The sequence below is a fragment of the Podarcis melisellensis genome, assembly GCF_964234715.1.
Source record: "Podarcis melisellensis genome assembly, chromosome: 4".
Classification (NCBI taxonomy): Eukaryota; Metazoa; Chordata; class Lepidosauria; order Squamata; family Lacertidae; genus Podarcis; species Podarcis melisellensis.
In genome coordinates this window covers 91451479-91508753 of record NC_138531.1, presented here as the reverse complement: position 1 = coordinate 91508753, position 57275 = coordinate 91451479, and the positions used below count along the sequence as shown (strand labels likewise).

The 57275-nt window shown below is 43.8% G+C and overlaps 3 protein-coding genes and 1 long non-coding RNA gene across 4 annotated transcripts; 3 read left to right on the top strand and 1 right to left on the bottom strand.

Annotated features, from left to right (window-relative positions):
* Window positions 1-1080: 1080 nt before the first annotated feature.
* On the top strand, window positions 1081-15564 carry EED (embryonic ectoderm development). The gene is made up of 12 exons (XM_081909968.1): window positions 1081-1263; window positions 3370-3522; window positions 6057-6149; window positions 7373-7438; window positions 8960-9085; window positions 9197-9278; window positions 10158-10249; window positions 10493-10626; window positions 11854-11959; window positions 12577-12735; window positions 14491-14564; window positions 15242-15564. Exons 1-12 carry the CDS (start codon window positions 1096-1098, stop codon window positions 15366-15368), a joined length of 1380 nt encoding a protein of 459 aa, XP_081766094.1. The 5' UTR covers window positions 1081-1095; the 3' UTR covers window positions 15369-15564.
* A 2694-nt stretch (window positions 15565-18258) lies between these two features.
* HIKESHI (heat shock protein nuclear import factor hikeshi) lies at window positions 18259-26376 on the top strand. Its single transcript, XM_081910164.1, has 5 exons — window positions 18259-18414; window positions 21749-21986; window positions 22985-23136; window positions 25552-25670; window positions 26142-26376. Exons 1-5 carry the CDS (start codon window positions 18280-18282, stop codon window positions 26194-26196), a joined length of 699 nt encoding a protein of 232 aa, XP_081766290.1. The 5' UTR covers window positions 18259-18279; the 3' UTR covers window positions 26197-26376.
* Window positions 26095-29534, bottom strand: LOC309369447. The gene is made up of 2 exons (XR_014168141.1): window positions 29480-29534; window positions 26095-27145 (listed from the first exon to the last, which is right to left on the bottom strand). It is a non-coding gene; the product is annotated as an uncharacterized lncRNA (long non-coding RNA).
* An 85-nt stretch (window positions 29535-29619) lies between these two features.
* Window positions 29620-56255, top strand: CCDC81 (coiled-coil domain containing 81). Its single transcript, XM_081909819.1, has 15 exons — window positions 29620-30029; window positions 33002-33063; window positions 34189-34345; window positions 35382-35638; window positions 36883-36968; window positions 38090-38181; window positions 39211-39328; window positions 43053-43179; window positions 45258-45404; window positions 46626-46733; window positions 48136-48305; window positions 50294-50372; window positions 51328-51554; window positions 53727-53852; window positions 55873-56255. Exons 1-15 carry the CDS (start codon window positions 29951-29953, stop codon window positions 56012-56014), a joined length of 1977 nt encoding a protein of 658 aa, XP_081765945.1. The 5' UTR covers window positions 29620-29950; the 3' UTR covers window positions 56015-56255.
* The last annotated feature ends 1020 nt before the right edge of the window (window positions 56256-57275 follow it).

The window sequence follows — 57275 nt, the reverse complement described above, 5'->3', positions numbered from 1 at the left end:
AGACGCACCAGATCACAAGACGCACCTAGTTTTTGGAGGAGGAAAACAAGAAAAAAATATTCTGAATCTCAGAAGCCAGAACAGCAAGAGGGATCGCTGCGCAGTGAAAGCAGCAATCCCTCTTGCTGTTCTGGCTTCTGGGACAGCTGCGCAGCCTGCATTCGCTCCATAAGATGCACACACATTTCCCCTTACTTTTTTGGAGGGAAAAAGTGAGTCTTATAGAGCAAAAAATACGGTACATATAAGCTAAACAAGCTATAGCTTAGGGCCCCACTCTCTTGCCCGCCCGCCCCATTACGAGTCTTTGCAAATTGTGTTTCTAAAGGAACTTTTGTTATTGCCAAATGCCAATGTGTTTGCATTATTAAGTTTGTTATGAATAAAAAAAAATCACTTTAAGTTACAGCTTAATAATTATTTCACTATTAATACACTTAATTGCATTTCGCTATTAGCATACTACTTCTTAATTGTATTTCAGTCCAACAATTACTTTGATAAAATACATATTTTGTTATGTGCAAATGGCTTTAGATACCTATTAGGTCCACAAATTACCATATAGCATATACTGTAGTCAGCACAAATCACAGCAACAATTTTTTGTTGACAAAGCACAGCTGGACATATAAAGGGCCCCCATTACCTTCAGTAGCTTAGGGCCTCATCAAACCTAAATTCGGCCCTGGGTGTAAGGCCGCTTTAAAAGAACGTCGTGCGGACGTGACCCGCAAAAAAATAAAATACTGTAAATCAAAATCACACCCAGTTCCCAGAAGCGCGCGCGCCCTCTAACGGCCAACGGCCAGCCTCGCCTCTCCCTCCCCTACGTCACTGCACAGCCTCCGTTTTCTGCCGCGCGCATCGCTCTCTCAAACTTTTTGCGACGCCAAGGGGCGGGTGGAAAGCCGGTCGCGCTTTGCGGCGGAGCGGCTAAGCTCCAATAAACGCTCTCTCGCGCCTCCCTCGCCCCGCCCCCTTCCCCGCGTGCGCCTCCCGTCTCCTCTCTCCTCCCTCACGCTTTCGGAACCTGGCCGTTCGCGACACCGCCTCCGCCGCGCTTTACGGCCGCGGGGATGAGGGGCGGGGAAAATGTCTGAGCGGCGGAGAGGAGGCGGAGGCAGAGGAGAGGCGGTTTCGGAGGAGGCAGCAGCGTCGTCCGCGGGGGTGGCGTCGGCGGGAGCGGAGATGCCGGCGAAGAAGCAGAAGCTGAGCAGCGACGAGAACAGCAACCCGGGGGACCTGTCCGGCGACGAGAACGTGAGCGGGGGGCCCTGAGATAGGAAGACACCCCTCTCTCAGGCTTGGGGCCTAGCGCGTCGCTTAGCAACGCGGGGGGGGGCTGGTGGTCTTCTTCCCTCCCCCCTCCTGAGAGGGGGAGCCTGAGGTCATGGGTGTCCTGTTTATAATTTCCATTATTAATATACTTATTTATATGCCGCCTTTATCTTCCAAGGAGTTCGGGCTGGTGCACATGGTTCCCCACCTCCCCATTTTTTCTTCACTAGGTAGGTTAGGCTAAGAGTGGGTGACTGGCTCCAGGGTCACCCAGCGAGCTTCGTGGATGAGTAGGGATTTGAACCCAGGTCCTAGCCAGGCACTCTTCACCACACTGAGGCTCCCTTAGGGCAAGTGTGGGGGAGCCTCCAGGTATTGCTGAACTGCAGCTCCCATCATTGAGTTGTAGACATAGCTGTTTCCCTTTTTTAAAGGGAAATTCCCTTATTCTGAATAAGATTCCTCGCAAGAAAAAGGAAAAGTTGCAGCATAAGGGGTCTCTATAGTATAGTGTATTTTAAAATGGGATTTCAGAGTTTTTAGGGGGTTTTGAATGTTTTATGTAGTTTTTCAATTGCATTGTTCTGCATTGGACAATGACAATAAAGATATTGTATATGGTTGTAGAGGTGGAAGGGACCCCCGAGGGTCATCTAGTTAACCCCCGGCAATGCAGAAATCATCAACTTAAAGCATCCACGATAGATGGCCACTTAGCCTCTGCTTACCTTCAAGGAAGGAGAGTCCACAATCTCCCGAGGGGGTTTCTGGGGCTGTTGGGAGTTGTGGTTCAAGGGCTGGAGGGTCCCATTCCCCCCACTGCAAGGCAGCCTCCCTGCTCCAACCTGCTGCCCCGAAGGTGGGTTTGCAACCTCTTCCTAGACCTCAATCCTCTTTGGGGTGCCTCATGGGAAGCAATTCATAAATGAAATTGATGATCTCCCGCTGGCCCTGGGACCAGTGATAAGGAAGGATGGGAGCGGTAGCCCACCAGCTTCTGGAGCCAGGTGGGAGAAAGCAGGCTTAAAGGTCAAAGGTGAAAGGTCTATGCAGCTGCAGTCATCCCTGACCGCTAGCCCATGCTGGCTGGGGCTGATTGGGGCTTTGGGAGGCCACAGCACCTAGTGGGTGTTCTCTTGATTATACAGTACATTGCTGCTGTTTGGAACCAATATTGTTCATATGCAGGTGTTTAGCCTGTGTGTGGGATGCTATTTCTCTAGGCTTTCAGGCTGCAGGTGATGGAGTTCTTGTTCATGAGAAGAAATCAAAGGAGAACCCCTTTGCATCTAGATAGCTAGGGTGCCAAGAAGAATTCTAATGTAGAACAGTTTCCTCCTGGAACCTGGGCTTCTATATTTGCCATCTTGCTACACTTGCTTTTATAAACAGAACATTAGAATGAGTTAGGGAGAGAGTTGGGCTAAAATACTTTCCCCTGATTATATTTAGGCTTCTGTCTTAGCCATCTTCTCTGTATCCACTCCAGTTATCTTCACATAGAAAGCTAGCATGTCAGGGATGAAGTTAGTCTGTAACTCTTCTCACTGACTTGGTAGCTTTCTCTGTTGAAGGAAATTTGTTTCTGAATGGAAGAGACGGGTAGGCAAAATAATTTTCAATGGCATCCTAAGTTTCTACCTATGTTAAAAAGAAAGAAAGTAAAGCTGATGATTCTCTGCTTTTAGGAAACCAGCAAATTGGCAAGAACTCAGGTTAGATACCCCTTATTTGACAAAAAACTATTTCTGCTTACTGCAAGCTTTTTTTTATTTCAGTGGAATAATTTAGGAGCAGTTGGGGGAAATAATTGTTGCTGCTATCGTTTAAAACAGCTGGGAATCAGAAATCCTTGGCAATCTGTGGCAAATGACAAATAGATCTGCCCTCTCATTCTCTAAACGTGTGAATCATCTTGCCTATTGTCGTTGAATACTTTTAGTTGCTCAGTATCCTCTATTTCTGAATAAGGTTGCCTCATTGTTCTGAAGTAGCTGGAGGATCTTCCTTCACTTAGTAAGTTAGTTTTTTTTGCTGTGAATGTGGGTCTTGATCTGTTTTGAAAACCAACCTTCTTTATGCTTTCAGGATGATGCTGTTAGCATAGAGAGTGGTACTAACACTGAACGCCCTGATACCCCTACAAACACCCCCAATGCTCCAGGAAGAAAAAGCTGGGGGAAAGGAAAATGGAAGTCAAAGAAATGCAAATACTCCTTCAAATGTGTAAACAGCCTCAAGGTATTTTGTCAGCAGACATCTCATTAGAATGAAAATTACTTGCTGCCTTTATACAGTGGTACCTTGGGTTACAGACGCTTCAGGTTACAGACTCCGCAAACCCAGAAATAGTACCTTTCTCATTCTTTGCTTCAGGATGAGAACAGAAATCATGTGGCAGTGGTGTGGAAGCAGCAGGAGGCCCCATTAGCTAAAGTGGTACCTCAGGTTAAGAACGGACCTCTAGAACGAATTAAGTTCTTAACCCGAGGTACCACTGCAACAGTGTTTTGTACTTCAGTGATTCAAATAACTTATTTACTGGATCAGAAATATTTGAACTGGTATTCTTTTTCAAACAGCAGTCGGGTGGTGGTTCTGGGCAGTCCACAAGGAAGATCTTGTGTTCAGGAGAATGCTGCCTCAGAACAGGCTTCTTGTACTTCACATGGCAAATAGCTGTGGATAGATACATTCTCCATGTAAGCTAGTGGCCCTGCCACCTAAGCACACTTAACCAGGTAGCAGGTCCTGCTCATATGAAGGGAAAATCAGAAGCAGCTTTAGAGAAATTTTAAGTATGGTTACTCGCAACACACACACACTTAACTTGCGTGCATTCAGCTTTACACACTTGGCAAAAAAACTATAAAAATTAAAAAGTGGGTGGGCATCCAGAGGAAAAGACTTTGGCAATCCTACTCACCATTGAACCCAATGTGTTTTGACTATATGTGATTTTGGCTTTATGCAATATGTCTGGAACTTAACCCCCACCTAAGTTGAAAGTTGCCTATATATTATTTGTAATATAATAATTTCTCTTTCTGTGGCAGCAGGTAAGTTAGCTCATGGACACATTCTTCAGATAGTAATCACTATCACGTTGATGCTGTTTTTCAGCTTTGAAGTCCTTTAAAGCTTAAAGCAGTGTTTTCTCTCAGATCAGTCCAAAACCCCTATTCTAAATGTTCTTTGCATGCTTTTGTACATGTTTCATGTTGTTGCCTTTAGTTGAAGTTTGTACCACAGGAAAGCAAGATATGTTTTAACAAATAACAGGAAACTGAAGGGTGTAGTCTCTCTTTTCGGGTGGCTAAGATCAGCCACTGAAGGTGAAGGCCGACTTTTTTTGAAATAGAAGTATAGGCCTGGATACCTTTGAAAATATAATAACAAAACAGTTACAGCACATGTCTGTCTTGGGGAGAAGGCATTTAGCAGGAAAAAAATTAGCAAAAGTTTTATTTTCAAAAGGTTATCGAAAGTCTGTGGTGTTGTTTGTAGATTGCTATATTTGTTATAGCATATCCTACTACGTGCTCTGATCCTTTTAATTGGTGGTGTGGGAATTTATGCTTGAGCCCTTTACACATGTAAAATGTGTTCTTCCATCAGGGCAGCCTTTCCCAACCTGGTTCCCCCCAGATGTTTTTGACTCCCAACTCCCATCTGTGCCAATCAGCATGGCCAGTGATCAGGGATGATGGGAGCTGTAGTCCAAATATTTGGAGTGGGCCAGGTTGCGGAAGGTTGCACTAAGCTGTTCCCTACAACTCCCCGTAAAACATTGTGAGAAGGGTAACATACTTGTTTTGACTAAGGCTGGATAATTTGTATGTTGTGTATGTTGCTGAGTTATTTAAAATCTGACATGATATTTGGAATCCTTGAAATGTCAGTATAATATAGTTTTATTCTTTAATACTGTACTCCCAGTTCCTAGTGTTCTGAATCATAAATTGGAATAAGACTTCTAGTGAGATTGGAAAGGCAATGCTCTTGTTTAGTTTCTTTTCCTACCAGTTGTTGAGCCCTCTTTTTCCATTTCAATCCTAGTCCATGCTCATAACTTCAGTTGGAAAACTCAAAACTTGGAAGGAAAATTGTGCCATTTATTTATGATGACATTTATTATATACCTTTCACCAGCAAGTCCTACAGTGGGTTAATTAGCATGTATACCTAGGTTTCTTGGAGTAGGCTGGACACAATTCGATTCTGGCAGGCATTGCTTTCATGAATGGCTTACTAATAGTAGAGTTGTCCCATGGGCAACACTCCTTCCTCTCAATCTCTAAGGTTTGTTCAAAAAAATTCTGCTAATGCAGACAAGTCGCCTTAGCCTAGTAGTGTTGGTGACATAGTGTTGCCACCAAAAATAGCTTCCTTGTCTCACTTGGAAATACTTCCCTATGATGTCGTGCAGTATGTTTCCGCTCCCTCATTCTACATCAGGGTTGGGGACCCTGTGACCATGTAGGACCATGTAGATGTGTTTAGACTACATCTCCCATGATCCCTGATTATTGGCCATCCTGGCTGGGGCTGATGGGAGTGATAACATTGCAACCTGGGTAAGTGTTCCAAAATGGTACTGATGACAGGGAGAGACGTCATCATTGGAATGCTGTTTTTTTCAGCAGCATCCCCATAGTCCACATAATGTGTACTTCTGCCCTGAAAAGAAATGTCCTAAATATATTAAATGCATTTGTCTTCTCTCACAACTTTTGTTTTGACGCAAATTCTTCTTATACCTTTTTCATTTTCAGGAAGACCATAGTCTGCCATTGTTTGGGGTACAGTTTAACTGGCACAGCAAGGAAGGCGATCCCTTGGTGTTTGCTACTGTTGGCAGTAACAGAGTGAGTGACAAGTTGAAACTTATTTTACATTTCACTTATTTACTGCTTTCCCAGATCTTGCTTCCTTTTCATAACGTTGAAATATATCTTGCAGGTTTTTCCCAAACTCTAGGCATTATTTCTGATCCCAAGAGCCAAATTAAACAGTTTTGTGATGTGGTACAATAGTATAGTGCAAAGGTAGTTGCAGATGGCCACAGTTCTAGATAAACATATACATGGGTTTGCTAGGAACACTTCCAGTTGAAGGTGTGTTGAGAATGCTCATACTCAGTTGAGTATAAAAGTTGGGTTTGAAAGGAAAAATCACTTGTCTGTCCATTGGGTGTGCAGCTGAAGTAAAATCTCAAAATCTCTGCTATTAAAAATGTCCCCCCCCCCGCTTGCCTGGCAGCATATTTAAACACCTCAGAAGAGACATTTGCAGTCTGCTCAAGTAGTGCGATGTCAATAAACAGTAGGTGAAAAAAACTACATAAGCCTTGAAACAGTTAGCTTCCTGCAGCTGCTGCTATAATCAAGCACTCCTCTCAAAGGCAGTTGTTTTCACGATTGTTAATAACTGCTCATTTTAGCTAAATAAATCCCAGCAAAGATTTTTTTAAAAAATTCTGTAACTAGACTTCATATATCAGAGGTAGCATAGGAACCTGAGGACCATTCACTGTGGACATAAGAGAAGGTCTTGTGGTTTGAACAGTCCTGAGGACAACTTAAGGAAATTGCTGACCTGGTGATATATTAGGAATGCACACAGATGAAGTCTTTATGTCCCCCTCAATCAGTGGTAGTGCCCTTTGGCACTGGTAGAGTGGAAGGTAGGGAAGCCCAACAGTAGGTAGAACCCAAGTCAGTGACAGGTGCAGCCAATGCGAAGCCAAGCCAACTAATTCTACTTTTGTCCCCATCTGCCTCTTCTGCAATACAGCTGAGTTCTGCAAGGGCAATACTGAAACTGAGGAGGGGGAAGCTCACAAGTAACACCACCCCTTTGACAGGCTGCAAGTAGGGAGGAAAGGCAGGCAGGTGAGGGCTGGCTGCAGGCAGAATGAGGTTGGTGGAGCAGCAGTTCTCCATTTGACCTAATGGACCAGCTTCCATCGCTCTCAGTAGAAGTGGATGGAAACTTGAATATTATATGACTTAATTCTATACACTGTGTAGAGTTGTTCAGTTGTCAGAATCGGGAACTCTCTAATTTCTTGTGCTTTATCCACCTCCAGGTTACTTTATATGAATGCCATTCGCAAGGAGAAATACGGTTGCTACAGTCTTATGTTGATGCCGATGTATCCTTTACTACGTCTTTGTTTCTTTTTAAAAAAATATTTTTTATTAACCGACAAATCAAATCACATCACATAAATTCCAAATTACAAAGCCGAATTTTAAATTTTTGTTGGGGTGACCTATATTTCAAGTTCCGAAGAGGGATTCCGATCATCTTCTTGCTGCTGTGTTAATATCCACAAATCTGTCCAAATAATGTTCATAATTCTATCCAGTCTTATCTTGCTGTTTCCACATCTCATCTTGTTCGTATATTTTCCTTTTTTTCTTTATGATCTCTTCTGATAATCTCCTTAAGCAGGTAAACACCAATTATAATCCTGTGTGAATTTTTCCGTTCATCCAATCATATCAAGATGGTTTCCATATATCATCACTTTCATAAATAACAGCACTCTTTCCATCGTTAATCTCGCAAATCTGTCGCTCTTTAGTCCTTCTGAGGAGGCTCACCCACAATATGAAAACAGATCTGTTCCTCCTCCCAGACATAAGTCTTTCGACAGAACTTGCCAAAATGGCGACAATTTTTTTTGCTGCGTCATTCCAAAGCTCTTATGCTTTCCACGATCTTCTTGAAACATGCTTTGGTTAGAAAATTATCTCCACACAGTCTTAAATCCACAGCTTAAGTCATTTAAACGGCATTTCTAACTTGTGACTTGTGGGGGGGGGGGGGATTCTTGGTTAATCACAGAGAGAAAAGAAAGGAAAGGTTTTTCCCCTCCCCCATCCAGTCCCGTTGCCGAACATACCGAGCCTTGGTGTGTCTTCTCATGCTTTATTCTTGTTCCTCCGACCTGTCTTGTTTATCAGAGATCTCTTCAGTTAGCAGTCTTTACTGCCCCTTCCTTGAAATATGTGCATTAGCTTCCTCCTAATTGTTTCTTTTGAAGTTGCTGCAGCTAGAAGCGCAAATCAGAGACAGCGTCCAGGAGCGCCGAGACCCGCACAAGGGCTTTCTGCCTAGTGCCCCCACCCCCACAAATTCGGGGGTGGTATAGGGCACAGCAGGCAAGGGCAGTCCTTCCCACACGCTTGGGGGGGCCGGGAGGCTGTTTACTCCCATCACAGCCTCTTAATTACCTCGTGTGGGTCGGAGAGATGTTATTGTCAGCCATCTTCCGATGTGCCCCTAGTGGCCCCCCACTACGTCTTTGTTTCTAGGGCTGGTTTGAGAATAGTTTCATAGCTTTCCCTGCTTAACGAGAACGCAGTTAAAGAAACACTTTGCAAGACTAACTTCAGTTAATATGGTGAAAGTAAATGATATCCTTCCATGTCAAATTTTGGAGTTCATTGCAGAATGGTCCCTTCCAGGCCAGTGGTTTCTCAGTTTTCCCACTGACGGGTTGCTTCAAACCATTCTCTGCGCTTTCACATAAGCCCAGTAGGCACTTGACTTTCTGCTTTGTGAACTGTAGATTGCTTTGTTTATGTTTAAATATTTTTGGTTAAATATCTGGTGGGCAGTGGGACGTTCCACAGGTGCATGTCTAGCCCTTAACTGCACACTTCAGGCAGATGAAAACTTTTATACTTGTGCATGGACCTATGATAGCAATACAAGCCACCCCCTTCTGGCTGTGGCTGGATCAAGGGGCATTATTAGGATAATTAATCCCATTACAATGCAGTGCATAAAGGTGAGTTGGTCCAAGATGTAAATATTAATGCTCAAAATCGATTCTAACATTTTGATGCAAAAAAATACAGAGATGTGGAGGGAATAACCTGACCTCTAAATTCTGTTGTAGCACTATGTGGGCCATGGCAACGCAATCAACGAATTGAAATTTCATCCCAGGGATCCAAATCTTCTCCTGTCTGTGAGCAAAGGTATGGAAGTAGGTTCCTTTTGAATGTTTAGGAACGATCTGGTAGTGGGTTAGTTCTGTAAGAGCTAAAAGGGGGAAAGGGCGACACCAAAAATGCACACAACATCCCAAATAGGAACCTCAAATTGGTGTGGGAAGGAGAATGCATTTTGAAATGTAAACTACCCAACACATTTTCACAAATTAGCTTTCAGTACATATAACAGCATCTTCATATCCCCCCCAATTTAGATTACATATCCATTATATCCAAGGGTGGTTTAGAACAGTTTAAAAATACAATATCAAAATCAGTTAAAAGAGTCTAGAGCATAAGGGTGTATCTTTAAAAAAAAATGTATCACAGGTGTAAAAGGTAAAGAGGTGTGTCTTCAGCTAAATACATCTTTGTGTGGAGGGAATTGCACAATGGCTGTTACTCCCTTCCTAAGTTTCCACTATTTGGACATGGCACTAAACTATGGCTCAGTTACATTATGGGAACAAGCCTTGAGAGGAGGTTGCCGCCGACTTGCTCCTCCCTGGTTGTTTTGCTGTGTACTGCACTGAGCCATGGTTTGGCTTTGCATGTTGTCCGAATATGAGCTCATGGTTTAGCTCTCCATACCATAGTTAATGGTTTGTCTGAAGAAAACAGCGAGTCCAGGTTCAGACGGCATTAAGCCAAACCATGGCTGACTCAGCACAGCAGCGAAATGATGGGGGGGGGGAGAGGCCATGACCCCCAACCATGGTTTGTCTTAGTAATACCTGTGAACCAAGTCAATAAGTTTTGTATGCAGTTTTGGGGTTGAACCACTTAGTTGATCAGAATATACTATTGTGTTTATTGTGAGATGATGGAATCTAACCTTTCTGTTTCCCCTCCCCTTTTTACTAGATCATGCATTGAGACTGTGGAACATTCAAACAGACACTTTGGTTGCAATATTTGGAGGAGTAGAAGGGCATAGGGATGAAGTTTTAAGTGCAGTAAGTGAAAAACTGTTGAGCAGCTTGAAATTTATCAGTGCTGCCCTACCCCCGCTCCAAAGTTTTCCCCCCTACTTTGCTAAACAAATTTTAAATTGTGGTTTGCATTTTAATTATAGGTCAGAAAATGGAAATTTGCTTAATAGGATAGCTAATAACCTGATTTGTATAATCTGGGGGCTTCACTGTTGATTTTATTTTAATCTTGTATGCAAAATTGAAGTTGCTACATTCTGTGTATAGGATTATGACCTCCTTGGTGAAAAAATTATGTCTTGTGGCATGGATCACTCCCTGAAACTCTGGCGAATCAATTCAAAGAGAATGATCAATGCAATCAAAGAGTCCTATGAATACAATCCCAATAAAACCAACAGGTAAGGGCAATCCTAGTGTGATGTTTTCCTCACCCCAGTATATTCTTCAGCTCATCATTGAAATCCTATATCAACACCTTTTGAAACTTGCTAGTGGTTAGATCTTGAAATGAGGCTGTAAATTGCTTGAAGTTTTTCCCCTCCCATGACAGGTATGATCCAGCTGTCATGTCAGTGGTAAATCAAAGGTAATGGTTTACCGTGAACATGCCAGTTTTATTTATTACTTATTTCATAGTTTTGCCCTACCAGTATGCAAGCCATGACCTCTGACGTAGCATTTTGTCTGAAGTAGGAGTTAGTTTGTTTCTCTCCAAACAAACGGTGATCAGTAAGCCAAGGACAAACCTTAGCTACAGAATGTGGTTTGGTTGGACTGAAATATTGATCCCTGATTTGGACATGGCAATAAGACCCAGCTGTTGTGGCTTTAAAAATAGGTGACATTGATGTGTTCAAGGTAATGAACTGTGATATGCGAATTAGGCCAAACCTATACAGTGGTACCTTGCTTGCCGAATGGCTTAGTTGTTGAACAAATCGGCTTTGTGAATGTTTTTCAGAAGCCGAACGTCTGATACGGCTTCCACTTGAGTGCAGGAAGGTCCTGCAGCCAATCGGAAGCAGCACCTTGGTTTTTGAACGGTTTTGGGAGTCAAACAGACTCCCGGAATGGATTAAATTCGAGAACCAAGGTACCACTGTATGTGACTATCCAGAATCAAGTCCCATAGTGTTCCATGGAACTTTACTTCCAGTTAAGTGGATATAGGATTGCAGCTTAAATGTCAGTTTTCCACTTTCCCCTTTTTTGCAGGACAAGCTCTGCAGTGTTTAAAATAATGTATTTTATTGTTTGTTAAGATTCATTGTAAGTTTGAAGGCTTTACTAAGCTATATTAGCATAAATATCCTTGAAAGATTTGGTGGAAACCCTTAAACCATAGTTTTTCACTTCTGATAGCATGGGAAATGGTGATTTTAAAAATGAAAACAGGCTTTGCTGAAGTTGAGTGGGGGGGGGGGTTAAGTGAGAGTTGAAGAGAGGACATGTAAGAACATGGCTTCTTACATTTGAATTCAGCCAGTGACCCATATTTTTTTATTTTGGCGGGACGGGAATATAAATTATTCCACCTCTATTGTCATTGTATCCCAAGCTCCTGCAGTTGTGTCTTTCCTCTGCCCAACTGCACTGATCAGATGCATCAACTCTCTCCTTTGCAGGCCGTTTGTTTCTCAAAAAATTCACTTTCCTGACTTCTCCACCAGAGATATACATAGAAATTATGTAGATTGTGTGCGATGGCTAGGAGATCTGATACTTTCCAAGGTAGGATGGCTTCAGTTTCAATAATGTCACATTTATGTTTTGATCTCTGAAGATTTAAAAGTGATTAATAATAATAATAATAATAATAATTTATTATTTATACCCTGCCCATCTGGCTGAGTGTCCCAAGCCATTCCGGGTGGCTTCCAATCAAGTGTTAAAAACAATACAGCATCAAGTATTAAAAACCTCCCTAAAGAGGGCTGCCTTCAGATGTCTTTTAAAGAGAAGATAGCTGCTTATTTCCTTCATATCTGAAGGGCAGGCGCCACTACCAAGAAGGCCCTCTGTCTAGTTCCCTGTAACCTCACTTCTCGCAATGAGGGAACCGCCAGAAGGCCCTCAGCGCTGGATCTCAGTTGAACGATGGTGGAGACGCTCCTTCAGGTATACAGGACCGAGGCCGCTTAATTTAATTGATGAGAATAGGAAAATTTACTGAAATGGTATCTTCCTACTATTTTAAAAAAATCCCAGTAGCGTGCCTCCTCTTCCCACAATAAAAATACTGTTGATGGCCTAAAGCAGTCTATCTCCTCCACATTTTTGTATGCAGGATCTGAGTGTGGAAATGTTTTGTGGGTTATATTGAAGCCTTCTTTTCCCTCTGTCCACAGTCGTGTGAAAATGCCATTGTGTGCTGGAAACCAGGCAAAATGGAAGATGACATCGATAAAATAAAGGCCAGCGAGTCTAATGTGACCATTTTAGGAAGATTTGATTACAGTCAGTGCGATATATGGTATATGAGGTTTTCAATGGATTTCTGGCAAAAGGTAAGGGCCAAGGCAGAGATTAAGCAAGGATATTTAAGATTAGTCCAGTGCACAGGTGAAGTTCAGCTGGCATTGTTGCTTCTCATGCGTGCTTGAGGCTCCCATATTTTGTAATATATGTAGGCGGATATGCCATATATCATAAAATATGGCTGTTGTGCGTAAACCATAATGGGTAGTATACTCTTCTATGGGGCCGGTCCATCCGTGAGGCACACTGAGAGAGTCGCCTCAGGCAGTGGAAACCCGGAGGCACTTCCTGGGTTCCGGCGAGATCTCACGAGAGCTCTTGCAATAACCTGGAAGCCACAGCTGTGTGACCCTGGAAAGCGAGGCTTCAGCAGGTCAGCAAGTGTGGGTGGCAAAATGGGATGGGCTACCCTTGCTCTTCTTTATGCATGGCCCATGTTGCACATGCACAGTGTGGATATTAAGGGATGCAAAAGGAGAAAAAATTATGCCATATTGCTAAAAATAATTAAAAATAACAGGAGATTATCTTACAACTAGGTTTGTTGGACAATAAGGGTGTTAAAGGTGTCCCGGAGGAGGATATTATATTCATTCAGATATTTTTAGGGCAAAGCCCTCACAAGGTGACTTGCATAATATAGAAATACAGCAGAGGTGAGGGGAACGGTCAGATCAAGGAAAAGTTACCTCTTGGCAGCCATCCTAGGGGAGCAGAGAGCTCATGAGCATGAGACTTGCTTATGCAACTCTAAACCAGCCTTCCCCTACAGTAGCCCTCCAGATATCTTCGGACTACAGTGGTACCTCGGGTTACATACACTTCAGGTTACAGACTCCGCTAACCCAGAAATATTGCCTCAGGTTAAGAACTTTGCTTCAGGATGAGAACAGAAATCGGGCTCCGGCGGCAGCGGGAGGCCCCATTAGCTAAAGTGGTGCTTCAGGTTAAGAACAGTTTCAGGTTAAGAACGGACCTCTGGAACGAATTAAGTACTTAACCCGAGGTACCACTTGCTAATCTCCAAACAACATAGATGATTATTGGGGATGATGCTGTCTGACAACATCTGAGGATGCAAGGCTGGGGAAAACTGCACTAAACCATAGTCTATCATTCTTTCGGAACAAAGCCTATTGCCTCCAGAAGTGTAGTAAGGAAGGATACCCTATTTTGATTTTGGCTTCTCTAATTGTCAAAATGTGATGTAGTATCAATTAATTAGTTGCTGAGGGCACCCTTAGTCAATCCACTGCCCACCATATGTTTTGGACAACAGCTTCCAACTGTCTTGGAAGAGAGAGCCAGTGTGGTGTAGTGGTTAAGAGCGGTAGTCTCGTAATCTGGGGAACCGGGTTCGCATCTCCGCTCCTCCACATGCAGCTGCTGGGTGACCTTGGGCCAGTCACACTTCTCTGAAGTCTCTCAGCCCCACTCACCTCACAGAGTGTTTGTTGTGGGGGAGGAAGGGAAAGGAGAATGTTAGCCGCTTTGAGACTCCTGAAGGGGATTGAAAGGCGGGATATCAAATCCAAACTCCTCCTCCTCTTCTTCTTCTTCTTCTTCTTCTTCTTGACTAGCACAGCTGGAGTGCACCAAGTGGGCAAAGGATTAGAAATTCCCAAGGTACTGATGGTGCATTATCCTTGAGTTGTCTAGGGAAACATTTATTCTTGAACCTGTTGAGAAAACGAAAGAAAATTATGTTCGCATGTAGAGTGCAATATTGAAACAGTCATTGTCACCACAGCATTTGGCTATATAAATCTTCTGTTCTTTTTTAGATGTTGGCATTGGGCAATCAAGTTGGCAAGCTCTATGTCTGGGACTTAGAAATAGAAGATCCTCATAAGGCCAAGTGAGTGTTTCTGAATCCCCAGCTTTGCACCAGAATTCTGGCTTATCAACACTGAAACAGACAAGTCAACCCCTTTACCATAACTTAGGAAGTTGTAATAAAGAAGTACAGGCCATAAGCATGTTTGTCTTCTCAAAGTTTGGATTACAGCTTGCTGCCTTTGTTCTGGGAAGGTAACAGTGTAAGAGACCTGGGCAGGGTGGGGAATCCGGAACAACTTTGTGTATGAACATGCACTAATTTCTGACAGACCGGGGGGAGGAGATGGTAACTTCCCCTGCCATAGATCTGTGATTAAGCTTTTTCAGTGTTTGAGTTATTTATAGTTAGGATAGGTGTCCAGGAGAGAAAATCCTGTTTCAGGGTCATACCACTTAATAGGGCACGTGAGGCATCACAAGATGAGATGTGCCTTCATTAAAAACACCCCCTGAATGTGAAAACAAGAATATTGAGAAGCTTCACATGCTTCTTGTCTATGGATTAGTTTAAAGTGATACAGCCCAGAAAGCTTCCATAAATTAACATATTTTGGGGTGGGAGAAACGGGATAATGTGATCAGGATGTCGTTTAAAGGGAGGAGGGATGAAGTTAAGAACTGTGCCTGTTGTCTTATATCCTTTCGTTCACATGGTGTTGAATGAAGAGAAATATAACGCTTTATCTCTTTTGATAGGTGTACAACTCTTACTCACCCAAAGTGTGCTGCTGCCATTCGACAAACCAGCTTTAGCAGAGACAGTAGTATCCTTATAGCTGTATGTGATGATGCCAGTATCTGGCGCTGGGACAGGCTCCGATAAGTTACTTACAACTTGAGAATTACAAAATTATGTACTGCTTTTTGTGTCAAGGATAATTAGCTGATTTGGTAGTACTGTAACTGCTTTCAGAGTAGCCCCCCCCCCCAATCAGTTGAACTTAGCAATGTTTACATTTGGTTTTTGATAACATTGCCTTGTTCAGAAGCTGCTGCTTTTTAATAAAAATATTTTTGTACGTTTGGTTTATTGTCCCATTTCAATTCAGTGTTTGTAGTATGTAAAGTTTCTTTGTACTGTATATATACTTGCTGCTTGTATTCAGCCATATGTTAAATAAGCTTGTATGAGTATGGGTGTGCCCTACAATTCTGCAGGATGCAAGAAGCACATTGAGTGCAGAATTCTTCCTGAGAAAGTTGTCCTTGATTTTGAAAATGTCTAGCCCTTACGACCGTGAAAACATGAAAGTTGTGCAGCATTGCCCACTTGGAACTCTCAGAAGCCAAGAAGGGTGACCGATACAATTTCTCAATGGCTGGGACAGATACATTTATCCATATGGCTCTCAGCCCTTCTCCTTCATGAACAAAAGCAAGTAAATTATGCAAACAAAATTAAATGTGCATAATTAAACATGTTGGGGGATTTAGCTTTCTTGCTCAGAATTTGAATATCCTGGGTATGGACTTTAAAACAACAACAACAACAATAATTAAAAAAAAAAAACACACACACCCTTAATGTTTTGGTCCAGCAAAAGTTTTACTCCCATAATTCCCAGACTATACTACTTTACATTAATTCTTTGTCTCATACCCATCTGATTACAGTAAGCCTGCAATTTGCAAACATTTAATTTGTGCATATTCAGCTTCAAACGCTTGGGAAAAATAAAAAGGGATGGGCACCCAGGGGAAAATACAAATTCCACCTGTCATTGCATTCAGTGTGTTTTGTCTATATGTGATTTTGGCTTTAGGTGCAATGCCTATGGTGCAAATGCTTTTCTTCGGGGTGGGGGGGGGAACGACACACACTCCTAAACATTTTGTGAATCTAAGTTTGGCCTCATTGAGGGGCAGTATTTCAATATGAGTAGGAAAATGAGAGTACAGAAATAAAGCACTGGATATGGGCATACTGTACTTAGAATGAGAATTGCAGAGTAAGTGAAATGAGAGAACGTAGTTAATTAACTTGTTGGTAAAAGGAGCCACTGTCTTGGTGTAGAATACCCTGGTACTTATTTAGGATATTTCCATTGCTTCTAAACCCACTTGGCTACACATCGTGGCTTTACAAAAATGTTTTTAATACTTAGAATTGTTAACTAAAGCAACACAAGGCACAGGCAGGCAGACAAACTAAAAACGAAGTTCAGTAGATCCCAAACACCTGCCAAAAAATAAAATGCTTCATTTAGTGCTTGAAAACTCGTGATGAAGAGGCAAGATAAGCCTCCACGACTCTGGTGCTACCACTAAAAAGGCCTTTATTCTCCAGCTGCTTCATCTTTGACAGAAGGGGAGCAAATGAATTTCAGAGACTTTAAAAGTGTGTTTAACCTTATAAAAACAAAATGTGAATAAAGTGTGTGTGAAATATGTGTAATATATGGAAGCTGTTGGGACAAGATGTAAAAGTATTAAATTTGGTAAAATGAAATAAAAACAAAATTAAATATGTGTTAACTTACTCTCTCCACCCCCCAATCTTCAGATCACTTGCTCACAACAAAAAAATAAGCAGTCACAGAATGGTATACCGAGAACTTCTTCCAAAACATACATTTGTATTTTTCCAAAGGTCTGTTTCTTACTTGAGGAGGTATTCTTGCCTGTACTCTTACTTTTTCTCAGGTGCAGGTCAGGATCTGCATGTTCTGTGTGAAGAAGCATTGACTCACTTCTTCCAGTAGAACCTTTCCTCCTTGCCATCTAGTTTTCTATCTGCAGGGATATTTGTGCGTGTGTAAAAATACTCGTCACTTGAGCCCTCCCTCTTCCCCTGCCCAAATTTTGTAGTGATACAGCCTACAGCGGTTTTTAAAAATGTATTTGTTACATTTATATTCCACCAAGAAGCTCAATGTCTGTGTGCATGGCAGGGCTCACACCAACTCTGTGAGCTGCTTCAGTAACATTCAAGTCTGAGTATCTGAAGTGTGCATGCACATGAAAGCTCATACCAATCACTAACTTAGTTGGTCTCTAAGGTGCTACTGGAAGGAATTATTTTATTTTATTTTATTTTGATTAAAGGTCGAAGACATTGACATTCTGTTCCTAGCCCCGCAGCAGTATTGAATGCCAAAGAAGCGTGGGAAAGTGCTGTATAGTTTTAGGGATTAATTTTGTACAGTATTCCGGTTTTCGTCCAAACAGCTGCAGTTGGTACTTTGTGCTTTGCTTGGAAAATTATTCTGCTGAACCTTAAAACCTGCATGCATACAGCAGCAGAAATTGGCTGCGGAGCTGTTCCATTAGGCATGGGGAAAAACTAGCCAGTGGTACCTCTGTCCTGAAAAGGCCCTATGTTAATAATAGTAATAATAGTAGTAGTAATAATAATAATAGTAGTAGTAGTAGCAAAAAGTTATTTATACCCCCCCTCCCCATGTGGCTGGGTTTCCCCAGCCACTCTGGGCGGCTTCCAACCAAAGATTAAAAATACATTAAAAGTTTTGGCACCGGAACTTAGAGCGGGAAGATAATTCGATTTTAAGCCGGAAGTTCCCGTTAAGAACCGAAGCCCATCCTTTCCCTGAGCTGCCTCATTCCTTGCAAGACTACATTTCCCAGCGTCCTCCGCTTCGCCGAACGTACGCGGCGTCGCGCGCGGCGCGCTGGGACACGTAGTCCTCCGCCGGGGTGCCTGAAATCCCACAGACACACACACGCAAGAATGCCCGCCTATCCCTATGCGAATCATTTCCTTCCGTTTGCCCCGGATGAGCTTCGGCGGGCGGGGTGGCACGGAGGGGCCACCGGGGTGGTCGCCTGGGCCGGTCGAGGCTTTCGAGGAAGCGGCCTTGCCGAGCGGAGCCGCCTCCGCCATGTTTGGCTGCTTGGTCGCGGGGAGGCTGGTGAGTGGCGCCCGCGGCCGGCAGCGCAGGCCGGAGTGGGCGGGGCCCCTTGCTGCCGGGTCTCTATGGAAACGAGGGGGGAAAGGGGGTTGCTATGGGAACGGGAGGGCACTTGGGGTTTCTATGGTGAAGGATGCGGGCGGCTGGTTCCCTTGGTAACTCGTAAGGCCCAGGGGGGATGCGCCAGGCGTTTCTCATGGAAGTGGCTGACGAAATATCTAGGTGATATATGTATTTCTATGTACTGCTTTAAGGTTTCTTTTCCATACATGCTATGATATATGAGGAGAAGGAAGTCCCAGCGAAGGAAGAATGGATACAAAAGCTCACGGAATACGCAGAAATGGGAAAAATTACTGGAAGAATAAGAAATTAAGACCGCAAACTTTTTATAAAAGAATGGAAATGGATTATTGAATATTTACAGATAAATTGTAAACAGATAAAAACATTGGCAGGATTATCGTAAAAACCTGCAGTTTTATAAGAGTATATATTTAAAGGAGATGAATAAATGAGAAAATTAAGCTAATTTGGAATATGCAGAAGAAATTAAAAATAAATTTAAGGAACCGCAGAAAGAGGGGGAGGGAAGTCAATTTTTGAAATGTCAAAATGATTGTAAAATCAGTGAAATGTATAATCTTGAAAAGTGTGTGTATATATATATATATATGCTTTCGTAGATTTTCACGGGTACAGGAATGCAGGTTTTGGTGTCCTCGGGTGTCTTCCCGTGTAAAAGTTGGGGTGTCTAGGCGACGTTTCGACGAGGTCTCACTCGTCATCTTCAGGCTGGTGCTTTCGGCTTCTTGTTACTGGAACAGAGCAGGATCTCAGTGTTTGAGTTCCTATAAATACTGTTGAGGGGGTGTGGTGTATAGCCTCCAATGTTCTGGGCAGAGAGGAAGTTCCCAGGCTAGTGTGCTTTTCTTCTTTTGTTCCTTAATTACTTGAGGGATATCTTGAGTGATTTCTTGAGTGATATCCTGAGTACCACTTAGGTGGGTCATTAGGTGTGGATTAGTTGCTAAAGTCTTTGTGTCTTGACCCCTTGAACTTTGTGAAGAGTTTTTCTGAGAAGATGGCTGTACTGCACTTAGTTGTGCTCTGGCTTGGCTTCGTGTATAGGGGCGAGCTGTGGTTTTGTGGCCTGTGTCAGCCAGATCTGTGTAGGGATTGCAGGGGGGTGCAGCATCCGGAGGTGCCACCATGGTTTGGCTACTGGATGGTGTCTGTAATTTATCTGTGGAGAGGGTCTGGGTTTGGGTCTGGTGTGGTTGATTGGTGATAGCGTTCTGTGTGCCTCTGGATCTGGTGTCAGTTTTTGTGGGGAGGGCTAATTTCCAGATGTCTGGCAAGCGGGATGTGTCGTCACGCTTGTTCATGTTGTGAGGGTGTTTCTCTATCTCGATGGCTTCCATGATTATTCTCTTGTGGTGATGTTCCATGTTAAAGAGCAATTTGGAATCTGCAAAATTAATTTCGTGTCCTGTTTCTTTCCAAATTGCTCTTTAACATGGAACATCACCACAAGAGAATAATCATGGAAGCCATCGAGATAGAGAAACACCCTCACAACATGAACAAGCGTGACGACACATCCCGCTTGCCAGACATCTGGAAATTAGCCCTCCCCACAAAAACTGACACCAGATCCAGAGGCACACAGAACGCTATCACCAATCAACCACACCAGACCCAAACCCAGACCCTCTCCACAGATAAATTACAGACACCATCCAGTAGCCAAACCATGGTGGCACCTCCGGATGCTGCACCCCCCTGCAATCCCTACACAGATCTGGCTGACACAGGCCACAAAACCACAGCTCGCCCCTATACACGAAGCCAAGCCAGAGCACAACTAAGTGCAGTACAGCCATCTTCTCAGAAAAACTCTTCACAAAGTTCAAGAGGTCAAGACACAAAGACTTTAGCAACTAATCCACACCTAATGACCCACCTAAGTGGTACTCAGGATATCACTCAAGAAATCACTCAAGATATCCCTCAAGTAATTAAGGAACAAAAGAAGAAAAGGCACACTAGCCTGGGAACTTCCTCTCTGCCCAGAACATTGGAGGCTATACACCACACCCCCTCAACAGTATTTATAGGAACTCAAACACTGAGATCCTGCTCTGTTCCAGTAACAAGAAGCCGAAAGCACCAGCCTGAAGATGACGAGTGAGACCTCGTCGAAACGTCGCCTAGACACCCCAACTTTTACACGGGAAGACACCCGAGGACACCAAAACCTGCATATATATATATATATATATATGTGTTGTGAGATATGTAAATACAATCAAGCAGTAAATTATTATTACTATTATTAGTATTACAATCAAGCAGTGCATTACTTTTTAAATTAAATTTGTATACCGCCCTTCATCCGCAGATCTCAGGGCGGTTCACAAAAAACACACACAAACAAAACAAAACAATATAAAAGCCACAAATTGCATAGTAAAAGTAAGAACAACAGCAAAGCAATAATCCCCTTTCCCACAACACATGTAAATTTTATGGAATATTGGTGTGTTTGTATACCTCTTGAGTTTCCCCCCCTCTAAATTCAAACAGTATATATAGTGGTATAAACTATATAGCTCTTGATCATAGGGGGAAAACCTCAACAGTAGTCAACAAATGGAACAAAACAATGAAATCACTTTTTTTAAAAAAGAAAAAAAGTAAAACCGTGATTTAAAATATGCAAGTTAAAACTGCAATGGACTAAAACAGATTAAAACTACTTGTACAAAACTAGGCCTGCCGTGTTTAATGGATTGCATTAACTGAGTAAAAATATTTTGGTCAATGAAAAATGTGCTTCCAATTAACCGGGCAGCATATTTTCCCCCATTTAAAATTGTATTTTTAATAAATAAATAAAAAGCAATGGCAACTCTAAATGGAACCTAGGCAGCATAAATACAAGCAATAAAACAACGGAAACAATTCCAGTACAGATGGAGGTTGGAAAAGATCTGTGCTTTAAAAGCTTGCTGAATAAGAAAGCTCTTCAGTAGGTGACAAAACAGCCAACAGGGACAGTGCCTTGCCTAATGTTTAACAGGGAATTCCAAAGGGTAGGTGGCATAACCAGAAAGGTGAAATTCCTAACTTGTGCATAATGGACCACCTGCTATGATGGTATGTGCAGGAGGTCCTAACCTGCAAAAACAGATAGGAGAAGGGTTGTTTGGCATACTGCTTCGTTTTTTTCCGCATAGTCTCCATTTCACTGCATTCTTTTTTCCTGGAGGGAGTTTGAATTCCGCTACAGGCTCAAATCCCTACTTCATTCCCTGCTCTTCTTTTGTAGGTGCAAACAGTTGCACAGCAGGTGGCAGAAGACAAGTTTGTGTTTGACTTGCCCGACTATGACAGCATCAACCACGTGGTGGTCTTCATGCTGGGGACCGTTCCCTTCCCAGAGGGAATGGGTGGATCTGTCTACTTCTGCTACCCCGACGAAAATGGGATAGCAGTGTGGCAGCTCCTGGGCTTTGTCACAAATGAAAAACCAAGTGCCATCTTCAAAATTTCCAGTCTGAAATCTGGTAAGAACATTGAACGTAACCGTTAAAGCCTGGGAAGGGGTTTGCTGTAGAGATAGGTGACTGGTAGCCAGAAGCAACAATTCAACCTTCACTTTCCCTTGTCGTCCACAGCATAGCTGTTAGTCCCACCTCTTTTCTCTGAGGCACAGGCAAAGGGCTTTTGAACCCCCTTCTTCTCTTTCCAGCTGTTGTGATTAGCAAAATGGACTAAGTTCCTTGTTTGTGCCTTGGCTCATACATGGGAGCCATTGGCTGAGGCCCTCAAGGGGAGAACTGACAGGAGGGGAAGAGAGAGAGAGATAAAAATCCCTTTGTTTGTATCTCACATTCTGTGGAAGTGAGTAGAGGCAGTATTGTTGACCTTTCAGCCTTTGCTCATGACTGCTTTTTATTTCTAGGTAAGCATTTGCCTGTAGGGGGTGGGGAGTTCCTTAGCCCAAGCTGCCTCACCCTACTCAAAAGTTGTTCTGTGTGACTGCCAGAGCTGGCGCTAAAATCATGTATTTTGGGTCTGAAAGATGCAGGAAGAGAGAACCCAGAATCACTCACTGTGCTTCAAGCTGTCCTCCTAGTTGTCTTCTTTGGGGTAACTGGTGTGTGTCCTCTGTTCCCAGAGAGGGGTCCTTTCTTGAAGCAATCTTTTTATGCAGCTAAGATACTCAAAAGTAGAACTAGAGTGTTGACATCAGTGGCTAACTTAATTCATTTCACTTCTTATACTCTGAGCATGTCTTAGCTGGATACAGCATACTTCGAGGAGACCAACTGAAATGAATTGACTTAAGTTAGCCGTTGATGTCAGTACCGTAGAGACTATGATTTTGAAGCATTAAAACGCCACTGCTTTTCTGTTGTCGGGCTGTGTTCTCTGTTTCTTGTTGACGGAGGTAGATGCTTCGTTTAAGAAGTCTTATGTAAATCTGGGCTGTTTTCAGAACTGTGCTTCTACTGAGGTCAGGACAGATGCATTACACCACTTGTGATGTTGTCTCTTTTAGGGAAAGGTAGCCATCATCCGTTTGGAGCTATGAATATCCCCCAAACGCCATCTGTAGCCCAGATTGGGATTTCTGTGGAGCTGCTGGAACTCTTGGCTCAGCAAACTCCTGTAGCAAGTGCCGCTGTGTCATCAGTCAATTCATTCACAGAGGTAATGAATAGCAAGCGATTTTGATTTCAGCAGTTACTGCCGGAATAGCCTCTTCATTAATGGGTCTTAGAGCATGGGACTTAATGCCATGAAGACAAGTGAGGCATTAACAAAAATTGCCTTACTCGTCAGAGCAGCAGCTTTCAAACTGTTTTCTGAGTTCCTCAGTGAAAAGAGCAATAATGTTCCCTGAAAGACAGCTTGATCCTCAGTACCGATCTTTGCTTGCAGATGTGTAGCTTTAACAGAATGTTGGAGCAGAGCCTCCATTTTCACAATAATAGTGAATCATAGATAGAGTTGGAAGGGATCTAAGGGTCATCTGGTCCAACCCCCTGCAGTGCAAGGAATCTCAGCTAAAGCATCCATGGCAGATGGCCATCCAGCCTCTGCTTAAATACCTCCAAGGAAGGAGGGTCCACCGCCTCTCATGGGAGTCTGTTCCACTGCTGAACAGCTCTTCCCTGCCAGAAAGGTTCTCCTGATGTTTAGTCGGAATCTCCCTTCTTGTAACTTGGAAGACACTGGTTTGAGTCCTAGCCTCCACAGCAGGAGTAAACAAGCATGTTGGCTCTTCTATGTGATCCCAACATTAACTGACTCTACACCTATAAAATTTCCCATAACACTCTGTGGTATGCCGGAGTTTCTTTGGCAGTCGACTCCGTGTGAAAAAGGCTCTCTAAAAGAATTTAGAAGCACATTTTTTAGAAGGCCATCTGTCTAATTCTTCTGCGGTTATTGGCCTGGATCCTATAATAAGGGAAGGGGAGTCCTTAAAAGGGAGGTTTCCTTTACCTTGCAGCTGTCCCTGAAAACCCTTTTGGGAATGTCAGAAGGTACCTCTCCTGAGACGTGGGGCATGAAGAGCTACTGCAAGGAATTGCTTAAAACTGGGATCCTGCCCCCAAAACAGCTTTCCATCTAAGATAATTTTCTAGGTCATCAATATATTATTATATAAAAAAAGATTTGGGATTAAGCCCATTAAACACAGTGAAATTTACTTCTGAGTAAAGGATTATAAAGTAAATAGCTTTTTAAAGGCATGTTAATAATTCAGCAGAGTTTTATATTAAGTGGGGCATGAGCCTGCGATGTGTAATCAGAGTAATTTTAGGAGAAGATACCAAGTAGAGTAGAAACATTTCTGGCTTAGCTTGTCCCTTTCAATAAAAACCCTTAGATTAGGCCATCCTTAAAGGTAAAGGGACCCCTGACCGTTAGGTTCAGTCACGGATGACTCTGGGGTTGCGGTGCTCATCTCGCATTACTGGCCGAGGGAGCCGGTGTACAGCTTCTGGGTCATGTAGCCAGCATGACTAAGCCGCTTCTGGCGAACCAGAGCAGCACACGGAAATGGTGTTTACCTCCCCGCCGGAGTGGTACCTATTTATCTACTTGCACTTTGACATGCCTTCGAACTGCTATGTTGGCAGGAGCAGGGACTGAGCAACGGGAGCTCATTCCGTCGCGGGGATTCGAACCGCCGACCTTCTGATCGGCAAGCCCTAGGCTCTGTGGTTTAGACCACAGCGCCACCTGCGTCCCTAGGCCATCCTTAGATGGGCTAATTAGACCATATAGAGATCCCCACCCCTGAAGAAAATCTATAATTTCTAATGATGATTAAAACGAACACATAAACTTACCCTTTCTCTTACCACTTTGTGAACTGGTGGCAGTTTGCAAAAACATTATAGTACTGTGGTTGGCAACTCTGTGTACCGACAGACAACTCCCTAGAAACACTTGGAACAGAGAGTTACCTATTCATCTGTTATCTGTCTTCCCAGCTAATACTCCTCTTTCAATTTCTTTATTTATACAAGCGTTAATAAACTGCCAACTCATGAAAAATATTGTGACTGTGTATACAATTAAATGAACATAATAAAACACAGAAGCAATGGCCAACACTCAATCAAATTAATTCCATTATAATGCTTGGCGAAACAAACGCTTCCAACAGGTGACAAAATATTAAATATTGTAGGAAACATCCCAACTTGCAGTGTTTCTCAAAGTGGCTTGCAAACCTAAAAACAACTTGCAGTGATAAAATATTCCATAAAACCTCTCTTAGGGAGGAACAAGTTATTAACACAAAGCGCTCTCTCCCCTCACTGGGTTTTGCAACTGGTTGCGTTTGTTTTTCTGCTGACATGTCCAGAAGCAAGTCTCCTATTGTCCTGAAGCCTTTGCTGAGGCAGCACGAGTCAAATGAGCAGATCACTCTGGTACAGTAACGAGATGCACTCCTCATAATATAGTAGTACGTTTTCATTTGGATCGTATCAGTAAACAATTGTTTAAATGCCAAAATAGAGCACCTAGCTAGGATTGACTGAAATGATTATGTACATCTTTTCTTTTCTTTTTTTTTAAATGTGCTTTTGTTGTTGTGTATTTCAGTTCACTCAAAAGATGCTAGACAATTTTTATAACTTCGCTTCGTCCTTCGCTGTCACCCAGGCCCAAATGACACCCAACCCATCGGAAGCTTTTATTCCTGCAAATGTAGTTTTGAAATGGTAAGGAGATTGCCGGGGGAGGACTGTGCCTTCACCAACACAAGGTCTTGGTAGGACTGAATTAATGGTGCGGTAGTAACATTATCCCTAACTGTAAGTGTTACCTTTTTAGTATAGCAGTAGTTGAATTTATACTGTGTATAACTATTTCATGTGTTTAGATCAGGCTTGTGAATAGCCCTTCAGCCTGGTTACCTGCAGCAAGTCTGATATGCTTCCAGACAATCAAGACCAGGAAAAGCAGACACAATGTTTTAAAAATTATTTTTGATAAATACAAATTAGGATTCCTGAAGGAATTGCATTGTACCCAGCATAACTGTTCAAGAGCCAGTCGTGTTGGAGTGAAAATCCTGGTGATCTTCCCTTTACAGTACATGCAAAGGAGAAGGATTGCATAAAGCTCAGCAAAGTAGCTAGGAGATGGCTTTTATGTGACTTTATTTGTGCTTATCTTTTTTCTTCTTGTAGGTACGAGAATTTCCAAAGAAGATTAACTCAGAATCCTTTGTTTTGGAAAACATAATCTGGAGCCAAGTTCTCGCTAATGCGCGCTATAGCAACTGGTCACAACTTAAAAGATGCAAAAGATGGAGCCTACGAAATAAATCTGGATTGGTCGATTAAAAGTCTGAGCAGAATTGGGGGAGGGCAGCTTTTGTAATATTTATGGGGCATTTGTTACAAATTAAAGCTCTAAAAAACAGTCGTTGCCGTTTATCTTTTTTTAGAGTTAAAAATGTGGAACCACAACAGGAGCTCCTCATTATGAATTGTACGGAAAACTCTTTCCACCGTATTAACAAGCAGATAGGTCCTTGTTTGGTGGTTCTTTAACGCTTTAGGTTCCGGCACTGTTGTGCGCATCAAATTGCAAATAAAACTTGGTCTGAAGCCTGTGCCTCTTTGAAAATACGCTGTTAATGGTTTCCAGTGTAATTCTGTCTTAGTACAGATAGAACAGTTCACAAATTCATATAAGCATAGGGTTGGAAGGATCCCTGAGGATAATCTAATCCAACCCAAATCTACAGCGTTTGACTAAGGGGATCGAATCTGCAACCTTGGCATTGTTATCAGCACCATGCTCTAGCCAACTGAGCTATCCAGTAGATATGATTAGCTCTTGGTGTATTGTGTCTGAACTCTGTACTTCATTTCTTTCTATGTAATATCTTGGTCTGTATGTATTTGCCTGTTGGGGTTCGCAACTAATAACTTCCCTATGCCCAGAGTTCATCCAAACATAGTTGTCTGAGAAACTGGTCACATAGCTACTGGTGACCTATCTTGGTTCTTTTTTCCAAGGTTGTCTGGCGAGAAGAGTGGTACAATTTCCTGTTTAAGTAGGGTTGCCAAAACAGCTGTTGCAAGGAGTGGCCATTGCAGATCCTGCTGAACCTGTCACCCAAGTGGGTTGCCAAACACTGATCCACGACCTTCATTCCAGTAGTCCACAGAGTGTCTGCGGATTTCTGGTTGAAGAAGACAGACGACACATTAAAGATCCATCTTGGTTTTTAATCCAATGTGCTACTGCTTCTTTCGTTTCTTGTATATCTTCCACAGGGTGTGTTTAAAATACATTATATAAGAAATAAAAGAAGCAATAAAAATACAGTTAAAACCATGCAGCATCTAGCACAACACAGTATGATTGCTGCAACAGGCAGAATCGTTGCTTAAGTGATCTGGCTCGCCAGTTTTCAACTGGCTCATGCAGGGGGCAGGGGGGGGGGCGGATTGAGAACAACTCACCTTGCATTCTTTTCTTTTTTTATAATTTTTTTATTAATTTTCATGAAATTATAAACAAAACAAACAGATAAAAAAACATAGATCATAACCTTATTAAAATTACACTTACTAACATTGTCAAGTGACTTCATCGCTTCCCCTTGGTTGAATTTCCATGCACTTCCTTTTAATGGTTTTCCAAATCAAAGTTCTTATGAAATTTCACTTGAACATTAACATCCTTATATCCTTTAATTTTAAAATTAGACATTTTGATTCGTCACTTAACTTATAGAAGATCCTAAGCCAATTAAATACCTGCAAGCTATTTCCAATTAATTTAATTTTACATATTTAACTAAATAATCATTAAATTTTGTCCATTCTTCCTGATACTCCTCTGGTCGCAGACTCTTCCGGTTAGGTCAGCTAGCTCCGAAAACTCCATCATATTCATCTGTCATTCTTCATCCATAGGTAGTTCTGGCGTTTTCCACTTGTTCGCTAATAAAATTCGAGCAGCAGTTGCGGCAGACAAAAATAGTTTAACATCTTTCTTGGGCAATTCTAAACCTCATGGACCTTGCATTCTTGCATTGTTTCTGTTCCAGTTGGACTTCTCAGCTATCCTCCCTAGCTTGTTTTGCACACATTTCCATCTATATATATTTTTTACTGTGGATAAGTCTGCCTAAAATGTTTTTTTAGATGCCGAGTGTTACTTGGGAGTTCCAACTGCCTCCAGGCTTTACATACGTGCTTGTATTAAATATTTAAGGCATCTCTCAAATCCATGCTTTCTTTCAGTCACAGGGTGTTGTTGCTTTAAGAAGAAGACTTACTTTTGCTCTCATGATGGTTTAGCCAAAAGGGACTGAGTAAAATGAATTTATTTTATTACTGCTTTATTACCAGCATCTATTTTAAACCAGGGTCCAATGCTTCATTTTCTGAAGAAATTGCTGTCGACGCCTTTTCTATATTTCATTATTAAATAACCATCAGCCGTAAGGCAGGTTTATATTATTTATAACGTTAGGATGTTATTTCTGATGTAGGATTTCAAACTGGGTGTTTCTCCTGCCTTTCTAGAGCTATGCAGTAGTCTGATTCATTTTGCCTTTTTCTCTACCTAATCCAGTATGTACACTGTTAGGAAAAACAAATATTTTCCATAAAGTGTTCTTTTAAAAAAACAAATCTTGTGTTGTTACCACTTCAGACACTCTCACTTCATAGAGGAAACATACGTGGGTGAATAAATATAGGCAAGCGTGTTTTAATTTTAAAGTGGCCCTATTTATACTGATGTAGTATTATGAACATTTGAGGAATACTCAGGTCTTAATAACGTAACTTTTTTTCATAGATGCAATACAGTATTACTCAAGAGTATCCATACCTTACACCAGCAGAGGTTAATTCAGTAAGAACTGCCAATTCTGTTACTCAGGAATCATCTTGGCAACAATGGATTCTTTTCTTTTTAAACATGCATTTCATTTGTAAAATAAAAATATTTGTAAGATGCTTTGAGTATTATTTTCATATAAATATTAAGCCTTAACAACTGATCCAATCTATTAAAAATGTACTTAAAATACAAATACATGCCATTCATAGTACATGGATATGACTGGAAAGAAGAAACCAGTGGAGTTGGGCAAGCCAAAAAGGCTAATATAACAGACATGAAATTATATTGCAAACCAATTTTAGTCTATATGAGCGTCTAATACTTTTTGTTCTTAAATCCACACAAAAGTTATCCTATTGCAACATCTGGAAAATGAGATTCCCAGGAGTCTGTGGAACTCCCTGCCTATTGAAATCAAGCAATGCACCTTCCATGTACCCTTTTCGGGACCTGCTAAAAACATTCTTGCCTACCCAGGTGCTTAAAAAGTTGAGGAAATTTTAATCTGTTTAGCTTTTGCATATTTTAAAAGTATGGTCGTGATTTTTTCTCCATTTAATTTTTATTTTTCTGTGAACCACTCTGAGCGTTTTCCCCTTTTTTTTCAACCATCAAGCGGTGTATGAATTTTATGATAAAATAAAATAGATGGTACCGTACTAAAACAACCAGTGATTCTGTTGCACCATCATAGCTTGCAAGGACCTGGTGCCCGGGGCGGAGAGCCTTTATTGTGACGTCTCCCTTAGCAACCGGGATCCCGCGTCCTAGCGACGGCCCCGCCCCCTCCCATTCATGGCCCCGCCCCCTCCACCCTGCATTCTGGAGGCGCCGCTGTGCGCCCAGGCGAATTTCCCCCTTTCTGCCATCGCCTCCGCGCTCTCAAGAAATCGGTTTGCTTCTGCACTGATGCGGAGGAGGAAAAGGGGAGAGGAGGGGAAATGGACAGCGCTTTGAAGGCTGGAGCGCATAAAAGGGAGTGAGAAGGAGCTATGTGACGGCCGCCGCCCCCACACCCAGGAGAACCTCCCTAAACCAGCCCAGTCTACCTGGCTTTCTGCTTGGTCTTTCCCCCCCCCCCTCTCTCCTCTGGTAAAGGCAGAAAAGCGGGAAAGAGGATTCGAAAATGCTGGACACCATCCATGCCACGATCTTGGAGGGCGGGAGAAACGTCTTCCTTACACTTCCCAAGCTCACGACAGAAGGTAAGCTCTGGTTCCCCGCTGGGTTTTTACAGTTCAGCCTCCTGAATGAACCACAAGGCTAATATGCTGCAGTGCAAATTGCGTTTATGAATGACTGTACCTGGGAAAGCATCTGTTGTTGCATGCAAGAGAATCCCAGATTATATACATATACATATAAATATACATATACAGCAGAGACATCACCTTGGCAACAAAGGTCCATATAGTTAAAGCTATGGTTTTCCCAGTAGTGATGTATGGAAGTGAGAGCTGGACCATAAAGAAGGCTGATCGCCAAAGAATTGATGCTTCTGAATTATGGTGCTGGAGGAGACTCTTGAGAGTCCCATGGACTGCAAGAAGATCAAACCTCTCCATTCTGAAGGAAATCAGCCCTGAGTGCTCACTGGAAGGACAGATTGTGAAGCTGAGGCTCCAATACTTTGGCCACCTCATGAGAAGAGAAGACTCCTTGGAAAAGACCCTGATGTTGGGAAAGATGGAGGGCACAAGGAGAAGGGGACGACAGAGGACGAGATGGATGGACAGTGTTCTCGAAGCTACCAGCATGAGTTTGACCAAACTGCGGGAGGCAGTGGAAGACAGGAGTGCCTGGCGTGCTCTGGTCCATGGGGTCACAAAGAGTCGGACACGACTAAACGACTAAACAACAATACATATACATACATATGACTGGAAAGAAGAAACCGGTGGCATCGAGCAAGCCAAAAAGGCTAATATAATAGACATGAAATTACATTGCAAACCAATTTTAGTCTATGTGAATATCTAATATTTCTTGTTCTTAAATCTACACAAAAGTTATCCTATTGCAACATCTGGAAAATGAGATTCCAAGAAGTCTGTGGAACTCCCTGCCTATTGAGATTAAGCAAGGCATATTCTGTGTACTCTTTTCAGCACCTGCTAAAAACCTTATTGCCTATCCAGGTGCTTAGAAAGTTGAGGAAATTTTAATCTGGTTAACTTTTAGTTTACACACACACATACACTCCCTCTTTCTGTTCTACAATTTTGAATACTCATTTAAACATCCTTAAAACATCTATTTCCATGGTTCATTTTGCATACCATAAATCCCTACATATTTTATATAAACTGAACCATTCAGTATTCCATCACTGCACCCATCAAAACTTATTTACACTGTTGAATTTATCTTAATGCTGCCAGTGTTTTCAAGTGTACACAATTCCCCCCCCCCCATATATTCAATAGACATTTTCCAATCTTCTCTAAATGCATGTTCTTCTTGTTTTCTTATTCGATATGTTTAGCCGCGCATATTCTATCAGTTTAAGTTGCCATTCTTCTATAGTTGGGACCTCACTCGTTTTCTATTTTTGGGCTAACAAAACGCAGGCCGCAGTAGTAGCATACATAAATAACCTTTCTTGACACCTGGGAATTTCCATCTGAATTATCCCCAACAAAAAGGACTCTGGTTTTTTTGGGGGGAAAGTACCTTTAAACATTTTTTTCAATCCATGATGGATTATTTCCCAATACTCTTTTACCCCTTTACAAGTCCACCAGATTCAATCTCTGGGGGCTGGAAGTGTCTCTTGCCTGAAACCCTGCAGAACGGCTGCCAGCCAGAGTCTACCCTGTAAAGAGCACTAAGCTAGATGGACCAATTGTTTGACTCCATTTAAGGCTATGTCCTTATCTTACCTGCCTCTCCCCCCCCACAACCTCCGTTTCCCCATAATACTTGAGATCAACTAGGAAGATAGGAGGCTGCTTTATACTGAGTTAGACCACTGGCCCATCTAGCTCAGTACTGCATGCACTGACTGGCAGCAGTTCAATAGGATTTCAAGGAAGGGAGCTCTCCTAGGTGGAGATGCTGGGGATCGAACTTGAGACATTTTGCATGCTAAACAAACCTGAACAAACTACAATTCTCAGGATTCCTTGGGGGGAATTAATGCACTTTAAATGAATGGTGTGTATGCAGCGTGTGTATGTATTAAGCAACCATGTTTATGTGTGGGTCTGGCCCCATCCCTTGGCCCACATTGGTTTCCAGGTGTCATCCGACAGCTTGGTGCTGTTCCCCTATACATTTTTGTTGTTGTTTAGTTGTTTAGTTGTGTCCGACTCTTCGTGACCCAATGGACCAGAGCACGCCAGGCGCTCCTGTCTTCCACTGCTTCCCGCAGTTTGGTCAAACTCATGCTGGTAGCTTCGAGAACACTGTCCAACCATCTCGTCCTCTGTCGTCCCCTTCTCCTTGTGCCCTCCATCTTTCTCAACATCAGGGTCTTTTCCAGGGAGTCTTCTCTTCTCCTGAGGTGGCCAAAGTATTGGAGCCTCAGCTTCACAATCTGTCCTTCCAGTGAGCACTCAGGGCTGATTTCCTTAAGAATGGATAGGTATGATTTTCTTGCAGTCCATGGGACTCTCAAGAGTCTCCTCCAGCACCATAATTCAAAAGCATCAATTCTTTGGTGATCAGCCTTCTTTATGGTCCAGCTCTCACTTCCATACATCACTACTGGGAAAACCATAGCTTTTACTATACGGACCTTTGTTGGCATGACATATAGGAAGTCAGCCCTCGACGTTGATGCAGTGACCTGAATTCCATTGCCTATTACATTGTTTGAGAAATCTCAGTAAGGGCCTTTTGCAGCACCGCATTTAAAGTATTCCACTGCAAAATTGCTGGCTCCATTCAAGGCAAGAGAGCTGTTGAGGTAGCTCAGTGTTCCCTTCTGTTGCTGACATATCAATCTAATATTAGTTGCGAAAGGGAAGTGGAATTGGCTTCTCACTGTCTGGAAAAGTGAGGAGCCACTATAGTAAGGAGTATAGCCCAAACATCCATTGAGGGCACCACGTTGGCTATTCCAGATGCAAATGCCCCATAGCCTGTGGTTCGTTCGTTCGTTCCTTCGCTTTCCTTTTATGGGACAAGGGTATTAACACGATGCAGGATAACTCTGTATATCTTTGCATTTCAGATATCCTCGGTATTTGGGGCACTGTTTCAGAGTTTGTTGAAAAGCAGCTTTCCATGAATAAGGTGGGAATTGTTTGTTCCTTTGCTTAAATGCTTGTTTTGAAAGATTTGTGCATTTGTGCATTCTGATCAAAGCAGCCAGAGTGTGTGTAATTAAATTCTCCTTTTTTGCTCATGTTTGGCATGAACACGCTCACAGAAGGTGAATCCCTCTTGGAGGCAGTGCTATTTTCTGGAAAAAGAGGTGTGGGAAATCACAATGAGCACCTCCCTCTCAGAATGGCAATGGCGGTCACCTGAGAGGTGCCAGAACTGAAGAAATGGCTTCCAATCTTGTTTGGTTCGGAAACACACTCGAAACCATGGCTTCATATCCTGGCTTATATGGAAGCCGCTAACCATAGTTTCCTGGTTCTCACCTGTTGGGACGTTATGGTTAATACTCATCCAAAGGGAGGAGCAGAAGGGTTGCATTTGGGTGTACAAAGCTTATGCATATTGTGATTTGATGGTGCAAACTGGGCTTTCATGCCCAGAACCCTTCCAACAATCCTATAAGGTGAGCCCATCTAGTTCTCAGCGCTATCTACACTGACTCGCAACAACTCTCAAAGTTGCCAGCCCTACCTAGAAATGTCAAGGATTGAACCAAGAACCTTCTGAATGCTAAACAGTTCTCCCAATCAGCTAAGGTCTTTTTCCAAATTTGTGGGTGTGGGGTAAAGGGTAAAGGGACCCTTGACCATTAAGTCCAGTTGTGACCGACTCTTGGGTTGCGGCACCCATCTCGCTTTATTGGCCGAGGGAGCCGGCGTACAGCTTCCGGGTCATGTGGCCAGCATGACTAAGCCGCTTCTGGGGAACCAGAGCAGCGCACGGAAACGCCGTTTACCTTCCCGCCGAAGAGGTACCTATTTATCTACTTGCGCTTTGAGGTGCTTTCGAACTGCTATGTTGGCAGGAGCAGGGACCGAGCAATGGGAGCTCACCCTGTTGCGGGGATTCGAACCGCCGACCTTCTGATCGGCAAGTCCTAGGTTTTGTGGTTTAACCCACAGCGCCACCCGCATCCCTTGGGTGTGGGGTATGGCTTGTCTAATGTTTGATCCAACCTAAGATTTGAACTGGTGACGTCATAGCTCATGTTCTAAACCATTACAGTAGTCCAGCTGTGTCTTCTTTTTTCAGGGTGTCTTAATACCAGGGTTGGGGACGTTCTCCTTCTTGAGACAGAAGCTTGAAGTCGGTAATAACAAATACATCCTCATACAGCGGCCTGTGTTCCTTCTGTCTGAGAAACTGGCGCAGATCCATGGACTGAAGTTTAACAAAATACACACTCCCGGTAAGAAATGGGGTTGTGGTGTGTGCTTTCTTCCATGCCCGTGTGTGCAGTGTACATTTTGCGGTGTGCAACCAAGCTATCCAACCAACATAACACATGGTATTACGGAGCGAAAATACAGCAGCGCTGAGGATGGCAGCAGAGTTATGGAAAGAATGGGAAGCAGAAACTAGTTTTTGCCCTAGGAACACAGGACAGCTTTATTTCATAGTTCATGGCCTGAGCCAGGAAAAAGCTAGTTGTGGTGAGCACCTATTGGCTAGCACTAGTGCCATCACCAACACAGGTGAGCACAGTACCCAGAACAGTTTTACAATTAGATTTTTGTTATGGGGAGGGGAGAGTAGAGTGAAGGGTCAGCGTATGCCAGTGGTGATTGGCGCCGGGGCAAAAGTGGAGATGGGAAGAGGTATAACCTTTTTACAGTAGGCTGCAAAAATATTGGGCTTCATGTTTCAGGTAAGGAAGATGCACCACCATTGTGGTTCAGGGACACATTCCAGCAAGGGAAAAGTACTTCAGAAAGGTGTGGGGCAAGGCCAGTGAGAGGTGTAGCCTGTGAAGTGGGCATGGCCTATGAATCAAAAGGGCCAGGTGGAGAGGCCTGGGGGCCACATCTCTCTTCTCCACCAACGGTCCAAGATGAGGGTGAAAAAAAGTTCTCTACTGTGAACAAGCTACTAGTGTTCTAACATTTTACTCATAAGATGCATTGCAGAGTTGGGGATTCAAATGTGGCCCTTCAGGCCTTTCTGTTTGGCCCTCAGAACTATCCCCAGGCCCTATACTCTCCTCACTGGCCCTTGTTTCACACTTTGAGTGTACAGTGCCTCTCACTTGTCTGAACGGAGGATAGAGAAGTATATATAAAAACCTAGCCTCTTATACAAAGGTAAAATTTACATTTGTTGCTCCGCCTACTTTTGCCTCTTGCCCCGCCCACCACTGGCAAATGCCCCTTGGGATGGACATAGTCTTGTTTCCTGTTCAGATGATTTTTCTCTTCACCGATTCTTTTCCTGCTGCCCTCCCCTAGGTGATATCCCAATTGTTCCACTAAATTTCATAGTGTTATCCCTGGAGGGGCCTTTCAACAGGGAGACCGTGGAAGGATGTGTCCGAGAGACGCTGCTGTCTTTCTCGCGGTCCATCGCCACCAAGCAGACGGTCGAGTTCACCTTCAAAGGGATCGGTGTGCTGGTGATCCGGGACAACAGGGTGAAAATGAAGTTTTACAAAGACTTCCTTCGTGCCATGGATGGGAGTGGGAATCTCCTGAAGGCGCTTACAAACGTACGTTGGTCATCGTTTCCTTCTGGGCCTGGACCTTGTTCTGGTCTGATATTTCACCTGTCGTAATAATAAATAATTATTGCATTTGAGGCAGTTTCATTGTTTAGAGTGTGGTGCTGATAGTGCAAGGGGGACGCGGGTGGCGCTGTGGTCTAAACCACTGAGCCTCTTGGGCTTGCCAATCAGAAGGTCGGTGGTTCGAATCCCCACAATGGGGTGAGCTCCCGTTGCTCTGTTCCAGCTCCTGCCAACCTAGCAGTTTGAAAGCACACCAGTGCAAGTAGATAAATACCGTATTTTTCGCACCATAGGACGCACTTTTTCCCCTCCAAAAATGAAGGGGAAATGTGTGTGCGTCCTATGGTGCGAATGCAGGCTTTCGCCTTTGACTGGACTTAACCGTCCGGGGTCCTTTACCTTTTTACATACATCCAACTAATGTACTTAGTGTTGCATCAACAATACGAATCGTAGAAGAGTCATAGAAACAGAGTTGGAAGGGACCCTCTGGATCATCTAGTCCAGGAATATGCAGCTGTCCCATACAGGGATTGAACCTGCAACCTTGGCGTTATCAGCAGGTAAAGGACCCCTGGATGGTTAAGTCCAGTCAAAGGTGACTATGGGGTTGCAGTGCTCATCTCACATTTGGGCTGAGGGAGCTGGTGTTTGTTCACAGACAGCTTTCTGGGTCATGTGGCTGGCATGACTAAACCACTTCTGGCACAACTGAACACCGTGACAGAAATAAGAGTGCATGGAAATGTCGTTTACCTTCCTGCCGCAACAGTACCTATTTATCTGTTTGCACTGGTGTGCTTTCGAACTGCTAGGTTGGTAGGAGCTGGGGCAGAGCAACGGGAGCTCACTCCGTTGTGGGGACCACACAATACCTACAGGGACCACACAATACCTGTTCCACATTTGTAAGACATTGATCTTTTAGTGTAGTAGCACCTAGACTTCAGAACTCCCTGCCTATTTTCCCGCACCCGCTAAAAACATTTTTGTTTAGACAAGGCTACCCAGATGAGCCGAATGTTGATGTGCGTTCAAACCTGTTTTTAGTTTTGCTGATTTAATTTTCAAAAAGGTTTTAAATAGTTGCTTTCTGCTCTTTTACCAACAATCGTATTGTTTTATTCTCTTTGCAATCCGCTTTGAGTTAACTTGTTTTTCTATTACAGTCAAGCAGTGTCTAAAAATATATATATATGACCCACCACCCCTTTTTTTTGTTATAGAGGCCAGGCACAGGGGACTCGGTGTTGTCAGCCAAAGAAACTGCTCTTCCACATTCATGCACCGGTAACGTGGTTTTGTTTCCAAGGTGGGTAGGCTCACCTGATCTGCACGTAGATTTCACCTGTCTCTCTCCTAAGGTGACTGCGAAACAGTTTTGATCTTTTTGAGATGGGATGGAAATTGCAAGTAGTTCAAAACACTGCTGCTGCCAGACTACTGGATGGTCTGGCTTCTGGGGAAGGGCGGCTGCAAGACACAATGGCTGTTTTTATTCCTCTGAATACCAGTTTTCTGAGAACTGCAGTTGAATAACTGTTGGGTGGATAATGATTGCAAACCCCTCCGATTGTCTCGGGCTGTATCATTTTACTTTTCAATTAGATTAGATTTGACAAATGCCAAACAGATGCAGACATAGAATAGGAACTAAAACAAAATCAACCACAGGTACATGAATGCAAGGGAGGCAGTGACTAGAACTACAGTATTTATAACATAGGATGAATGGTTAAAACGGGACAATCGGTGCAGCCATAAAACTGCTAGCACATTTGCAAAGCTAAGCAGGGTCTGGTATGGTTTCGCACTGGATGGGGGTCTTGAGATTCCTGCATTGAAGGGGGTTGGACTAGATGACCGCTGGGGTCCCTTTCCACTCTACAATTCCATTATTCCATTCTGCGTCTTCCTTCTGTGTTACTAAGTTTCTCTCCCTGTCCGCTACCCTAACCCTCTTACTTAGTTCCACATACATTGCTAAACTATTGGACCATCTAGCTCAATATTGCCTACTCTGGCTGGCAGCAGCTCTCCAGAGTCTCAGGTGAAGGCTCAGACCTGTTGCTTGTGATCCCTTTAACTCTGTCCCCATCAGCCTTAGCCCATCTCTTTGTATCAGGGATACTTCCAGGTTTGACGTGGCCCTTGGCAAAAGGCCCTCTGGTGGGTGCCACCACCTTAAATCATTTCACCCAGAGATGATGGACTCTCCTTTCTTGAAGGCCTTTAAGCAGATCACCTGATGGGGAGTCTTTCGTTGCTGTTCCTGCTTTGCAGGGGTTTGGACTAGAAGGTCTCTTGGGTCCCTTCCAGCTCTAGAAGTCCATGATTAATTTCCCCACAATTCAACTTCCCCTTTTGGGTGTGGGGAAGAGGGCACCCAAAGCCATTTCTTTTGATTGATTTTCACCCTCTGTGCCCTCACAGCCACCGTAGGGTTGAGATGGGAACCATTCCTGAAGAAGGTGAGAAGACCAGGAAGGAAAAGGAGCAGGCAGAGAAAGAAAACAGCAAAAAAGGTTGGGCAAGAGCTTTTTGCTTTCGCAAGCTATTTTATTTTCATTTATTTCCTGATATAAGGAAATATTTCCTGATATAAAGACTGATATGTCTTTACAGTGGCTGTCCTCCTGCAACATACCAGGACGTGTCCAAAATTGTCCTGGAAACAGGCTGTGTATCATATCACAGACATGACCTCAAGCAGAAATGGAAAAGCTCTAGAAATTTTGACATCTTACGGGGCTGCGGGGAGACGACGCCATTCTCTTCTATTTATTTATGTGTTCAGGAGTATTTATATCCTGTCTACTAACCAAAGTTTTTGAGGCAGCTTGCAAAAATATTTTACAGCAGTAGTCACTACAGAAGGGCAAAGATGTGTCTATGTCCCACTTCCTTCCCTTCTTGCCAGATGCTCCAAAAAATGTCGGTCTGCAACCGAATCTCCTCCCTTGTTGATAGAGTAAATATTTCCCCCTTAGGTTTTTCCCCCTCCTTCAAATTTTATTTACCAGTAAGCAAGATAAACCGAAGAGCTTTCAGAACTTGGTTGGTTTTTAAATGGGACATTTGTGGGGAAAGTAAAACTGCACGCATTTGCTTGTCATATGTGTGTGAGTGTTTGCATTTTTCATCCATGGTTGAGTAGGGTTTTCACATTACAGTGGTACCTCAGGTTACATACGCTTCGGGTTACATACGCTTCAGGTTACAGACTCCGCTAACCCAGAAATAGTGCTTCAGGTTAAGAACTTTCCTTCAGGATGAGAACAGAAATCGTGCTCCGGGGGCACGGTGGCAGCGGGAGGCCCCATTAGCTAAAGTCGTGCTTCAGGTTAAGAACAGTTTCAGGTTAAGAACGGACCTCCGGAACGAATTAAGTACTTAACCCGAAGTACCACTGTATTGCAATAGAATGGTGCAGTCCCTTAATCTCTCTCCCCCCTCCCCCAGAATGTGCACTTTTCCCAGCTAATTTTTCACAAGCTGCTTCCGTTCACTCTGTGGAATTCTTACGCAACCTTCTGCTTCTCTCCTTCCTGTAGAAAATCTCTCGCCCAAGCGCCTTCTGTCTCGCCAGCTCATTTCTCCAGCCAAAGTCTCAGGGATCTGTTTGACCGAAGAGTATGAGAAGAACTTGAAGCCCAAGCTGCCTCCGCAAAGGTAAGATCTTGATTCTGAAGGCAGCGGGGAGGTTTCTCACTCTCTGGTCCTGTGAAGATAAGAAGCTGCCTAGGATGGACTCAGACCACTGGTCAATCTAGCCCAGTGGCTTGCTCTAATTGGTTGCGTCTCTCTAGTGCCCTAGGCTTTAGAGAGCAAAGTTTTGGGGAAAACAACTAGGACATGTTGGCCATATGGGTCCAGGTCATCAGTTCTTGCTCTTCCGCCTCCCCGCCTGTCTTCTTCTTTGGCGATCACTCGTAGCAGAGTAAGATTGTCTTCCATAAACACAGCTTTAACAGTGCGTCCATAGGTGATTGTGGGGGCCAGTTCTGGATCCACACTTCCTTCCACAGTGGGGACATAGGTTTCCAGGTGGAAGTTGATCATGGTGAGAGTTTGCCAAACGGGCCTTCCTCAGCGCGTTTCTCCCTTGTGTCCTGAGTTCAAGCATCTTCAAATCCCATGGCACCTGTTCTCCAATTGGAGTGCTTGCAGGCCAGTGTTTCTTAGTTGTCGGTGTTTATACTACATTTTTAAAGATTTGCCTCGAGAGAGTCTTTGAATCTCTTTTGTTGACCACCAGCATCACGCTTACCATTGTTAAGTTCGGAATAGAGTAGTTGCTTTGGAGGACAATCATCAGGCATCCGCACAACATGACCAGTTCAACAAAGTTGATGTTGAAGAGTCATTGCTTCAACACTGGTGATCTTTGCTTCTTCCAGTACACTGGCATTAGTTCTCCTGTCTTCCCAAGTGTTGTGTAAATTTTTTCGGAAACACCATTGATGGAATCCCTGCCTGTATCACAACTGCCACAGCTGTGTGGTCTCCAGATGTTGTTGAACTACAACTCCATCTCCAAGGACCCATGGCCATCCTGGCTGGCACTGATGGGAGTTGTAGCCAAAAATACGTGGAGAGCAACAGGTGAGGAAAGACTTCTCTAAGATTTAAACATTCAGGGTGGCTTGTAAATGCTTTCATCCATCTTATTCCCACGCTGAGTCGTGTGGCTGGAATTGTCCCATCTCATTTCCTTGTGCACTTTAAATATGTGAATCTTCAGGGTTAAGAGGTGTTTGTTTGGTTTTCTGTCTGAGATAGTGGCCCAGCTCAAATGGACAGTATAGTCAAATGTTTTGCCCTTGCCCTCTCCCTTCCATGCACAAATACAATGGTACCTCGGGTTAAGTACTTAATTCGTTCCAGAGGTCCGTTCTTAACCTGAAGCACCATTTTAGCTAATGGGGCCTCCTGCTGCTGTGCTGTTGGAGCACGATTTCTGTTCTTATCCTGAAGCACTATTTCTGAGTTAGCGGAGTCTGTAACCTGAAGCGTATGTAACCCGAGGTACCACCGTATGCACATTGCAATACTTTTTAAAAGAAGAATGGCAATGGAGTCTGTGGGATCTCTAGCAATTTTAATATCAAATTGAGTCAGAATGTTGGCTCAAAGCAATCTGCCCCCAGAACTGGGATTTGGTGGCAAAGTTTGAACTCGAATGGGTTCTTAAACCCTGCAACGCCCACTGGTTCTCCCATGCAAATCCGCCCTATTTATATTGCTGGGCCCCATTTCTGATTCAGCAACTTGGTTGCTTTTTGTTTAAGCTGCCAGGGTTTCATTTGCAGTAGGGAATTGAGAGATGCAGAAAGAGTTAAGCAGCTGCCTCCTGCCCAGTGATTTCAGCCTACAAGTGCTTCTCTTCCCCCCTCATCAGTCTTCAAAATACAGAAATGCAGGGTTGGAGCCCCATTTGCACTCCTATCTAATTTGGCCCGCAGGGATTCAGTCTAGTGCTATTGTGGATTCAGACAAGGAGTTTGCATCTTCACGAAGTCACAAAAACCTTCCTTATTGTGCAAGAGGTTCTGTGGGGTGCAGGTCACCCTCTCAACATAAAGTGTCTGCTTTGGTTTTCTCCTGACCATTGCTCTACCCTCCCCATATGCTCTCTGCAGCAGCTATTGTGCAGCTGAACAACAAAGTATAATTGACGAGACTCAGGATCCTCTTTCTCGATCGGGGGCAAATTCTATCCTTCCTCTTGATGACAAGACACTGTTTGGTTTCGGCAAGGTCAAAGTCCTCGGCGCTGAAAGGCTTTTTAAATGTTTTAAGGGCTCGTCTGAGGCATTGTGTGAGAGGCCAACAGTTGCTCTCCGAAGCCACTGAAAAATGGATTTGCCAGCAATTAAAGATGTAGGAGAACTTTTGTCCTTAACTGGAAGAGATCCTTTGTTCGGAGCTGAGGGAAATTGGAGGAGATAAACCAGAGACCTCTTCCATTATTTGTGGGTTAACATGGAGGCATCTTCTTCGCAAGGGAAGCTGATTATAACGTTGCACACAACAGACGGCACCAAAGATGAGGAGGCCGATAGAATTTCAACTTGCCTTCTTTGCATTCTGTTTATTTAGATAATGGCGTTCAGCATGCCTGCTGCTTTGATCCTACCCTTCTCTTCAGGGGAAGGAGGTCTTAGGTACAGACTGCCCTTAAAGGGACTGGGCAGTGCCGACGCTGGTGGTTCTGTTAGGATTCTTGCTCCATGTTTGCAGTCATGGGATTGTTGTCTATCACATGACAGTGTGTGTTTTCATTCCACAGTGTGGGAAGTGACGGAGACAGGATGTTTTGTGTTACTGTATTCCGGAAAGTGGGACTATTGTCCTTTGTTCTTTTTTTCTTTGCTGTCTGATGAGAAAGAGGAAGGAGCTAAGTCAGAATGCTCTGAGTGTATTGTATGTAAATAAAAGTAGATTAGCCAAAATGCTGTGCTACTCAGTTCTGTTATGCAAACTGTGTATACGCTGCAGGATCCCTAAGCGTGGTAATGCCTTTTGGCATAAATCGCTGTGATGTTCGGGCTGGAGAAAGCTTTTGAAGTTCCCGAACGACTGACCAGGAGGTTTCTCTGTCAGGGTCCTACACAAGTGTGTTGTTGTTGTTGTTGTTGTTGTTGTTGTTGTTGTTTATTCGATTAGTCGTGTCCGACTCTTCATGACCCCATGGACCAGAGCACACCAGGCACTTTTGTCTTCCACTGCCTCCTGCAGTTTGGTCAGACTCATGTTTGTAGCTTCGAGAACACTGTCCAACCATCTCTCCCTCTGTCGAGTGTAGGGAGCTTCAAAAGCTTTCTTCTGCCCGAACATCACAGTGACCGATGCCAACAGACATCGGCACACTTAGGGATCTGCAGAGTCTTTGCAGCTTGCGTAACAGACCTCAGCAACTCAGCATTTTGGCTAATCTACTTTATTTACATATAAACACACACGGAGCACTGCAACATGGCTCCCTCTCTCTCTAGCATCAGACAGCAAAGAGAAAGAACAAAGGACAATAGTCCCACTTCACGGAACACAGTAACACAAACATCCTGTCTCCATCACTTCCCACTCTGTGGAGTCAAAACATACCACATCATGTGATAGACCACAATCCTATGACTGCAACCACAGAGCAGGAATTCTAACAGATCCCTCTAAGGATGGTGAGGGTAGTGGTGTTAGCGTGATGGAAGCCCAAATCCTTACTCAAGGCCCCAGAGTTTTCTAGGGATTGAGCCACATTCATGTTAAGTTTGTCCAACTTCCGATCCCACTGTCAAGGCGGAAGTTGGGACAGACACTTTCGCCTTCTCCAGAGACACAGCCTTGTGTTCGGCATGCATAAAACGCCTGCTGGCCATGTTTTTGTGTTCTCCAGGCAAGGACCGACAACGCCCGCTCCCGAAGCCCCGAAGACAGAGCACGAAGCCAGCCCCGCCAAAATTCCTGCCTTCAGGCCCCGGACTCCATCCCCAATTTGTCAAGATCATGGTAGGGCAGGCCAGGTATAATATGTAGCTTTTCTTCCTTTTTCGTCTATATCTGTGCAGGGCCAAATAGGCATGGCCTTTGGTAGGGGACAGAAGTCGGCAGCTGGCAGCCCGCGACCCATATTTGGCCCATTGCTTGCATATATATATATGGAGGTCCACAGATTAGCCACGCCTGCAGTCTGAGGAGCCTGTGATGGACATTTCTTGCATATGACACCTCTTTTGCCTTTATGGCAACACTCTAGTCATTGCATCTACTTGGAAGGAGCCTTTTTACACAAGCAAGGAGCAGATCTGTGTTTGAATGCTGAACAGACAATAGCTTTTGCCTGAGCAAACACCACCAAGAATTTCTGAGCTGGAGCAAAATTTGTGCTTGTTTTTCCTAGATAGATTTGGGAGTGTGGGAGGGCAGGGATACAATCCTGTTTTGTCCTAGTTCCTAATGTCTCTGGTGGTGCTTTGGTGGGGGCATGAGCAGTGGTGCGCACGCTTGCATACAAAGCATGTGCAAGGCAAAAGAACCCCCCTTGGCGCCTTTGTACCTACTGGGGAAGTGTGGATTTAGCAAAGTTGTGGCTGAGAAGTGTTCTAGCCCTGTATTTCCAAAACTACCGCCACAGGGTTCACGTTTTGAATATGACTGTGTGCATCTTTTGGCATCTCAAACACTAATGCATTTCTTGTGGCATGCACTTTTTGTGGTGCTTCCTTTTTGCTGCACAAGCGACTGGACTGGACCACTGCAATGTGTTAAACATGGGGTTGTCTTTGAAGACCTTTTGTGGCCCCTAGAAGTCTGCCCAGAAAGAAAATGCAGCTCTCAGGCTGTAAAGTTTTCCCCGTAGTTGTTCCAGTGCTAAAAATAGCCCAACAACACTCCTCCATAACCCTTTCTGTTTCATTATTTGGATGGTTTACTGTGATGGAAATATAATAATTAAGCATTTGCAGCCTTCTAATGTTACCCTCAAATCTGCCACCAGAGACACCCTACTCTCCATAATGGGCAAGGTGCAGTCGTGCCAAGTCAAGTTTTATCTACTGAAAGCCACTAGCCTTTATAAATTTTCATTTTTGAAACTCTTTTTCTGCCTACATTTCTGAGGAATTCAAACCAGATGGAAGTTTGGAGCTGATGTGCTATTGCAATGTATTGGCGACTAACTTGTGTTGATTCTTTGGTACGCTGAGGCAAACAGAACAGCCTTAGGTTTTTAAAGCAGAGGTTTTCAACCTTTTTGGGTCCACGGCTACCTTGACCAATGACATTCTTTCTGCGGCACCCCTGTGGGGCTCAGGAGCCCAGATGTCACCCCTTGCCTGCAGAGCTGGCAGCCCCTCACCCCTTTTCAGACACCCTCGCTTGTGGAGTGTTCCCTCAGCCTCCTCTCCTCTCTCCTTGGGAGTCCTCCGGGCAGCCACAGCTGACACCTCTGGTCTCTGAACTGCCCCCCACCTGCCCCAAAGAGAGGTGCCTCTTCACACTGCCCCACAGGGGCCTGGGAAGCACCCCCTGGCCAGCCCCAGAGACACCATTTGCCTGGAGAGCTTGTAGCCAGGGCTGCTGCTGCTGCAACAAACAGTTCTGCAAGCCTTTGAGAGGCAGAGACACAAGAGGGCATCAGAGGAAGGGAGGGAAGGAAAGAGGGACAAAGGCCAGTGTTGCCCATGGTACCCCTGACCCTCATTCAAGGAACCCCAAGGTGCCATGGCACACTGGTTGAAAACCACAGGTTTAAGGATATTTAGCCCCTTCAGAGAATAGGTAAACGATCTTCCTGTTTTCATTGTTTAAAAGGACTCATAGTTAAAGCTGACCACAGTTTGCTGGTTTGATCAACACACTAAACTGCGGTTAATGGAAACCAGAAGCAAAAGCTTCTAAACTCCTCTTCCACAGCCACACTGGAGGAGGAGGAGGAGGGAAAGGAGAGAGCGAGAGCCCAAGGCTTGCTGCGGCTTATTCTCATCATGCCAAATTATGGTTCAGTACTTCGTCTGAACACTGGAGTCGGCAAGCTAAAAGCGGCAATATCAAGCCTTCAAATCAATAATGTCTCTGTGCCTTGTACTATATGCATTCCCAGGAAATGTGCTACTTGTGCATGCAGCGTGCTCAGAGGAGCATCCCTTTGTACTTGGGTGAAGAGAAGAGGAAGAAAGAGAAGGAAGAAGACAGGATATTGGCACAGTATCAGGCCCTAAAGGATCACGAAGCCTTTCAGAGGCAGCTGGTAAGGCGGCACAAGAATAAAAACAACACCCTTTTCTTCTTCGTCTAATTTAAAAAAGGGCAGATCTTTTGAACAAGAAAAGGGATGCTTCTACTGAGGATGGATTCACACATGCAGAAATGCCTGTATTAAGAGGAAATTGGGCATGAAAATGCAAAAATTAGTGACAGTATATGAAAATGCATTGTATTAGGGGGAATGGCTTGCAGAAATGTGCATATTTATCAAAACATCAAGCACACCTGTTTGCTGTCGGAGAAGACCCCTCTAAGATGCCGATGAATTTTCATGAAAATTAAAAGTTGACAGTTGTTGTGGAAATGTGGAGAAATGAATTTAACTTTGGGGAAAATGAGAAACTGGCAGATTTGTTTGTTCCTGGTCTCTGAATAAGGTAGACTCTTATGTTCACTGTTACCAGTGTGTAGAGGTTGCTTGTTCGAGAACATCTCCTGGGTTAAAGTCTCCGTGCAGGTGCAAAACTAATATATCTAGGGGAAGAATTAGACTGAGAGGGTAAGAGAAAGTGTTGCGTTGCGTTGCCTTTCTAGAGAACGAACCCTTGTTTGTTGGGGCTTTCTCACACCTTTTTGTCATGTTTGTTTGTAAGTTGCTTTGGGTTGCCTTGGGGAAGAAAAAGTGACTAACAAATTAATAAATAAAAATAGCAATGAATATAATAATAATAATAATAATAATAATAATAATAATAATAATAATAATTTATACTCCGCCCATCTGACTGGGTCTCCCCAGCCACTCCGGGCGGCTTCCAACCAAATATCAAAAACAACACAGCATCAGACATTAAAAACTTCCCTAAACAGGGCCACCTTCAGATGTCTTCTAAACGTCAGCTAGCTGTTTATTTCCTTGACATCTGGTGGGAGGGCGTTCTACAGGGCAGGCGCCACTACCGAGAAGGCCCTCTGCCTGGTTCCCTGTAGCTTTGCTTCTCGCAATAAGGGAACCACCAGGAGGCCCTCGGTGCTGGATCTCAGCATCCGGGCTGAACGATGGGGGGTGGAGACGCTCCTTCAGGTATACAGGACCCTGCTCTGTCGCCCTTTGCCTCAAATGCATCTATTAGGATGCTGAGAGGGAGAGATTGCCTTGCACGTTTAAGGCAAAGCATTATTGTAAGTTGTTGGTTTCTCACCCCCTTTTATTCTGCCCTCCCCTTTTCACTTTGAATGCACCTCTGGCAAATCTCCACCACAGATGCGAGCAATGACAAATCGAGAAGAGAACCAGAGAATTGCGGCTTTTAACCTCGGGATTGCCGAAGCCACCAGGAACCACAAGAACGATAAAGCTTCGGACAGCTACGTGAGTTCATGCCCTCTGCAATAGCCCTGGCATCTCTGGTCAAAGCGGGTTCATCTTTTTCCACTCAAGACAAGGAGGTGCTCTGAAATAGCGCAGAACTTATTTGTTTTCTCTGAATACCAGGGCAGGGTGCGATAATATAAATGAAAACAATCCATGAAAAAATTCATAATATCTTGGTTCTCAAACTTAATCCGTTCCGGAAGTCCATTCCAAAACCAAAGCGTTCCAAAACCAAGGTGCGCTTTCCCATAGAAAGTCACGCAAAACAGATTAATCCATTCCAGACTTTTGAAAGCAATCCCTAAAACAGCAATTTAACATGAATTTTACTATCTAACGAGACCATTGACCCATAAAATGAAAGCAAAAATCAATGTACTGTACTATAAAATAAATAAAACAGTATTGTAGATGATAAAAATAAAATTTAATTTTTTTCTTATCTGCACTGATAGTCATTGTTTGGATGGGGGGCTTTTATCCATTTCCACAGCCACACAATCAATCAATCAGTCAATCAATCAATCAATCAATCAATCAATCAGTCGCTGAACTGGGTTCCACACAGTCACAAAAACAAATTAACCGAAAAAGCCTTAAAAACAAAAATACAAAAAATAGCAAAAACAGAAGCGCCAAACTTAATCCATTCCGGAAATCCATTTGACTTCTGAAATGTTCAAAAACCAAGCCGCAGCTTCTGATTGGTGCAGGTGCCCCAGAAACAATAGCCGACATCCGTATCAGACGTTCAGCTTCCAAAAAACGTTTGAAAACTGGAACACTTACTTCCGGGTTTTTGGCATTTGAGAACCAAGGCGTTTGATAACCAAGGTACCACTGTAGTGTTCAGAATCTGGCCAGTCCCTCAACCTTAGCAATAGCAGAAGGTTTCCCATCCCCCCACCCCCAACACCAGGATTGTACTCTGGGTTTACCGCTAATGTCATTGATTTATTCATTATATCAATAGTCCAGCTTTCCTCCAAGGAGTTCAAGGTGGCAAACTTGGCCCTTGCTCACTTCACAACAACCCTGTGAGATAGGCAAGGCCAGAACATGGTGACTGTCTCAAAGCCACCCAGTGGTGCATCGTGGCGCACGGGGGATTTGAACCCCGGTCTCCCAGGTCCTGGTTTAACCTCTAACTGCTATACTGTACTGGTTCTCATCTCTTTGGGGGTTTTCAACAGGTGTGATTTTGTCACGGGGGAGAGACATTTCAGGCCATGGCTAGAGGCAAGAGCGTATGCTTTGCATGCAGGAGGGCCTGGGTTCAACCCAGGCATCTCCAGTGGGACTAGAGAGCTGCTGCCAGTTCTGTGGTGGTTGGGAATTCCCTTAATGCACAAGATTAGATGAGGTCTTCTCAACCAACGGGGGCCTCTCTCCTGAACAGAAATCGTACATCTTTGAGAAGAGGCCAACCAGTGCCACCATTCAGCAAAAGCAAGAGGTGTACGCACAACAGCTGGGGAAGCAAGTGGACGACAAGATGGCCAGAGAGTTGAAGCTGAGGCAGGATCAGGACCTCATTGACCGCCTGGAGCAAGTGCAGCTGGCAGAAGAGTAAGTCTTCTGGGACGAGTTGCCCCTGTAGGCCAGGTTTCCCAAACTTGGGTCTCCAGGGACTCAGCTGTTGTTGTTGTCATTTAGTCGCATCCAACTCTTCGTGACCCCATGGACCAGAGCACGCCAGGCACCCCTGTCTTCCACTGCCTCCTGCAGTTTGGTCAAACTCATTTTAGTAGCTTCGAGAACACTGTCCAACCATCTCGTCCTCTGTCGTCCCCTTCTCCTTGTGCCCTCCATCTTTCTCCACATCAGGGTCTTTTCCAGGGAGTCTTCTCTTCTCATGAGGTGGCTAAAGTATTGGAGCCTCAGCTTCACGATCTGTCCTTCCAGTGAGCACTCAGGGCTGATTTCCTTCAGAATGGAGAGGTTTGATCTTCTTGCAGTCCATGGGAATCTCAAGAGTCTCCTCCAGCACCATAATTCAAAAGCATCAATTCTTCAGCGATCAGCCTTCTTTATGGTCCATTTCTCACTTCCATACATCACTATTGGAAAAACCATAGCTTTAACTATACGGACCTTTGTCAGCAAGCTACACAGCTGCAAATGAAATGTTTCAAATGCGTTGTAAAGTGCAACATACAAATGTGACACTAGATGGCGACAGTGAGCTATGCGAAATTCAATGTGTTTTTCAAAACTTTTTTTTTTTAAAAAAGCATTTTCACAGCGTTTTTTAATATGTGTGTAGATTCCACCCAGCTGTTTTTGGACTGCAGTTCCTATCATCCCTGACTGCTGGTCCTGCTAGCTGATGATGATGTGAGTTGTAGTCCATAAACAGCTGGAGACCCAAGAAAACATTACTGTAGATGTTCCTTTCTCAAGGTGTTTTCCACTGTGAGGTGTGAAGCAGCCTGCCCCAACCTGGTGCCCTCCATATGTTGGTGGACAACAATGCCCATCATACCTGAGCATTGACTGCAGTAACAGGCTGCTGGGAGTTGTAGTCCGAAACCTCTGGAAGGTACTAAGTTGGTGAACTGCGGGTGACATCAGATATTTTCATATCTTCTTTATGGGCTGCTTTAAGAGCTGCAGGGAGATATCAGGTATTTTCACATTTTACCAATAAAGGGCCAAAGGAATTGACTTCCTAAATAGAATTAGAAACAAAATTGTTTAAACATAATGTGCTGGCTAAAATAGAGATGTATAATCAAGTCAGTCAGAACTCTGATTGGCTTTCCAGGGCAAGACCACAAATTATCTCCTCTCCCTTCTTTCTAAAATTGTTGTTAGGTATAGTTCCTACTTTGCCAGGCAAGCATAATTAGGGCACTTTTTCATGTTTTAAAAGCTAATGGGCATATAATTAAACTAAAGATTTTAATAAACGAAGAAGAGAAGACTGACGATGTATCGGGTGTCAGGAGTGGGATAATATTCAACTGCCTATTTGTCAGAACAGCACCTCTGTACACTTCAGGTAAATAGAGAGGCTTAGGGCTCTGGACCCTGAACAAATATAAGATTTTTATTTTTAAAAAATTAATAAATTGAAAATTGTCAACCCTGTTGTAAAGTGGCCTGAAATAATTCCTACATTGTCAACCACAGGGCAGGAGTTAATCCTGTACGGTAATCTAGAACTGTGTGTGAAAAAATAACAGAAATAACAATACACTGAGTCTAAATATGTTTATTTTCTTCTTTTAATTATTTCTTTATTTTTCTTTTTTCTTTTCCTCTCTTCTTTTCTCACCTTCTTTTGGTCTTTTTCTTTTTGATTTGCTAAGAGAGAGATAAAGAGATATAAGTTAAATATGAAAATTTGCCTAAATTGATGTTTTGTAATTTGTCAACTATTGTTAAAGATGGTCAGTTGTAATGAACTGACATATTAGTTATTGTGGATTTTTAAAAAATTGTTGAATCTCAATCTCAAATAAAAGTTATTTTAAGCTTTTTTTAAAAAAGGAGTAAATCCTACTGAAATTTGGCTGGCCGAATGCCACACATGTTCCTCTTTCTCTTTCTAGGTTAGCTGCCCAAAGAACAAAATACCTGAAGGACAAAATGGAAGAAACAAAGTGTTATAAGAGAGCACTGGACACGCAGGTAAAAATGAGGGATGCCAGTTAACAGAGCAGCCCCCCAGGTGTGTTTATTCAGAAGGGAATCTTGTTAAGCTCAGTGGGGCTTCCTCCAAGATAAGTGGATATGTTGCTGCAGTCCCATTGAATGAACCGAAGTCTAATAATAATAATAATAATAATAATAATAATAATAATAATAATAATAATATCAGGGTGAATTTTAGGCTGTGGAGCTACATAGAGGAGCTGACTGATTGCCTCCTTTCAAAAAAGCATTATGCAAAAGAAGCTTGGCTTCTCTAATCTCAAGGTTGCGGGTTCGAGCCCCATGTTGGGCAAAAAAGATTCTTCCATTGCAGGGGGTTGGACTAGATGACCCTCAGGGTCCCTTCCACCTCTATGATTCTATGATTTCCACCTGCGATTCCCAGAAACTTGAATTCAGAAGTATACAGACTCTGATAGGAGAGATTGAACTATAGCCATCATGGCTACTAGCTTTTGATAGCCTTATCCTCCACAAATTTGTCTAATCTTCTTTTAAAGCCGTCTTGTAAATCTGCTCTGTAGGGTTGGGACTTTATATACATTATTTACACAATGGGCCCCACGTGATTGGCTAGTTCCGGGATTCACCTGTAGGCCAATCAGGCTGCGGATTCACTTCCACCTGGAGTTGGATTGGGTGGCTCCTGCGGACCAATCAGACTGCTGCATTCTGGATCCCATTGTTCTAGGACCAATCAGACTGCTGCAATTTGGATCCTATTCAACTCAGTACATAACACCAAACATCCCACACACTCTCAACCGTTCCTCATAAGGCTTGGTTTGCATAATCCACACATTCTGTCTTCACACGTGGTATAGATCACAGTGTATGTGGCTCCGTAGTTCCCCTAGACCTGTTTCCGCTTCCTTACGAAAGAAGCGGGTGTAAGCAGGCTCATTTTTCACCCTCCTGAATTTGGACCCAGATAAAGATGAGGCCAGCTCCATTGCCGCAGTGCGAGCCTGATTCGGCCGGGGTCATCTTTGGGAAGAACGACATGAATAACGAAAGAATGGGAGAAGAAAAGAAGCGCTGCCAGGAATATTCCAAATGCCAGCTGCAGGCGGCAGCGGAACGCAAGCGGGCAGCCATCCTCAGAGAGCTGATCGATCAGCGGAGAGCAGCAGCGATGCTTCAGAGAGCGAAGGAACAGTAAGAGCACAAAATGGTTGTGCTACGGTTTTTCCAGTAGATATGCAGAACCGGGCCAGTCTTACTGTTGTAATGATTATCCAGAACATTTTTATCCTGCCCCAAAAAGCCTCCCAGGAATCAGTAATAAGAAAGTCTCTGCCCTCGGGCTTACAGTCTAAAAGACACGACACGAAAGGAAATGGGTTGGGAAGAAATAATGGAAACTCAGGCATTATTTCTTAGCTGCAAAGTTCTTGTAATTAGGCAGTGGGACGGTGAATCCTTCAGGCAGCAGACCTCTGGGTTTCCGGAAAGGTCAACAAGTTGCTTAAATATATATATTTATATATGTGTGTATATATATATATATATATATATATATATATATATATATATATATATAATCATCATTTTTGTTCCCCAAGTAATGTCCTTGTGAAATTTTCTGCACTGGGTGCCGCAATAACTTGACTAGCCTTGGGTACAATGTACTTTGCTTAGGGATGGGGGAGGAATCCTGCAAACTCAGATTCCTAATTGTACTTCCCTTATTTGATTTGGGTGGACTGGAATCAGGTCTCGAGATCACTGCCAAATCTACATTCCTTTACAATGCCGCCCAGTCTTGCTCATTCCAGTCTTGCTCCTCAGCTTAATCTTCCTGAGGACGATGGAAGTTGCAGTCCAACAATATCTGGGGACCCATAGCTGAAGAACAATGGTCTAGGTCTAGATAATATTGAGGTAGATGGACCAATGAGCTGACTAGGTGTAAAGCAAGTTTCCTACACGGTGCCAGATTTACGTATAAGCTAAACAAGCTATAGCTTAGGCCCCCACTCTCTTGGGGCCCCCAATTTTTTTTAAAAAAACAAAACAAAACTGGATGTACATTTCCAAAATATAAGATAAAATACAAATAGAATAAAATCTACATACAGCAACAGTGTTTGGTGTTGTGTAGGCTCCTATGATGTAAGTAATGGGCCCCGCCTGCTAGCCTGCTCCCTAAAATATCACTGGTTTGATCATTTCTATATATAGGGTGTGGGACACAGGTGGCGGTGTGCGTTAAACCATGGTTGTGCTTGGGCTTGCCGATTGAAAGCTCGGCGGTTCGAATCCTCATGACAGGATGAGCTCCCGTTGTTCAGTCCCTGCTCCTGCCAACCTAGCAGTTCAAAAACATGCAGTGCAAGTAGATAAATAGGTACCGCTCGGGCAGGAAGGTAAATGGCGTTTCCGTGTGCTGCTCTGGTTCGCCAGAAGCAGCTTAGTCATGCTGGCCACATGACCTGGAAAAACTGTCTGCGGAAATGGACAAATGCCAGCTCCCTCAGCCCTGTAAAGCGAGATGAGCGCCGCAACCCCAGAGTCGTTCGCAACTGGACTTAATTGTCAGAGGTCCCTTTACCTTTACCCATATATAGGGTGCCTACATTCTGCATGGACTGCTTGCATGGCAACATGTGGTAATGGCTTTAGATACCCATTAGGTCCATAAATTAAAGGTAAAGGGACCCCTGACCATTAGGTCTAGTCGTGACCGACTCTGGGGTTGCAGCGCTCGCTTTATTGGCCGAGGGAGCCAGCGTACAGCTTCCGGCTCATGTGGCCAGCATGGCTAAGCCACTTCTGGTGAACCAGAGCAGCTCAGGCAAACGCCATTTACCTTCCCGCCAGAGTGGTACCTATTTATCTACTGTGGTACCTATTTATCTATTGACATGCTATCAAACTGCTAGGTTGGCAGGAGCAGGGACCGAGCAACGGGAGCTCACCCCATCGCGGGGATCTGAACCGCCGACCTTCCGATCGGCAAGTCCTAGGCTCTGTGGTTTAACCCACAACGCCACCCGTGTACCTGCGCCACCCACGTCCATAAATTACGATATAGCATATATTCAACACAAAAAACAGTGACAATTGGTTGCTGACAAAGGACAGCTGGACATATAACCATTACCTTCAGTAGCTTAGGGCCTCATCAAACCTAAATCTGGCCCTACCTACACCCCTAATGGTTTTTTGGAGGGGAAGCCTGTGTGTGCTCTTATTGCAACCCATTGCAAATGTGCATTGTTAGTTTTCCGGTTTTGCACTATTTATTCTAGTGGGGGGAACAGAGCAATGATCTGAAAGGAGCCAGGATCTGACTCTCCCTCCCACCCCCAACGCTGCATTTTCTAGGTTGATGGCTGAAAAAGGAGAGCGACTAGAGAAGATATTCCAGATGAACCTAGCCGTGCAGGAGGACTGGAAGAAGAGTGCTGGGATGAAGAGGCAGCGGGATTACGAAGAGCAGATCTTTAGACGGTAAAGTTCAGCTGACGGCCAAACTCGCCAGCCCCTTCCTTGCCTCTCTCTTGGCTGGGCCAGAGTGCTGCCGCTAAGCTGCCATCCGAATGGCAGTGGCGTCTTGGCACTCTGTGGGTGCAGAATGGGGAGTAGCTGAGTCCCACCATCTCCCTAGTGCTAGGTTCTCTCTTCTTGGCATTGGTCACCCTCCCAAAATGACCAGGCTCAGTTTCATCCAAGAAGAGACAGTCCCATTGCATCACGCAGGACTCTCCCTGTCCCTGCCCATCAAAATTGCTTTCCATGGGGACAGGACAGTGGTGGCAGCCTAGGTGGAAGAATGTGTAGACATCACTGCTGTAACTGAAAATCTGTTTGTGTGTCTTGGTCTGTTGTAAGGGGATGTAGAAGGATGTCAGCTGGGATTAGACATGATTAGGCCCCAAGCAAAATTACTCCACATTCATCTTTTCCAGTTGCAAATACAGTGGTACCTCAGGTTACAGACGCTTCAGGTTATAGACGCTTCAGGTTACAGACTCCGCTAACCCAGAAATAGTACCTCGGGTTAAGAACTTTGCTTCAGGATGAGAACAGAAATTGTGCTCCGGCGGTGCAGTGGCAGCAGGAGGCCCTATTAGCTAAAGTGGTGCTTCAGGTTAAGAGCAGTTTCAGGTTAAGAACAGACCTCCGGAACGAATTAAATACTTAACCCGAGGTACCACTGTATACGTATCAAGTCCCAACGACTTTATTTCGGAGGGGAGATGATGTTCTAGAAAATGTCAGCTCTGTGTTTGAAATGGGGGGTGTGCAACCTTCCTTTAAAGTCTCGTGACATCACTTGCAGCTGATAGTAGCAGTAGTAGTAACAACAACAACAACAACAACAACAACAACAACTGGTGTTGCCCCAGCAACTCTGGGTGGCTTCCAACAGTTAAAAATACATTAAAAGGTTAAAAATATATTATAATTGCCTGTTGCCTTCCTGAAGCTTGTCTTGACCCATGTGATTTTTATTCACCACCTGTCAATGTGTCAGCATTCCCAGCTGATGGCATAACATCCCATTTTTACTTCCAGAAGGTCCACCCCAGCTGTTCTGTGGCCACTCAGAGTGGCTGGGGCAAAACTGATTATTATTATTATTATTATTATTATTATTATTATTATTATTATTATTTCAATTGTGACAATGTCCCGACACACTAAATGTGTCATCATGCATGAAATAAATAATAGCAACCATTAATTTTGCAAAATGGAAAGATCTTTGAAAGGGTGGAGTTTTTTTAGCTTAAGATTGGAACAAGGAAACAATTGGCATAGCACTAACCAATTTGAAGTCACAGGCAACATATCCCTGACATTCCCAGAAGTTGGGGAAAAGTTGATGCCTTGATTGTGAGCATCCTCTGATAAACACATACATTAAAAAATGTTGTTATTTATGTTCCAATGTGGTTCAGAAGACCCTTCAGAGTGGTGGTTTACAGTACGTAAAATGTGTGGCTAGCCTGTGGCACTCCAGATGTTGTTGCACTGCAGCTCCCATCATTCCTGTCCATGTTGATGGGAATTGGAGTCTACAGTTCAGCCGCCCTGGTGAAAAATCGCAACAGCATCATTGCTATTCTGGGCCGCCTTATACCGAGACAGGCGTTGGCTTCTTTAGCCTACGATGGTCTATGGCAGTGATGGCCAAGCTCCAGCTGTTTTGGGACTACATCTCCCATCATCCCTAGTGGTCAGGGATGATGGGAATTGTAGTCCCCAAACAGCTGGAGAGCCAAGTTTGGCCATCACTGGTCTATGCGGAATACCAACAGCTCTCAAGGTATATGATGAGAGGACAATTTCAAGGCTGAAATTGGCGAGGTGCAGGGGGGGAGATCTCTGTAGGTGCCCCCATTGACATATAAACAGGAAACATTTCTGATGAGGTGCAGCAAGGTTTGAGGACAAGGGGCTGGCTGGCATATCCCGTTCGGGGAGCCTGTTGCTTTTGCTAAACTCTGTCCCCTTTCCATTGCAGCGCTGGCGACAAACTCCTGCTGCTTGACCAGTGCGCGAGGTATCGGCGCTGCTACCAGTGCAAGAGGCGCATGAGCAACTGTGGGGAAGCAAATGTTTTGGTGGACAGCAAATACATCCCTGGATCCCGGTTGGTTGTTTGAAGCAAGTTCGCGGCTTTGTTTCTTCCCTCGCCCTCTTTCATCTCGCAATTTTTTTAATCATTCTTTTTTTTTAAAAAAAAGAAAGAAATCCGATCGTGCTGATGTGCTTGATTTGATTCCCGCAGCTCTGTGCAATGCATTCTCCCTGTTTCTGCTGCTTTCTGGCTCAAGATTCTTGTTCCCCTAGCTTCTGTATGTTTTTATGGAGAATTATGTTGAATTAAAAAAGACATGGAAGTGCTCTCTGGTAGTATCCTGCTTGCTTTGGTGCAGTGGTGTAGCGTGGGTTGTCAGCACCCGGGGCAAGGCAAGTAATTTGCGCCCCCTAACCCATGGATTTGCGCCCCCTAACCCTAACCCCCAGATGTTGCGCCCGGTGCGGCCGGGCCCCCCCTGCACCCCCCACACTACGCCACTGCTTTGGTGCCAAAGATTATTAGCCAAGCTTCTAAATTTACACAGAAACCATTTTATTATGTTTTCAGCTGACGAAGTTTACAGACGGTGGCAGATTCCTGGTGCAAGTCATATTTAAACTGGACACCATTGCATTTTTGTAATCAGTTTTAATAGACTTGCGCAGACGCACAGCATACTTACATGTGCTTAGCTGTTGAGTTACAAAATCATTATCTTGTCAGCCACTGCCTTCTGCTTCTTCACAGCTTATAAGAACCAACACATTCATCTTGGTCTGAGGTTTTCAGTAATAAAACAAACACCACATTCTAAGTGCTTTAATGCAGGATTACATACGCAGCGTGACCAGCAGTCTCCATCAGATCGCTATTTGATGAAAGGACAGTGGCAAGAATGGTTGGTGGCTCATTTGAGATAGCAGCTGCCTAGATGGAGAAGCTCCATTTTTTATTTCGAGAAAGTACTTGGGAAACAGTTTAAGACCCAACCCCCCAAGGGGCACAGAGGTCTTCTCCTAGTTTCCGAGATATATATATATACCCCAAGGCCACCTCGAACCAGCAACTAGCAGCACAAATGAAGGAGAAAGAAAGGCCTCAGCAAGACTATCCACAAGTTCTTCTGAGGTTGGCTACAATCAGCTAAATAACTACGAAAATATGCTTACCCATAAGTTTAAGGCATGTACAAAAACATTCTTAGGAGACCTTTTGACTGAAAGTGAAGGTGGGTTTGAAGCACAATGTGTGTGTGAGAGAGAGACGGAAGGGGTGGGAAAATCACCAATGACCTGATGTTGTGCTCCTCAGGTCTTGCTCTTGGGCTTCCTGCAAGGACTTGG

Excerpts from the sequence above, each read along its gene's own strand:
- EED (XM_081909968.1), top strand. The coding sequence starts at position 1,096 with ATGTCTGAGCGGCGGAGAGGAGGCGGAGGCAGAGGAGAGGCGGTTTCG. Across the intron at positions 7,439-8,959 it reads AGTCTTATGTTGATGCCGAT|GCAGATGAAAACTTTTATAC; the intron begins GTATCCTTTACT and ends TGCACACTTCAG. Across the intron at positions 12,736-14,490 it reads CAATGGATTTCTGGCAAAAG|ATGTTGGCATTGGGCAATCA; the intron begins GTAAGGGCCAAG and ends GTTCTTTTTTAG.
- HIKESHI (XM_081910164.1), top strand. The coding sequence starts at position 18,280 with ATGAGCTTCGGCGGGCGGGGTGGCACGGAGGGGCCACCGGGGTGGTCG. Across the intron at positions 18,415-21,748 it reads GCTTGGTCGCGGGGAGGCTG|GTGCAAACAGTTGCACAGCA; the intron begins GTGAGTGGCGCC and ends CTTCTTTTGTAG. Across the intron at positions 25,671-26,141 it reads GCAAATGTAGTTTTGAAATG|GTACGAGAATTTCCAAAGAA; the intron begins GTAAGGAGATTG and ends TTCTTCTTGTAG.
- CCDC81 (XM_081909819.1), top strand. The coding sequence starts at position 29,951 with ATGCTGGACACCATCCATGCCACGATCTTGGAGGGCGGGAGAAACGTC. Across the intron at positions 39,329-43,052 it reads CCCAAGCTGCCTCCGCAAAG|GCAAGGACCGACAACGCCCG; the intron begins GTAAGATCTTGA and ends TGTGTTCTCCAG. Across the intron at positions 43,180-45,257 it reads ATCATGGTAGGGCAGGCCAG|GAAATGTGCTACTTGTGCAT; the intron begins GTATAATATGTA and ends ATGCATTCCCAG.